Raw genomic sequence first — 72,089 nt, forward strand, 5'->3', positions numbered from 1 at the left:
ATCAAAACAAACTTTCTTCTACTGATTCAATTATAAACTCTAAGATCAACTCTGAGCATTTACGTTAAATCGACTATCATCATAGTCAGTTTCATCATCACCATCATCATATGCATGAATATGGTGGGATACAAAAAGGCAACACACATCATTTGACTTAACCACTTCACTTAAAAAATTATTATCGCATATTGAACCTTTTGCTGAAGAAATAATAATATTAGCGTAACTAATTTAAAAGATAACAATTCAATCGGTATTTAAATTAGCGAGCGCAATGTTATTGAGTTTGCTCACAAGTAATAAAAAATAGTTGCTTATCAAAAACTAATAAAAAACTAGTGAAGAGCACATATACGGATAGTTTTTTTTTTTACACAACTAAACTATAATGATATGTAACTAACTTCACACGTTTAGTAAATAAAAAATTATAGATAGATATTTAAATGTAGTGAAGCATAAACTAATAAATTTCACCTACTTACACAAATTTATTTGTCACTTTATTTTTATCTTCTTCTTTCCATCATCGCCTTTCTATCATTTAAAGTTATCCTTTATATATATATTTATTATTGAAATTTATAAATACTTTATACCAGTAAATTTATATTTAAGGTATTAAATACGGAAAGAAACTCAATTTAATTCGTCGAAAAACTCGAGTTTTTAACTCGACTTTTCTGGTTCAACGATTTCAAAATGAGTATACATGCAATTTTTATTTTAATTAGCGCTGAATTCAACGGCAAGTCAACGTCCCTTTGTGCTTTCTCCAAAACAGCTGTGAAGGAACTTGACTTAAAACTTAAAACGGCCTTTGAACAGCCAACTCTATAAAAAACCATGGGAAACTCAATGAAAAAAAAAATAAAAAAAAAAAACAGCATACTTTACATGACGAACTTAAAATTTTCAGACCCTCTCTCATGTAGAGAGGCTACAACGAACAATATAATGTTTCATTATGTTTCAAAAGAGTCACGCAAGTTTTGGAATGCATGCATTACTATATTTTGAAACTGTACGCTTAGTGAATCTTACGATACCTAGAAGTATTTCAAGAAATTGAAATAGATATTCTGAGCATATCAATCACGTACGAACCTCAACAGGCTTTCAATTAATTCTTATACACAAATGTGTGAGATTTTATCTTTTGTATCTACGAATGCAGAATAAAAAAGTAAACTGGGGGATTTCATTTCAGTCAAAATACAATTCAATTCGAAGGACATGATGCATAATCATCATTGCAAGACATATAATTAAATAATCAATGTTACCTGGTGCTGCAATACTTGAATTATATCAACATTATTACCAGTCTCGGAAACGAACTTTCTTTTTATGCTTTTTTGCTGGTTTCGTAGCTCTGCTAGCAGGCAGCAAACTCTTCGACGCACCTCTTTCTCCATCATCATTTGAATGGAGAAATGATCGATTATATTTAAGATCAGAGTTGAGCTTCATACCTCGATCATTCTCGGAATATATAGAATAAACCTTGGGGTTTATTGTGAAGCATTGCTCATCATTGTCATCTGTATCATGAGAGAACGAAGTGGCTCCCGCCCCTTGTTCTGGGGACAATAATCTCATTTCTAGGTCGTCAAAACGGCACCCGCTCTTCTTCTTACGACTGAAGACCTCCCCCAAGAAATGGCTCCGTGACACTCCCCTCTCCTCCCCCATCATCAATATGGCCGTTGTGGGGCAGCAGTCGCACTGAGGAGATGTTGTTGTCCAATAAGTCGGACTGCGGACTGAGCTTCACCACCACCAATCCGGGCTGCGGACTGAACGTGTTCTGCGCCGCACTCGCCCGTGTCTCTTCCGTGCCGATCAACTGCGCACACAAAATACAAGGCACTTTATTGTAGGCTTTGATGATGTAACGGCAGACTGCGGTAAAATATTACGTTCTTCATTTCAAGGTTCGATTATGTGACGGCAAAATATTGTGCACTCTATTTCAGACTTGCACGTTGAAACTATATTATAAAATATTATCTTTTAGGGTTATTATTTGCACTTAATTATTGAGTTACTGGTGATAAATTCAAACATTGATAACTGAGCGCAATATATAACAAGTCATGAAGTAAAAATATATCCGTTATTCCTGACAAACAATTATCGACTCTTGTCCTTAATTAGCGACTGAAAATTTCATACTGGTTAATTCAAATCTGGAAATTCAAGAGAGCTCAATATTTCAAAGATTCCAGTAAATCTTTGAAAGATGAAAAGATGAAAAACTAAAACTAAAGTTCCTCGAAACGGGATCAGAAAATTAGAATTAAAATTACCCGATATAAAAATAAAACTCACGTAACTCGATTTGATAAAAGGAGTCGGAAAATTAATGCTGGAGTTACTCGATTTGACAAAAAAGAGTCGGAAAATTAAAACTAAATTAAGTCGATTTGATAAAAAGGAGTCGGAAATTAAAACTATATACGGGATCGAATAAAATAATAAACTGACGACTTTCTCGTAGTAGGAGTCTACGACGACGATGCAGTAGAGCGTTACGAAGCAGACAACGTAGGAGGAGATGTCTGCTGCGCCGCTGTAAACTCCGTCCAGCAGACCTACGACCAGAGCGAGGATGTTGTAGCCAACCGTGTAGAAGAACCAGATCGATAACAACTGCGACACGCCCTGCATCGAATAAGATAACGACGGAATTTTAGATAAAGGGCTTACGAACCAGGTTAGATAGCAACTATGACACGCCCTGCATAATATAAGATAGCAATATAATTTTAGATAAAGGGATTAGGAACCAGAATAGATAACAACTGCGATACGCCATGCATCGAATAAGATAACAATATAATTTTATATAAAGGGCTTAGGAACCAGGTTAGATAACAACTGCGATACGCCCTGTATCGAATAAGATAACGATGGAATTTTAGAAAAAGGGCTTAAGAACCGAAATAGATAACAACTATGACACGCCCTGCATCGAGAAAGATAAAAATGTAATTGTAGCCAAGTGGCTTGAGAAGGAAATGGATTACAACTGCGACAATCCCCCCAGCCTTCTAAAGATTATTCGAGAAGCAAAATAACTTTTTTTTCAATTGGTGCTTGAATGGACTACTAATGACAATATACGCCACATTTCTAGATTCATTTGAGCCAGAATACTGTACCTTCTGTTCCGAATAATTTCTGCGACATATTTATAATCTTCTCCCCGTATAAATTTGTACTAGAATTATCGTCTGTATTAGCATAATTATATTTGTAAAATTATTTTCATGAATTACCATCTCTCAGGATTTATTTATACCTCGGGGAAATATTATTAAGATAAGATATATTGTGAACATAACATATTGTTAACATAGCATAATGTTAACATAGCATATTGTGAACATAACATATTGTTAATATAACATATTGTTAACATAACACATTGTTAACATAACATATTTTTAAAACAGATATTGCTAACATAACATATTGTCAACATAACACATTGTGATCATAGCATATTTTTAAAACAGATATTGCTAACATAACATATTGTCAACATAACACATTGTGATCATAGCATATTGTCAACATAACACATTGTGATCATAGCATATTGTCAACATAACACATTGTGATCATAGCATATTGTCAACATAACACATTGTGATCATAGCATATTGTCAACATAACTGTGATCATAGCATATTGTCAACATAACGCATTGTGGTCATAGCATATTGTCAACATAACATATTGTACAACATAGTATATTGTTAAGATAATTTATAAGCAATTTTTCACCTTGCGCACGCCAATCATGAGGATGCCGCCCACGATGCCGTACAGGAAGGAGGCCACCACCATGCAGCACAGCATTGACGGCACTGACACACACAACCATTTATTATTATCATTAATATAATTATTATTGTTGTATTTCTAGTTTATTTATATTATATAATATTTCCGCCTGGGGGTATAATAATTTCCTTTCTGGAAACGAGCGGTTGGCAGTTTTTAAAGTTGATTGCAATTGTTAAGTAGCCGCCCACATTGTTTCCTATAATTTGAATGTAGAATTCGCAATGAATACTTATGAATACCAAATTCTTTAACGTCGTTTAAAAAGATAAAATTCAAGTGCACTCTTCAAATGCTTCTGATTCCTCTCTTTTGAATAGTTATCGAAATTATGATCAAATTTTTTAAGGATTAAGTTATTCCAAAATAACCAGTTCATAAATTTATTTTGAGGTTTTTAAAATTAAAAATATTCAGCCCTCTGCGTCAATTCGCTGAAATAACTCTATATGGTGATGGGTAAATATATACTGGTATTACAACATTTAAATTTGAAATTTCTAAGTGAAATAAGTACAAGCAATGGGTATAGTTAATACAGATTGAAATGAAAAATAGGATTAAAATTACGATAAGATGAAGTAATATATCTGCATCCAATATACATATAAAGTATATTATATATAATATATACGCATATAAAGGTGATTAATGAGTCAAAACCCACCTGGTGCAACGCATTTAGTCCCGCCAACCACAGTGAGGTTCGAGAAAGGTTTCAACGTCGCGTTAATGGAATCCAAATCCACTTCCTCGTGTCCAACATCCTTGATGTGTGACCTGTGGTGTGACTTGTTCGATACGATCAGGTGGACGAACCCAAAGGGACATATTTTCGATGAAAATGAATACGAAGCTCCGTCTGCGAGATCAGTTTCATTTTCAGCCGAGAAGATGGTATCGTTGGGGAAGGCTGAAGACTCATCGTCTCCACCTCCTCCCGTAGTGTAGGAGTTGGAGTTGTAAGCGAGGTAGAGGATCAGCGAGAATATCGTGGTCTGGCAAACGCTAACGGCCTGGAAGAATTACCCAAACATTCATGTGTTAATGACATTAATGGAGTTTATTATGAATTATTTTATTATTTGAATCAGCTATGAATGCAGAGCATTTACATTTTCTATGATACAAATGATATGGAAAATCACTGGCAGTGAATCCTCGTCCGAGTCATATGAATCATTGCAGTGGATAAGTCTACGGTAAATCAAGCGAACATTTAAGTTACTCCTGAAACAAAGTACTGCACAAAATCTACGGCATATTGTCGGCACAAAATTTATTATTAATTTTTCCGTTCACATATTAGGGCCCAAAAACCTATAGATATGAGACTGTATGAGATGATGAGAAGATTATAAGTAGTATATACAAATGAAAACAAGCAGCAGTGGTGTTATGAACTGGCACTTCGAAAAAGTGCTGACTGCTCGAACATTGCGTAAACACTTTATATTGAACATTATACACTGGACAAAATTATTTGAACTAACCTTGGAAAAACGATTAAGAGATTTTCACAAAAACGTGCGAAGAATCATACTGAGCTAACACTGATGAACGCGGTCAAAATATGTTTCCATTAGAAAAATAGCATCATATAAGTTGAGACCCGTTAAAAATAAATCTCAAGTACATGCTTAAAAATAGTATTAGCCAATTTGATTTTTAATTCGAATTTATTTGTTTCAGTTCAGCACGAAATAAACATATAAGGCCCGCGTAAAATTTCAACATTTTCCCTTTAGAAAAATTTTCCATTTCACTTACGATGGTGACGAACGCTGATATGATGCAGCCATTATAAAGGCTGATGCAGAGGCAACACTTCGAGACTTCACACATTTTTAATTATTTGTACACATGCAATACCATGTAAATTCGCTTACACCAGCGATGCTCTGCAACCTTTTCTACACTTGTAATACCACGTAAACTTTTCTACACTTGTAATGTCATGTAAATTTTTCTACACTTGCAATGCCATGTAAACTTTATTACACATCATGTGATAAAATTTTCATGTAAATTAATGTAAATTTGTTCACATTTGCAATATCATGTTAACTTTTACACCTGCAATATTTTGTACAATTTTAACACTTGAAATATCATGCAAACTATAATGACATGGAATAACGCTGTGCTCTCGATGCTCAATCTCGACGTATAAAACACAAGGTTGAGTGATTATTCAGGTATATCATATTTGAATGCATAAACAAATATGCTTTCAAGTCACTTCAGAACTGAAAAATGAAAAGTATTATTATTTATTTATTTAATAAGTTTACCGACATTAGTAAAACATATATATATCGATTTATTTGCCTAATAACTATTGTTATATCAATAGAGTGAAGCGTATTTTATTATATCGTTTAAAACTTCCTTGCTGTTATTTGATTGTCAAATGCAGGGAAATATTTGTTACTAGGAATGATTTAGAATTTAATATTCCCGAGAAGGTTTTCGAATGACAGAAAAATCTTAACTTAACGTGTTAATACATTTAAACTGATAAATATTGACACTCAATAACTCGCAGAGATAAAGCTGAGTTTAGTCAAGTGTTGTGGTAAGTTATAAATATGTAATCAGCCTATACAGATATAATTACTAGGAAGTTTACGAGGATTAAACCCAATATTATTAGATGAATTTGCCAGTTTAAAGCACGAAACCCATTTAGTCGTATCTCCTACCACTGGCAAGTTTACCGAAAAACGAAACCCATTATCAGTCATATTTGCCAGCAAATCTGGCAAAATAATTACCCTATTGATTCAAACGTAAGTACAAATTCATCTTAAAATTGTTTAAACCCTTCAACAATTATTATCGATTCTAATTACAAATTTTATAACAGCTGGACCGAGACGCAGTAGAACTGCAGCATCTGGGAGGAGGCTGCAGTACCTACTTGACACTTCATTCATCTCACACGCCCCTAAATCGAAAATTAAATTTATAACTAACATCACCATGAAGGAACATTTCGAGGTATTTTACCTACACTAAACTGTATAGATTTTTAAAAGAATGCACCATACAACTTTTAATACATTCAAACGAAGTGAAAATTTTCGACGCTGCATTCCTCAAGAGAAGAGACTACCACTTCCTGCCAACGCTCGAACGGCACTGATCCTGGAAAATGCCAAAACTCTTGCATTTGTTCCCATTGCCCTAATACCCATTGTTCCCATTCATCACAAAAATTACGAAAATTATCAAGATTTTAACATTTTCTAAGCACCTAGTAACTTTACTGAATTAAAAATTTATAAAATGTATTTGAAATTGAGTTTCGTTTCACTTCATTTCGAGGTTTCTTGAAACAATCTAGTCGATTCCAGACGTATGGGCACCACTCAAAAATCTACGCATACAATGAATAAGCTTTATAATCTATAATAATATATAATGGTTGTGTGTTTAGTTGTCTAGCCTTATTCTGAAGCGTTGTACGAAGAGTTGAATAAATTGGGAGAAGATGAACAGTGGCCCCCATTTTTTTTTTTACAAACAATCTCCGACTTTGATCTCCATGACAAGATCATTTTTCGGCCTAATTTATTCGTGTATTGAACGCTTTCAATTTGGCTATTTTTGCTTGATTTGGAAATCTTAACATTGAAAAAACTTAACTCATTGAGTATTTTCCGGGTAGTACAAAGATGGCAAAGGTACGCTCATATACGTATGCGAAGTAAGGTGTAGAGAGCAACAGAGCCTTAACAGCGCGTAACAGAGTGTAGGCCTTATAAAATTTTTAAATTAACTCCAAAGATTCTTTTATTTAAGATTTTTTGCAGTCGTTTTAATCCGCAAGCAATTTCCTAACTAGTTGTTGAATATTATTTTAGAATCTACCCACTTGGAGACTACGCCTCACAAATCTTCAACATTGTGCTAATAGGCAATGGTGCACACGTTATTTACCATGAATTGCTGGGACTTATATAATTACTTTTAGTAGCATAAAATTAAGCAATTAGGATGAAGTTAAAACATTCATTAAGATAGATCACTTATAGTGTAGGATATTGAATAAACTAAAGTAGAGGTCAAAGAAAATTCGGCCTCTGACTTTAACTGATTTCTCAGCACTTTGCTAGAATTGAGTGTTTGAATACAAGAGCTACAATGAATAGAATTACAATTTTGTTCAAGGACATAAATTCGTGTTGTGATTGTTTCTTCTTATATATAACATCTGTTGAATTCACACAAACGATGATAAGGCCATTACATTTGTGACGTAAGAACGTTCCTAAGTTCAGTTACGGGAGCTGTCAATTTGACTGCTCAATTAATTAACGAAATCAATACGAGATTCGTTTTCTGTGGCCCGGAATAAGAAAAGAAAATGTATTTACGGAGGGATACTAGTGTGCGGTATTTTTGTTTTGTCACTCTGACAGTCTGACTACTCGATTTTTCATGCATGTATAATTTTTGTTAATGCTTATTACTTTTAAAAATAATTAAATTCGCTCACATTTTTGGCGAGGAACTAGTAAATAAAAATGCATGATATAACCAATATATAATAGACAAGAAAAGAGATAAAATAAGAGAGAGCCTCGAAAGAGTCAACGAATGTCTCGGTGGGTGAAAGATTGATTATCAATTCATTAATTAGCCCACACATTACAAAATAGCTCAGAAGGAGATAAAAAAGTGATGAATTAGACCCACGCAACCCTGACTTTATTTGAAAAAAGAATAGAAATCAAAAACAATTTCTGGAATTTAAATTTTTTATTTTAGAGTCTGAAAGAAGTAAAATGGAATGCAGTACGCTATTATCATTCGCAAAATTTACCTTTAAATGATGTAATTAAATTGAAACGGCACTCCTTGCGATTAAGCACTAATACTTAATTAGTTTTTGATCCTTAAATGTATCTATACTAAGTATCAGGAAAACATCAATCATAATTAAACATTCATTGCTGTGATGACTTGGAAACGAATTTTGCGCTCGGGAAACTATAGGAAGCAGTTTTGTAATGAATTTATTTATAAATTAAGCCCGAAAATAATACCAAAAAGTCAATAAGATAACTAAGACCCTTCACCTTTCAGTATCGAAATAATATACCTCATCAATATTTCATTCCATGTCGGCACTACTATTAAATGTTGCTTTTACAACATTTTTATTGTAATATAAATATTAATTCATCTTCAACCCGTGATTAATCTAAACCAGAAGTTCAAAAGCAAAGAAAACTCCACAGCATATCTCTATTGAAAACGTTTTGGAGTCCCTGGCTCCATCGTCAGTTTTGATGAATCTAAAACACAAATAAAATCAGAAGTTAATAAAGTTTGGATTAATGAGAAAAAAATCAGAAATTAAAAACCTAAATTTACAGGCAAAAGGCAGAGTAATAAAGTAAATACCTATCTATCTATTCACAATTTCAAAGGGATAAGAACTAAAGGTTGCATTTAAACTAGGCCTCTTTTTAAAAATATTCAAGGATTCCAAAATACGCAGATCGGATGCAACAGAAGTAGAAGCTAAAACCTTCAAGTCAGTGTCGGACCGGACCATAAAACGTTGCACTGTTCGGCGTGAGTGCGCACAGCCAAATGAGGAGAGCGCGATAGTAACTGCCCAGGGGCCGTATTATCAAAACTTCGTAAGTACGCAAAATCGACTCACGAGTGGCGTAAGTGCTGACTTGATGACGTAACTCTAGAGGTGGTATTATCATTACGTTATAACTCTCATCATTCATTCCTTCTAGTCGGTACTTTATATCTCTGCCAACAATAATTTTTAGCTCCGTACACAGATTTCTTCTTAAACTCACGCTGTTTATTAAAAAGAGTTCACAACTATTTTAGAACGGCTTTTTCTGAGCCAACAAGGAACAATACCGACAAACAGCATTCGACAGTCGATACCATCGAAGGCATCGATTCCTGCCATCGAAGTTCACAGAATGTAAACAAATCCAAAGCCTCTGATTGGTCAGTTGGCCAGATGGTTCTGATAGTAGGCTTTTAGCTAAGTCTTACGTACGAATGTTTTGATAATGCCAAAATTAGGGTGTACTTACGTAACACGTAACTTTTTTGTCGGAAGTACAAAAAGTTACAAAGTTTTGATAATACGGCCCCAGTCCTATAACTCCTCCATCTATGCTCAGCGGCCCCAGAGTAAAGATTGCGTGACGTCATTCCAACGTTCGCAGATGCACATCGTGCACAACTAAATTAATAAACTAGGGACGATCGCATATGAGAAGGGAAGATATCTTTGTACCTAAAAGTGAACCTATTTTGAAAATATTCACAAGTAAAATACGAAGATTAATGTTCGGAAAGTATTTCATGAAAAAATATTTTGATTCTCTTGACATAACTTCGGACGCATAGCCGAAGTACGGAAGAGAACAGTAAATAACGTTTCTGTTATCACGCTCTGGCACGACTTCACTGTATCACTTAGACCTGAATTTCTTCATTTGGGTAACCACCAAGGCAGATGAAAATCGATAAACGATAAGATATTGCGCAAAAATTCAAATTCAGAATGCATAGCATAGAAAGTCGAACAAATACGGAAGCCTAGGTGTAATAGTGTTTGAAGCCCGTTAAAATTGAATCGAAAAGAACAAAACCTAAAAAACCTCCTGGGCCCATACTTTTAAAAAAAGTTAAGATATCGTAAGTTCATCAGCCAATCATTGACGGTCTTTCAGGCAAAATCCACCAATCATAGACAAGAAAATATAGAGCGTAAAAACTTACGTTCACTTAGCGAGTTTTGAAAGTATGGCCCGGTGCTCAGGCCAGTGAAAGTTTATTTTCGGAAAACAGATGTTTGAAAACGGCCATCAGATTTAGTAATATTGCCATCGAGAAAGGACAAACTATTGTTTGATTCAAGTTCCATGGGAAATTGAATAGAATTATGTTGCAAGTTAAGGTAATCTGAGAAAAGTTTAACATGAGAGGGATGCTTGATAATAAGAAAGGTGTCATCGACGTGTCTGTTGTGAATATTGGCTTAAAGTCTGGAGAACAATTGGCCAGCCATGAAACATCGTGAAAACACATAAAAATATTCGCAAAGGTTGGACCCATGCCCAAACCGTCAATTTGTCTGCAAAACTTCACCAGCATATATGAAAATCGAGTTTAAAACCGATAATTTTAGGAGAGATTTACAAAAACTGTACCAAACCAATAACAATGTTATGAATATATTTAAACAGAGAATTGAGACAGATTTCAATTGTTTCACAAAGAGGTATATTAGTTTATGAGTAAACAAATTTTTCAAGTCACAAGAGGCCATAGTTTAGCCCTGAACGTCGGTAAAATCCTTCAAGCGGACAACAAACATATGAGAATTGTCTACTGTATACTGGTTAGTGATAAGACAGTTCAAGACTGGAACTAAAAACTTAGCCAGTTCAAAACTAGGAGTATTATATGCGGCAAAAATTGGTCGAAATTGAAACTTTGAATCAAAATCAGACTTATGAATTGAGGCAATCCATATAAAATCACAGTGAACCAGAAGCGTAAAGTTTAGAGTAAGTTTCAGATGAGAGTGTAGACGAATCCCTGAGTTTTCGCAGAAAGCTATTGATTTTGTCCTCGATTTTCAATGTAGTTTTAGAGATTGGATAAGAAATTTCGACAAATTCAGAAGGATCGGTGATGAGTGCAGTAAGGCTACTTTTACATATATCGACTACGATCAACCAGTACAACACCCGTGCCTACGTCGATTAAACATTTCTTTTTTCAAGCATCCCTCTCATGTTAAACTTTTCTTCGATTTCCTAAAATTGTAACATAAATCGATTATATATGTCATGAAATTTGAATCAAACAATAGTTTGTCCTTTCTCGACGGCAATATTACTAAATTTAATAGCCGTTTTCAAACATCTGTTTTCCGAAAATCAACTTTCACCGGCCTAAGCACCAGGTTTTTTAACTTTTCTTCTTTTCGATTCAAGTTAAACGAGGTTTAAACACTATTTCACCTCGGCTTTCGTATTTGCTCGACTTTCCATGCCATCCATTCTGAATTTGAATTTATCCGCTGTATCTTCTCGCTTAATGGATTTCCTTCTGGCTTGGTGTTTACCCAAATTAAGAAATTCATGTCTAAGCGATACAGTGAAGTTATTCCAGAGCCTGATAATAGAAACGGGAGCACAGCCATGGGTAACAAAATTGACTCGTAAACAGGCCCTGGGCCAAACGCCAACCTTCAGCATGCAATATCTACACACAGCCTCAGATCAATGAGCTGTGTGTAAGTGACTCATATCACCACATCAACTTTAAAAAACACAGCCACTGTTTCACAGCGCCGGAGCACAACTGGCCGGAGCGCAACAGGCCCTACCTACAACGTCTTACGTTAGGTTAGGTTAGGTTAGGAGTAGGGCCGGGGTAAGGCGCTGTATGTAGGGCCTGCTGCGCTCCGGCCAGTTGTGCTACGGCGCTGTGAAACAGTGCCTGTGACTGAACGGCGCTGTTGTGGTGGGCGCTCTGTGTCGAAAGCCGTGAAGATGCCCGGCTGCGTCACGCTCGGGAAGGTATAAGAATCGCACTGTGGACTTGGGCTATGCTGACATCTAGCTATCCACCCATTGAAACGTTATTTACTGTGTTCTTCCATACTTTGGCCATGCGTCCGAAGCTGTGTCGAGAGAATCAAAAGATTTGTTCATGAAATACTTTCCGAACATTAGTCTTAATATTTTACTGGTGAATATTTTCAAAATAGGTTTTTGTTTTTTTTAGGTACAAAGATATCTCCCTTCTCACATGCGATCGTCTCTAGTTTATAAATTAAGTTGGGCACAATGTGCATCTGCGTACGTTGGAATGACGTCACGCAATCTTTTAGTGACGTAGTGGCTAGGGCTACTGAGCATAGAGGGAGGAGTTATATGATTCATCAATCTAAATTCTAAGCCATCTTAAGCGCATCCAATATCCCCTTTTAAGAAGAGTGACGTAAAGCTAAAGGTTTGATTTTGTATTAAATATCAAACGAAGATTTAATCCTGCTAAACATTTAGACAAACTCGACACACGTAGCGTCTAGCGAAATATGCAGCTGAATATGTAAACACTGAGCACTGTTTATCGCGTAGGAGAAAATTCTAATGGACGTATATCAATGTACGCTGCAAGGCATAGCACGTACGTTCTTAACTCCGTCACTGACGATTTTTTGTGATAAACCCACCAATTATAGACGAAAAATACCGACTGCGATTTTTAACCTTCTACTCTGTTTTTATAAATTGTATGCTTTATGCCAGGGTATATTCATACATGTGTCAATATATGTATAAATATATTTTTTAGTTGTAAATTGATAAGCTCTACATTGGCGAAGCTTTTCTTAGAACCATCGAGGTAACCACTTTTTTCGATACAAAAATCGGGCGCTACGTGTACTTGGACCGCTACGCTACGTGTACTTGGTAGTTAGACCTCTTTTACGAGTTTTGATGGTACGACTGCGAGCGAAAATCACCTTCAGTTGTACTGATCTTGTGATCTGAAATGGCCTACTCATGACGAATCCCGATGATCAGTGGCCAAAATATAGGCTCAAGTTCCAGCAATGTTCCAGCCGAGACTACTCCTCTAGTCTCAGTCTGCCTGAGTGATGTCATGTGTTCCAGCAATGTTCCAGCCGAGACTACTCCCCTAGTCTATGCATTCGGCCCGCCACCAAAACTCACTCTGCATGATCTGCATGTGTCAGTCAGGACTCCAGGGCAGTCGCCAGTCAGTTGCCTGGTGGCGTTGGTCAAGTGAGGTTGTGCCGCTTTGATCTGATAGTACAGCTCAAGGTGAACCTGGTTCGCTCTGAATTACTTTCGCTGAGGCAGGAATCTAACTAGCCCTACAATGCACATAAGAGATTCTGGCAAGCTCGAAGCACATCTTTTTTATCGTTGATTTGAAAATATGGTATAAATTGAAAGCTTGTCATTAAAATTTTAACCGTTGTAAACATTTTGTGGGTTCACTTCTATGCAATTCTAACCGTCGGTACTTGACTCTTAACTCATGTACTTATTATTATTATTGTAAAACAAAGAGGCACATTAATTTATTCAATAATATTATGGATTTGATTTTTTTTTAATCTTCCAAAAATGTATATTTTCCTCATGATTAAAAAGAGTAACGCTACTGGTGATATCATTCAATATGCAATTATTGAATGAGTAAACGTACCTGGGTAACGAAAAGTATATTTAAACGANCATCAAGACCACGTCTACATCAAGACCACGTCTACATCAAGACCATGTGAATGCCTGAAAGAGTAACGAACTCGAGTAGCAGTGAAATTCTAGAAGTGCAGTCGCCGGTATGCCAGAATACCTCTGGGAGTGTCACCCAGAATATTTAAACTATTATGAATACCGCAGTTCCTACTCGTCTAAAAAGTCAGTATGAAATGTAAGCCTACTATGAGAACACGGCTGAGGGGTGAAGCTTTACCCTAGGGTTAAGTGAAGCTACGCCTATAAGTGCTTGCATGTTTGAAGAAAACCTACCCTTCTCCAGAAATTTTGTATTTTTTCAGTGCCGCTCGTAAGTTTTCTAAGCAAGACACGCACGACCTTCAAAGGAATAATGTTTGTGTTCGAGACTAGGCTGGTAAAACAGTCGGACCTTCAGCGCTATAAGGTAACGTGCCATCTTCTGGCGCCAGTTAAAAAAAATACATCAAACGTAATGTAATCATGGCGTCTTGGCAGGCGCTTGAATATATGTTAAGCGGTCTCTTGGCAGCCATGCCCGTGATAGTTGCACCTTCGCTTGATAAAAGTATCAGTGGCAATTGTACGACATCTTGGTAATACGAAATACGAAATTTTGGTAATACGAAATTTTGGCCAACGTACCAATGACAATTGTGCGACATCTTGACATCTGCAACAGCGGCAACTGTACATCTTGACAGTGGCAACAATGGCAGCTGTAAGACAACTTGGCCCACGGACCAGCGGCAACTGTACATCTTGACAGTGGCAACAGTGGCAATTGTACGACATTTTGGCCGACGCAGCAGCGGCAATTGTACCCTGACTGCCGGCTCGGCTGGACATAAACGGCGCGCGTGAAGGAATCTCTTGAATTTCTTGACTCCAGAACCCCTTTCCTTGTATGGGGTGGGGGGGTGGGGTAAGAAAAAGCGGGCGTGACGTGGCCCATGGAGTGAGGGTGTGAAGGGGGTTAATGGGTGAGGCTCCCACTGTAAGCTATGCAGTATGCATGCATGTCATTATTCATTATTGACGGGCGCTGGGGGCGTTGCTCACAGCGGGGGCCCCACAAGGTTATGTTGGGGAACGGGTGATGGGGGAGGGAAGAGGTTGGCTGAAGAAAGATTGAGACGGTATTGGATATTTCAGAATGGGCTTTTTATGTATGCTTTTTGTAATTTTATTTTTTACAGTAGAGAGGGGGAAGAATGTTCAAACGAAGTAAATTTGTATCAACTGGCATTGGAGAAATAAGAGAAAAAATATAACTCAGTATTCACTGCAGTGAGTGACAGAGAGCGCATTTTCTCGTTGAGGAAAACGTGAAGTCACGGACGGACAGACGGACGGATGGACAGACGGACGGGCGGACGGACGGACGGTCAGACGGATGGACGGACGGACATGGCGAGCACAATGGTGCATTTTTTCCATAAATGAGAAAATGCGTTAAAAAAAAGGAACACAGAGTCACAAAAAGTCCATATGTGCTGCTAATTATCGCGGTACTATCATTATCGTTACTATATTATTATCGCCACATTATCATTGTCGATATTTTATACTTATTTTCACGTTATCATTATCGTCAAACTCATCATAATTGTGATGATCAAGGAGTGTTATTTCCCCAATCAAACAACAAAAGAAATATATAAGACTTACATGACGTTCAACGTTGCCTGCACAATGTCCTGTACTAATAGAAATCATGTCGCTTGAAATGCTCTAATATGCCTACTTTTCTTCCAGATTTAAATCCTTATATTTATTTATATCCTTATTTTGTCCAGCGATCTAGAGGGACAAAACAAAGAGCCTTTTTTTATAGCCGACTAATAAATCATTTGCTATTAAAATTTATTAAATACACGATGGTAATTTAAAATAAATTAAAATATACGGTGCATTTACATATATTTACATATACGGTGCTATTTTGCTAGATATTAGCAAATATACGGTGCTATATTGCTGTGAACTATCAAATGTACAGTGCTTTTCTGTTATAAATTAGTAGAAATACGGTGTTATTTTAATATAAATTACTGAAAATACGCTGCTGTTCTGTTATCAATTTGTAGAAATACTGTGTTATTTTAATGTAAATTACCGAAAATACATTACAGTTCTGCTACAAATTAGTAGAAATACGGTGTTATTTTATATTAATTACCAAGAATACGTTGCAGTTCGGTTCTAAATTATCGAAAATACGGCGCATTAGAGCGCTGAGTGTTTCTCTGACGTCAGCGTCGCAGTGTCAGCGTCAACATGTCAGCTCTACGTCCCTGACACTGAAGATGATGTCAGCATCTCTCAGCGTCAGCGTGCTGCTGCTGCTGTCAGCATTGCGTGCTGACGCTGGATGTGGCAATAGTGAGTGACGTCTTGGGTGATATTATTAATTAATGTCAACGGTTAAGGAACGTATGAAGATAAAGATAAGATAGGGATCAAGGGTAAAGATAGGGATCAGGGTGAAGATAGGAATCTTGGTAAAGATAGTGATTCGGGTGTAAAGATAGTGATTCGGGTGTAAAGATAGGGATCAGGGTAAAGATAGTGATTCGGGTTTAAAGATAGGGATCAGGGTAAAGATTAGTATCAAGGTAACGATAGGGATTAAGGGTAAAGATAGGAGCCTGGAGTAAAGATAGGGATCTGGAGTAGAGATAGGATAGAAAAGAAACGGGGAACGGATGGAGGATAAGTAGGAAAAGTGAAGATAGGGAGGCCTGAAATTTCATTTTGAATTTTTTTCTGACACCTCCACACCTGCCAGCAGGTTATGCTGCAGGTCACTTCAGTACAGGTCCCAGCCGCGCCTCTTAATTTATTGCACAAACTCAACATTCAACGCAGCCACGCCTCTTAATTTATTGCACAAACTCAACATTCACGAAGAATTTAAATGAGTTTGCAATTTCATGACACATTTTAAACGCGCATTATAATATATAAAACTTTTTCCTGGACACAAAGTCTTGGACATTATAGTTCTATGATTTTTCATATAGATATGATTGTTTTGTAATTGTCGATGTTGAAAGGATCAATATAATTATAAATATACACTGCTGTGGCGGGAAGAAACTAATTCACAATTCAGCAATGAATTATCACGAGGAGATAAAATAAATAGACATTTTGTAAGTGGACATAGGCATACAGATAAAATAAATAGACATTTTGACATAAAAAGACATTTAGACATAAAATAGACATTTTGTAAGTGGACATAGGCATACAGATATCAGTCATTCCTATGCCTATGATCGTTCATAGGACGAGAAATTCTATAGACATACGCAAACATAGAATGTTCAGTACTGAAGAAGAAAGTATATTGAGCTTGTCTTAACCACAACTTTTCCCCAGCACCAAACATCCAGACACCTTAGGTATTTACCATATATTATATATTGTGGAACTATATATTATAAAATATTTAATAATATACGTATCATGTCATATATAACCATATACTCAACAAAATATATCCATATACACAATCACATATTACACCTTATATATGACTATCTAATCTACCAAATATAACCCTATTTTATGCCATTTGTAACCATATATCATACCATATACAGCCATAAAGTAAAAAACAACATCTAAGAACATCAACATAACAATGCAAGCCTCAACATGCAGCGTCGCAGCGCATGCGCACGGCGCCTAAAAAAAACAAAGGACACGCGCGGCCCCTCGGGGGAGGAGGAGGGGGCGATAAGCGGCCCCTCCCCCCTCTCTTTCCCATCGCCCCCCCCTCTCTCCCATCAACCATTCACATGCACGAAAATCTTTACTTGAAGTTGAATTTCATCTCATGAATGTAGCCGTCGACTCATACCTTACCGTGGGAGGAAAATTATAGGCGATTTATGTGCGGCCAGTGGAATGTTTGGACTCGCTTACGACATCCTTTATCAATGATATACAAACATGAGGATTAAAACTGCGCTAGATTTGCATAATACTTTAAAATATGCATCACATTATCTTCAGCCGTAAAATCAGTTGGTCATCTCATTCAGTATAAAAATATTTTTTAAATTCCTGGGCACAGTGGTTTCTTATTTTCTGAAGTTATATCTCTAGAAGTGAAGGTAAATCTTCTTGCGGGAGTTTTTATCTCACTTTCTCCCTCGCAAAACAATTCTATATGCTTGAATTGTCCCACAAGTGGGAGTTTCCCCACGTAGTTGCGTCTACGTGGGATTTTGTAGGCGCCCAAATGGGATCACTTTCACAGCTCGGGCACCGCCCCCCGGTTTGGGGAGTGGGGAGTGGGCCATCGGTCAAAACATTCAACTAATAATTTAAGAGCAAATAATAAATTCGACTATATCTTATTCACCATCGGTAGACATTTTGAGGCCAGATTTCCAGAGCAAAAATAATTAAAAAAAATTACTTACCTCAAAATACTTAAAATCAAACGACAGATTTTCTCGGCATTTTGTTAGCAATGATATACTTGTCTAATTTTTCGATATTATTTCAGTTCGACCTTTTAATCGACGTTTTCCTTCTTATTTTCGAATAAGACTTAACTCCGCAACATTATCTAATATCTTAGGCAACTATCAACTCACAATGCAGATTAGTTTGATCAACTTTGTTTGCGGACAGTGCAAAAAAGTGCAAAAAATCAGAACAATTCCACGAGTGTTTTTATTATTATTCTTCACAAGTTTTACCTATAATAATTAAAAATATTTCTGACTAGGAACTCACTAAAAATCAGTGTCATTCAATGCCAACACACACTCTCTTAACACGACTGATCACATAATATTTCGGTGAACGCTCGTACGGTATTAACACGTTACTTGCCACCTCTACTGTCACTTGCTACCTCTACTGTCACTTGCTACCTCTACTGTCACTTGCTACCTCTACTGTCACTTGCTACCTCTACCTCTACTGTCACTTGCTCCCTCTACTGTCACTTGCTACCTCTACTGTCACTTGCTCCCTCTACTGTCACTTGCTACCTCTACTGTCACTTGCTACCTCTACTGTCACTTGCTACCTCTACAGTACGTGAAATTAGGTACAGCTTCCTGTACAGAACTTATAAGTAGGAAAGAGTGTAGGTACTATTTATACAGTACATAAACTAGTCTTTGCCTCATCCTTGGCCGCCTAAAACACGGACAAGTCTGGAACGCGGAATTGATATTGGACAATTCAAGGCTCCTAAGTGCTGGCCTAAGCGCCATAAAAAACGTTCAATATTTCAAACAATTGCTTCTAGTCCTGAGCTCACGTACAACACTCGGTGATCATTCGTTAATGATATTACTTCGTTGCAATGTCATTACATCAGCTTATGATACTTCATTGTAAAATCATTACATCAGTTGATCATTCCATCAGCTTACAATACTTCATTGTAATGTCATTACATCAGCTGCCCTCTACCATTCGACAGTTGAAAGTATTCGTTTAAATTCTAACATTTAAATGTCAAAATTCACGTATGTATAGCTACTTAAGTACGAACAAGAATAATTGAAGAGCTCAGTATTACTAAGTAAACTCAGGTAGAGATAACATAAATGTCGTCTGCATAAGTTAGATAAACGAATGCACCTTCCTCACCGAGCGGGGATTAGGCGATGCCTCGAATTCTTATCCAACAGGTACAAAATATTGCCCAACTCTAGTCCCTAGCTCTCTTCCCCACCGCACATCCCACTCTCTTCCCCCAACTCTCTTCCCCACCACACATCCCACTCTATTCCCTAGCTCGCTTCCCCACCGCACTTCCCACTCTCTTCCCCAACTCTCTTCCCTACCACACATCCCACTCTATTCCCTAGCTCGCTTCCCCACCGCACTTCCCACTCTCTTCCCCAACTCTCTTCCCCACCGCACATCCCACTCTCTTCCCCAACTCTCTTCCCCACCGCACATCCCACTCTCTTCCCCAACTCTCTTCCCCACCGCACAGCCCACTCTTTTCCGCCAACCCTCTTCCCCACCGCACATCCCACTCTCTTTCCTAGCTCTCTTCCCCACCACACATCCCACTCTATTCCCTAGCTCTCTTCCCCACCACGCATCCCACTCTATTCCCTAGCTCTCTTCCCCACCACACATCCCACTCTATTCCCTAGCTCTCTTCCCCACCACGCATCCCACTCTATTCCCTAGCTCTCTTCCCCACCACACATCCCACTCTATTCCCTAGCTCTCTTCCCCACCACGCATCCCACTCTATTCCCTAGCTCTCTCCCCCNGTACTGCGTGGGGTACTGCGTGGGGTACTGCGTGGGGTACTGCGTGGGGTACTGCGTGTAGTACTGCGTGTAGTACTGCGTGTAGTACTGCGGCAACAGAGCTGTTTAGCGGCGGTGAGAGCAGGAGTAACATTTAGCAAAGTTTAGTCGGTCACTGTAGCTGTTGTTGTTGTTTTTGCTGTTGTCATTCCTTCTCCTGATAAGGATGTGGTTTTGTTGTTGCTGTTGTTACAGTTGATGTTGTTGCTACTGCTGCAATTGTTGCTAATTTTGTTGCAATTGTTGCTGCCGTTGTTGCAGTTGTTGCTGCTGTTGTTGCAATTGTTGCTGCTGTTGTTGCTATTGATATTGCTGTGGTTAATGCAATTGTTGCTGCGGTTTTTACAGTTGATGCTGCTGTTGTTGCTGTTGTTGCAGTTGATGTTGCTGCTGTTGCATTTGATGTTGTTGCTGCTACCATTCTACCGCATCAAGACCAGGAATTAAGCCGTAACATTCATTACATATTTCCAACAAATCCGGAAGTTATTCGGTTTATTCAATATAATCTGATTGAGTTTATAATGTATCAAATGATATAAGGTTGATACAGCAATATTGTATCCAACCTCCTGACTTACTTGAGAAAAACATATCATCAACAATGGTGTAAAAATGAACATCAATAACGTGTTAAAGAAATAAATAACGTTGTTTGCCACTCCTGGCATCATAATTTCAGTTAACATTATTACATTGTTCATAGACTCAAAAGTTACTAATAACATCGATAGTTCAAGTAAAATTAAACCTAAAAATGCAGATATATTCCCCAGTTGCTAGGGGATTATCTGGAGCTGCAAGTGTGGTGTGATCGCTGCTAGCTTTTTTGATGCAAAAACCGAACGCACTTTCGACGCGCCGGAGGGACACGAAAGCAATGCTATTGCTACCTAAATTCTAAATCAATTTTTTACTGAATTGAGTTGGAATTCAAGCGATTTCAACAGCCATGATATCCCTACTTGCATTGCTACGTTGCTACAGAACTTAAACTTCTCCACCGATTGCACTACGACTGCATAGTTTTCCACACTAAGTTTTTTACCTCATCCGCTTCTCCTACTGCCAATCTTCCCTTCCCCTTTCTCCCTCTCCTTTCTCACTCCCCTTTCCTCCATCTCCCTTTCACACCCCTTACTCCCTCCCTCCCTCTCCGTCTTGTACACACAGACTCCAGAAACTCCAGAAATAAAAAAAGGAAACTGCGTCTGAAGTGAAAGTGGTCCGCTGCCTGCATGGGAAATGCTCAAAAAATGGCATCTTCGTGTATATGGCGGCACGTGTCCCACTCGTGGCTATAATGGGCCCCAAATGCCCCATACGTGACGTGGATATTATGGGCCCCTCGTGTCCCACTCGTGGATATAATGGGCCCCAAATACCCCCATACGTGTCGTGGATATTATGGGCCCCGCGTGTCCCACTCGTGGATATAATGGGCCCCGCGTGTCCCATTTGCGGAAATTATGGGCCACGCGTATTCCACGCATCACAGGAATGTACAAACTTTATAGATGCATCAGTTGCATCGGCTGCACCTGATGCAGTATTTCATCAGCTGTAGTGCAGCCATCAGCTGAACATGAGGTGCCGCACAGGAGGCATTTTTTGCCCTCGTTAATTGAGAGCAAGAGGGGAAAAACGCAGAGATATGCAGGGGCGGTCGCAGCTGTTGATTGCAGCTGTTGATTGCAGCTGTTGGTTGCAGCTGTTGGTTGCAGCTGTTGATTGCAGCTGTTGATTGCANTATTTATTCATCGCAGTTAAGCTAGAAATAATATAATATTAATCCTATACTGAATTTGATATATTAATTGCCAAGATGTGCTAGAAATACGTTTATTAATTAAATTTAAATGATTTCATTAATTTATTCAGGCGAATTAAATGAATCAATCAGGATGTTGATTAAATATTTGCTTGTTGAGTTATTGTCTGAATTATTCCTTATTAAATTTATGTTAGAATTATCGTTTGTAAAGTTATAGTTTTAATTATCGTTGGTCAAGTTGATGCTTGACTTATTTTTCTTGAACTCCAATTTTTAACAATCATTCATCAAGTTATTCTTAGATAAATTAATCTTTTTCATGTCATCGTTTTAATTAATGCTTGTGAAGCTCAATTTCAATTAATCAATTTAATCAAATTAACTAAATGAATCAATATATTAAACTAAATTCAATTGAATTAATCAATTTAATCAGATTAAATAAATGAATCATTAGATTAAACTAAATTGAATTAAATTAATCAATTTAATGAGATTAAATAAATGAGTCAATATATTAAATATTACAGAGGTGTTCCAAGACCACCTATGCTACTTCTCTCTGAACGGCGACTCCGGGGTCATTGAGTCCCCCTCGTACCCCGCCCCCTACGCCGTGTCCCGCGACTGCTGCTACGATATACGCNTTTTTAACTGCATTTTTACTGTGCAGTGGAAGCACTGGACGTGGGGCTGGTCGCCCCCGGTGGAGGCTGTGCCACAGACTTCCTCAGCCTGCCGTCCTGCGCGCCGGAAACTGGGACAAGAATCTGCGGTAACAACACAGGACAAGTTTGTGAGTTGACATGTTCATTAATATATGTTGATAAATTAGGCTATGAATAAATAAATCTATTATGTCATTCTATGTTGATGAATATGCATGCTTACGGAAACAATTGAAAATGCAACAAATTAACTTAATTATTTTCTGGTTCAAATTTTTGAGTCCCGAAAAGTTTAAGTTTTAATTTTGTTACTTGAAGTTCAATTAAAAAGAATATTGAACATTATGCGAAACCTACAATACGTTTCGATAAATTGATTATGAGTGGAAGAATTAAACTGACAGTGTCGGCTGAATTTTTATGAGAGTTTTGTTTACGAATTAAACTTTGCATTTAATTAGATTTTCGAATAAATTTATTTTGCTCTTCATTAGAAAGTGCATGAAGTAAATTTTTAATATTTTATATAATTCACTCGTCTGTGGACACCTAGAAATAAAATGCGTGTAGCCTCTCGTCGAAACGCTCACAATTTTTTCTAGTTTTATTTTATTTGATAGTTAAGTTTGTTATCATTTGTTATTATTTGCAGGATTCTCACATGGACTTTTTCTTCATTTCTAAAAGAATTTATTTTAATTTTCAGACGAGTATCTTTACCAACCAAATGCACAGAGCATTAGGTTCTTGTTCCACACAGACGACATACGAGCGGGCCACACAGGCTTCCGTATTAGGTGTGTATATGGCAGAGAAACATCGGCACACAAATGTTGAATTTGTTTTAAACATAATGTTTGGTTTTTTTAATTGGAGGGAAATAATTATTAAGAGAAATTATTAAACGAAAATAAAAATACAATGCCAGAAAATAATGTCAATGATAATATACATATATAAACTAAAACATCAGAACACATTTGGTAAAACATTATATTATTGTGCCCAAACATACTGTACAGTGTACAACATCCATGTATTATTTGTATAGTTAGGCAGGAGTAGTTCTTTAACGCAGATATCTTATTAACAAATTTATTATTGGTATTTTTAATATGAGAGAATATCAATAAGAAACATATTGATAAGAATCACTACCTGGTCTTCAACAAAACCTTCATTAAACATGTATGTAATCACAATTATTTGTGTTTAATATTATTTTTTAATATAAAGTCACGATAATCCATGCTATTGAATATAATGCGAAAATAAATAGTTCTAATAATCCAAGTTATATTACACAATATGATTATAATAATAATGTATACTTACATTACACCTTGTAGTAATAAATAATATTATAAAATAAACTTGCAATAATCCGCATTATACCACATAATAATTATATAATATACTTACAATATATCCGTGCCTATAGGTACACACAGCTGCGCTCGTGTCCGGGTCCCTACCAGACCCAGAGTCCCCCAATCTCCCCCATCCCAGGGACGGGCCGGTCCCCATGCTACACCCGTATTAATGACCTCTCTGGGTCCATCAATACCCCATACTTCCCCAAGTTCTACCCCAACAACCTGGACTGCGTCTACGAGTTTGTCAGGTTCACAAAGTGTCTTCAATTCTTTCCTATATTGTCCTATATATATTTTCCTTTATTCCTATAGCAATATATTCTGGGAGAAAATGCAAACGATTATTAATATCATTCACATGATTAACAGTCATAATGATTACTTGAAACATTACATGCTAAATCTCATCGAAGTTCATTCTAAAGTTTATAGGTCAGAGACTCAGAGTGTAGCTTTGTCTAACCAAAGTTAAATATAAAGTTTAATTGTCAAATTACTACTTCAAAAATTAGCGGCAAAACTTTATCAAACTAGAAGATAAAATTTATTGCAGGGCAGGGTTGCCCAGTGGTTACAGTTCAGAGTACCAATATTGGCGCAGAGAGTTGCGGGTTCGATCCCAGCTCTGTGCGCCAGTTTCTGGTCAGAATCGGCAAGGAGGCCGGGCGGTTAAGCACAGCAGAATTGTAGCAGTGAGTTGCGAGTTCGAGACCGCAAAATAATGTGAATGTTCAGCGACGTTAAGAATCGGCGACAGTCCTACGGCCTAATAAACGCTGAAACCGCTATTATTATTATTTATTATTATATTAATTTCAATGCTCCTGCGCAGAGCGAGTCCTGCGTTCTGCGGCCTGCGCATGCAGCGCGTTCAGTTCGAGCTCTCGCCGCCCCTGCAGACAGTCTTCGGTGGAGCCTGCACAGACTTCCTGCACCTGCCATCCTGCGGATTCCTGTGCGGCGATATCGACTTTGCCTGTGAGATCCACAGCACGATCCTTCATGATATATAAATCGTAGTGTTATGCAAACATGTGTTTGATTGCAGGATGTACAAGACATGCTAATATTTACCGACACTGTTGGAAATAACGGTGGAAATATGGTCAAACTGGCGTTTTGATTGCCGGCCGTAACGTGAAATTCGAAATTCATTTGTTAACGTACATAAAAACGGTTACGTTGTTTTATTTTACTAGATGGTCGGCCACTAAAACGCCGGTCATACTGTTTTCCAGCGTTTTCTCGCCGTTTTTTTCGAAATTTGCAATTTCAAATTCGGAAACTTAAGAACGATCTGAAAAGCCTGGGCAAATTCTTACAATATTATATGATTAGGCCTTGTACGTTGGTACCCACGACCACATGCAGTGGTGCACCGCATTTAAAAACCGTATTAAATTATTTTTATTTTTTTATTAAATTATTTAAATTTGTTAAATTTGATTAAATTTAAACTTATGAAACTCATTTGATACAAGATAAATGTAGGCAAAATTTACGATCTGATTTGGAAGACATGTACATCACAGTCAACGGCCTCGCAGATGCATCGCATTACAACAATCCTTCTCGTGACTCCTGATGGACAGTTGCGTATCCTAAATACTCACTAGACCACACATAGGACGCACAGCAAATTTTGACATATACTCAATAGATAATATATTGAAGGATGCCTCTTAAGGATTCTCGTTTTCACAAGTTTATTTCCCTCAGGGATTGTTGAATTTCAACCTGGAGCGACCAGCCTCAAGTTTCATTTCCACTCCGACGAAGAAGCGAGATTCAACGGCTTCAGGATTACCTTCGAGCAAGTCACGCAGTGCTGATACTGTTAATTACCTTCGAGCAAGTCACGCAGTGCTGATACTGTTAATTACCTTACTTGTAAATCAGACGAATGGCTGTCTCAGAAACAGTAATAGTATTGAACTAGTATGACTTGAATGAATGAGCGGCATCTCTGAGTTATTCACTATTAAATAAATGTATGCGCTAGTGACAATGTTTTGTAGCATAAAGAATAACTATGTTGATTTAGTAACATCATTGTAGTTTTGTAGTGTGAAGTCGTACATCCGAACCTAAAAGACACATCGCGTGGCTGCGAGAGCCGCCCAATAAGCAAGGTCATTTTACGCTAATGAGATTCACATCAAATAACGATAACTTATCAATAAATTCTTAAATTACACTGATATTAAGGCAGTGGATGCCATCAAGATAATGTGCATATCTCAGTTAAGAAAGACTTAATACTCACAGTTTTAAGTAAACATTAAAACAAAGATATTCAGCTTTCAAGTTTTCAAGTGCGTTAAGAAGGCTGGACTAAAGGTAATTGTAATCAATTACGAAGTTGATGTTAGGCTTCGCTTTTTTTCAAGTAAACCTTTACCTACATTGTATTTTGCTCAAAATCATTAGTAATCTTTGACTTATCTTAAATTGAATGAGTGTTTAAGTTGAGAAAAATGGAATGTCTTGAAACGCTTATGAAGGAAATAAAACGTTAATAAATATTATCGTCGAAACTCGTGAAACGAAATCGTGCCAAACTAAAGATAAAAATTTATCTAAACTGTAGATTTAAGTTTAGATAAATGAAAAAATCTCAGAAATCACGCACGTGATTTCTGGGTGTATTGCTTTTTTTTAATATTTCAAATATATGTAAAGTAAGCAATTGTAGAACGTCAGTTACAGCTTACGGCGTACACGGAGCTCAAGATAATGGACAAATCAGAAAAATGGATGGATCAAATTGTTCAAATCGTGACACAATTTAGCCCCGTAGCACTGATACGCCCCATCGCCGTGCCATACTGGGCCAGAATGCCCAACACATGGGCAACACGTGCATCGCCTTACGGACAAAGGCCCACTCATTTGTATGAGTATCACACGAAGTAACGTCGATGTCGTCGACAAATACGTCGTGATCTAATAATGTCTAATAATAATGTGATAACAGGGGTTATCAAACTGGGGTAAATTACCTTAGAAGTAATGTTCGAATTTCCCAGAGGGTAATGGAGGGTCGACATCGAAATTCAACACTGGTAACATTTGTGAAAAGGCAACATTCATATTGTGCTGTTGCAAATAGGGTAAGAAGAAGAAAATTTTTTGAAATCAGTGCCTTAACTAATGTAGTTAAAGTACTTATTTAAAACATTCTTTCATGCCGGTCAGTGGCGATGCAACTGCCGGGAAGTGACGTCATTCCATGTAATGTTATTCATAATAAAGTAGCAGCGCTATTTCATAATTTTTATTCTCTACCTACTTCGATATTAAAGAAGTGCGACACACAAATGAATGATCATAAACAGGGGGTCCTGATTCCAGATCTATGAATGATCCAAAATAATGGAATGTTTCTGAATAAATGAATTAGCCTGAATTTGTGAATGGTCCTAAATTAGGAATCGTCAATAAAAGAATTATCTTAATATAAAGGAGGTCCTGAAATTGGAATGATGCTAGATTTATAAATGATCCTAAATAAGGGGAATGTATCTGAATAAAAGAATTGGCCTAAATTTGTGAATGGTTCTGAAGGGAATCATCCTCAATAAGAGAATGATCATAAATAATTAAGATAATCATCTAGAATAAGAGATGAAGATGAAAAGTCAATACTGAAACGGAGCGACAACTTAATATTGTTTGCTTTTCTTTAGGAAATTTATTGCAAAATTTCTGCTTCTGTAATTGTTTGAACGCCAAAATCTTCTGAACGCTATAAAAAAATCGGTTGCTAAATAAATAAATTATCTTCAATTAAAATTATTTATAATCGATTTAATGCTTAAACGGCCCGTCATAGATACAAGGAATCGCTGTGGGAACGGAAGTTTTAATACAAATTTAAAAATGTAATTTCTTCATCATGATTTGTAAGCCTAGAAATATCAACTCAATCCGAACAGCGTTTACTTCCTGCTTGTATTTCCGAGTCTAAATTTAAGCTAATTCTACCAATTCTTCCCTTGAATAAAAAAGTTTTGAATAAATATGAACTTTGAATAAAAGTAAACACTTATAATTTTATTTCTTCTAAAAGCTGAGCTTTTATGCGATATTCTCATGTACCCTGACTGCCTTCAATTAAGTACAATGTACTATTTATAAAGACGTTATTTTTTTGAAAAAAAGTGCCCGGAAAGTTCCCAATTTTATAGGGTCAGCAGATTTAATTTAAAATATGCATTAATTATGGGTTAATTTGAAATATTATGGCACGATATTCGAAAATCGTTATTTTTCTTACGCAAAAAATGTCAAGAAAATTCACCAGTTTACAAAGGAGAAATTTTTTATTTAAAATGTTGTTTATTCATTGCGAATTTGTTTTCTTTTTAAGGTAATTTAAATGTGAAATTAAATTCATTTTTTAAATAATTGTGATCGGTTCTTTTTCTTTAGGCCAATCACAAGCTCTCATACTCGGCTCTCTTACAATTATAATTAATAATTATTTTAAATATACCTAATATTTTCTCGATTATAACAGATATTTCGATACCATATTAGAGTGATTATTATTCACGAATTATTACAGAGAACTTAAATGTAGAATAATGCTGATTGAAAAAAAATTTCAAAACGAACTCGTTTTCAGCGCAAGCCGGTTACAAAGATCTTTTTCACCAAAATCGAATACATGAATTTCGCTTAAAGTTTCTTGACGTTGTCTTCTCAGGAGGAAAATACGCAAATTTGTTTGTATTTCTGGCGGAAATGAAAAGAAGGTAATTTTTGGTTGGCATGAGCGGCTACGTCACCTGCAGTCTTGTCCGCTGATATTCAGTTTCCGGCGATGCTTAGGAGGCGGAAATTGGGCTCGGTATGGTGGCCAGAGGTTGCCAGATGGGCTGAAATGGCCTACAGTCCGCGAACGAAAAAGGCCAAAAAAGGCCCACCGTACAATATTTACCAGTACATTTTTAGGCTGCGGTGCAAAAAATCTATTTTGGTTGTAATATATAAAATACAATTAGGACAGAAGGACGTTGATAGAATTTAAGTACGAATAACTTTGGCAACAGTTCACTCATCTGTTGATATGTAATTAATTCATAATTATCGCTCAAATTTGTAAAAACTTTTGCCCAAGCCAATATTGGCCATGATGGGAGAACATATTTTTTAGTTTTCTTGGAAGAAACACAATATTGAAGTATGTACAGAGTATTAAACCGAAATTTTGCTGATAAATGAGCACACCGGTCTCCCGTTTATTCTACCATATATTTTTTCATTTATCAAATCTTCATTTACCAATTATTTATAATTAGTCCACTTTCCTGCTTTCCGCGCACTCACAAATTCGATAATTCAACAGTGCCTTATTAAACATCTGACTCATTTTCAAGTGTATGTACACACATGTTTAGTCATTCATTTCTGTTTGTACTCACATATTCATTCATTTACCAGCGCATGTACTCACATATTCATTCATTTACCAGCGCATGTACTCACATATTCATTCATTTACCAGCGCATGTACTCACATATTCATTCATTGCTGCGTAAAAAACCTACAATTTAGTAAAGTTGCTGCCTTGCGCGAAACTTCACTCCGGATGTTTCGGTCGCGCCGGTACAGCGCCCGCGGTACAGAACCAGATAAGAAAACGAAACGTTGGTAATTAGTGGTAATAACTCCTGCCTTTCTTTGTCAACACCTCAACCACTACTCAGACACCTCGTCTATTTGTTTATGTTGACGTGCATGGTGGTGGTGCAAGGTGGTGGTGCATGGTGGTGGTGCATGGTGGTGATGGGTTGTGACGTCACAATTGGGTCTTTCCCGTCACTTTCACAGCGAGACGAGACGTTTCCCTGCCATTTTTTTGAGTCCCGCTTCCTGTTTTTGCTGAAGATATTCGAATATATTAGGAGGACCTGCAGCGCCCTGTTGCCAGACTCGCTCGAGAAACTTTACGAGGAAGACTTCGTCTTTGTAAGCTCCTCGAGAACATTTGTTTTATATTATTTATTGTGAATCTTCGTTACCGTTACAAGTAATCTGCGTTACCGTTACAAGTAATCTGCGTTACCGTTACAAGTAATCTGCGTTACCGTTACAAGTAATCTGAGTTACACTTACGAGAACAAATCAAAGTCGTCACCGGAGCTGTTGAAGCAACTTCGCGATTCACTCTTCATCCAGTCTTCAAGTATTCAAAATATATTCCTGCTCCTAGAAAATCTTGGTGGATATTCATAAATTTTCGAGTAATTCTAGTATTCAAGTGATTCTTGAGGAATGGTACTAGGAGGAACAGTCGGACCCATGCGTCACACGGACGTTGCACGCGATGTAAGTTCTGTCTCTTATACACATCTAGATGTGTATANTACGTGAACTTATGCCGCTACGTGTACTTAGACCGCTACGTGAACTCATGCCGCTACGTGTACTTAGACCGCTGCGTGAACTTATGCCGCTACGTGTACTTAGACCGCTACGTGAACTCATGCCGCTACGTGTACTTAGACTGCTGCGTGAACTTATGCCGCTACGTGTACTTAGACCGCTATGTGAACTTATGCCGCTACGTGTACTTAGACCGCTACGTGAACTTATGCAACTACATGTACTCAAAAGCGAGTTCTGAAAGCCAGGCAGAGAAGCATGACACCAGATACATGAAACAAGAGAGAAATAAAAATTCTTACACTAATGCATGCAAATCTTAATGAAATTTCAGTTTGTAATGAAATGATGCTTACGGCCACTCAGTCCGGCAGCTCTTTCATCATTTTGTGAAACTTTAGAGTAAATTAAAGCTAGTATATAGCACCTATAGCATGAACCAATTGAAGCTAGTATAGTACCTATGGCATCTACCAATTGAAGCTAAAATATTACCTATAGCATTTACCAATTAAAGCTAGAATAGTACTATAGCATCTACTAACTAACGCCGGAATAGTACCTATCACATCATCCGCTTAACTATTTTTGAGAATACGGCCGCTGATTCATAACTAAATGCTTTCAAAATGAACTCGCGTGCCGGAAATGTTCAAAAGTATGAAGCTAGGACAGTGCAAAGCTAGGGCATACAGACGGCATGTGCGTGCACCGACCATTAGCTTGCATTGTGTAGGGGAGATGTGCGAAGAGTACATGTGAACTGCATTTACAGTACAAATATATACACCGCAACTATCGCTTAACCATATTCTGCATGGTAGCTGGCGTTATTATATAACTGCGTACTCCTCATACACTAAAAATATTCTCGTTATATTCTTGCATGCTTCTATAGCCAATGGATCATAAGTTTAACCGTCCGCTGATGTTAAAAAGTGCGTTGAGCGAACACTGAAAAAAATCGACGGGCAAAAAGGTTAGTGTTAGGCACAAACTTATTCACAGTACAGCACAATCTGGCCTAACAAACGTCCAGTGAATGAACACAAGTTCTACGAATTCACCCTCAGTGACCCTTTGAGAAAAAAATTTCAAGCAATATTACTTCCTTCATGAAGTCGCAGAGGTTGTAAACGACCATTATACTCGTATATAAGCCACTATTTTGTTTAATAAAGATACACTTTAAAATTCTTAGAATGGATAGGCGGAAATACTCTGTAAAGTTATTGTTCGATGTGTTAAAATTTAAAAATGATAAATAAAGTTTTTGTAAGATATTTATGTCCCATTGCTCACGATTAAAGACAGATTGCGTCGCAGTGCAGAGATAGCAACAGTGTGGGCAACAGGCGCGCTTACTGTTATTCCTGTTACTGCAGTTGTTTGTTATTCTGGGAACTGAAACTAGGGCTTATGATTCTTAGAAGCTAATCATGAACTACGCTGACCTTTTATTAAGAGCACGCATGTTTTTTTGAGGCACTGCAGCATAATTCGATGTAACAGGAGTGTAATTCAACTTTATTCATTGAATAGTGAAAAAAAATTCGAGTCGCAAGAAAAATATCAGAGTACTCAGAATAATCTTAGAATCGTGAGAATACAATAAGAGAAACTACCATAAAAGTTTTACAATACTTGAACCTTGCTACTTATAAGTTACAGTAATAAGAATAATATACATTAATAACGCGTTCAATCATCGCACATTAATTGTCATGTAGCAGTACTGTCTTGATAACAATGACTTCTTTACACTGTAAGATGAGTAACCGTGAGGTTGACGTACTATCTTCACTACCGCGACTCAATAATATTATTACAATTTAACTAAAAAGTTAGTTTTATTTTCGCAGTTGGCCTTCAGAGGCCGAGGGTGCAAGGGCATTTCGTGCTGCTACTGGCCGGCGAGTCCAACCAGGTACTGAAGCTGGTGCAGCGTGCTGCTGGTGCTGCTGGTGCTGCTGGTGCTGCTGGTGCTGCTGGTGATGCTGCATACATCATCCAGAAAGGCTATCGATCCGCGGACAACAACAATGATGGTGAATAAACGAGTTTTATTAGATGAGTCAATTGCTTTCTCTTTGCTTTGTATTATGAGTAAATTTGAGCCTTTGTACCGTCCGTGCAATTCAGACAAATGAGCGAGACTTTTTCGAAATATCGATGTCATTTTTGCTTTTGCTTGGGTCATCTAGAACTAGTTTTGCGTGCAAAATTACGTGTTTTTTTGCAATGCTGTGGGTAAGAGAGCGCGTCACTATTAGGACAATATGAGCCATTCATTTCTCTGATTATGAAAATTCGTTTACTGTTTCTTCTGAACGTGATAGAAACATTCAGAGATAGCGCACGTTCACAAACTTAATAGCACGATTTTAACACTAGGTAAATTATTATTATTTATTTTACAACATTATTTTGATAATCGGCGAGTTCATTTTTCTTCGTGTGCCTACCGGGTTTTGTTTCTATTAAACTTGAGTAATTTTCTAATTAATTTTTCCAAACTACTAAAATTTTGATTTAAAATTATAGCTTGAAAATTTGGAAATTGTAAAATTTACATTTTCGACTCCGTGTATTGACATCAAGTTATCAATATTAGTTGTGATGATAGTTTATTAACCATTTCTTAAATTTAAAATTTCGACTCCGTACATAAACATCAAGTTATCAATATTAGTTGAAGTGATGATCGGTATTAACCATTTCTTAAATTTAAATTTTCGACTCTGTGTATAAACATCAAGTTATCAATATTAGTTGTGATGATAGTTTATTAACCATTTCTGAACTTAGAATGCATGGTCGTGACGAGTTACATCACGTCCCCTCGCCTCCCCTCATCCCCCGTCCTCGTTACCGTCGAGAGCCTCCACCACAGAGGAGCCTTCGTCACCTCCCCCACCAGGGGGCAGCTTGCGGTCCAGGTAACCAAATTAAATTATGGTCTTGATTACGCCACTTAATAATAATAAACGATGGGGAGCATTAAATACTATTATTTATCTCTATTAGTACTATAAAATTTTATATGTACAATATATTAATTAACAATATGTTACACGATTTACATATTAATAATAAACGATGGTAGCGTAAAATATTATTATTTATCTATATTAATACAAAAATAAATTATATATAATATATTATTTAAAAATATTTTACGCGACTTAATATTAATAAACAATGGGTAGCATTGAATATTATTATTTATCTATATTAACACTATAATATATTATACATAATATATGAATTAATAATATTTTACGCGACTTAATAATAATAAACGATGGGTAGCGTTAAATATTATTATTTATTTATATTAATACAAAATATTTTACGCGACTTAATAATAATAAACGATGGGTAGCGTTGAATATTATTATTTATCTATATTAATACAAAAATAAATTATATATAATATATTATTAATACTTTATGCGACTTAATAATAATAAGCGATGGGTAGCGTTATATATTATTATTTATCTATAATAATACAATAATATGTTATATATTCAATATATTACCTACTAATAATAAACGACCTACTAATAATAAACGAAGGGTTGCGTTAAATATTAAATAAATATATATATACGATGTCGATACGATATACGATGTATATATATACGAGGTATATATTTACGATGTAAATATATATACGATGTCTTTGAATACGATGAATAAAATTAATAATTAATGAAAAAAGAATAATAATGATTTAAAAAAGTGTTGAATGGTTAGATCCCACCTGAAGATAAATAACGTCGAAATGACGTTGAAATAACGTTCAATCGAGGTAATGTCAACATTACAACGTTAATTCAATGCCAGATGCTTAATTGAATGTTACTCGCGAATATCTCAATGTTATGAAAAAATATACGCAAAAATAATTCATATAAGAGTGAAAATAAAATGTTCGTAAAATTGTAGCCGAGTTAGGAAAAGTACACATTTTTCGAACGAATCTAAGGCAAACAAGTACTTTCTATAATTACAATAGTACCGTATTATTTATACGGTACCATATATCTTTCTTCCTCTAATTATTGCATTATAAAACATGGGTAAAGAATTCTTATTATTATTAGATTTATTCCAATATTATGTTCCTCGATTGAGCGGGCAATCATTAATCTTCACTGCTAACGTGTTACGTTTGCTTAAACGTTAGAGAGTTTAAACGTTATANAAACTTTATAGAGTTAAACACTATATATTTTATACATTACATCGTTTAAGTGCTATGTTGTTTAAATTCTACATAGTTTAAACGTTATATATTATAAACTATATATGGTTTAAACGTTATACATTTTAAATGAAAAGTTTAAACATTATATAGTTTAAACTATATATAGCTTAAACATTATATATTTTGAACGATATATAGTTTAAACGAAATATATTTTAAACTATATGTAGTTTAAACATTATATAGTTTAAACGATATACTGTATAGCTTAGACATTATATATTTTGGATGATACATAGTTTAAACGATATATATTTTAAATGCTATATAGATTAAGCTATATATTTACACGATATATAGTTTAACCGTCATTCTCGTCCGCGTTTCCCCTCAGACGAGCGGCACGCCCCCCTCGCTGGCAGACGACCCTCGAATGTTCCAGATGGTGCAGGGCGAGGGCGGCGGCATGCAGCTCGTTCATCATGGCTCAGGTCAGTTATATGTCGAAATTTTTTTAAAATATTGTTACTAAATTATTAAGTTCCTTATTTTAGGAATAGATTTCTTCTAAATTTTATTTGGCAATGCACGCAATGAAAATAGTGATACAAAAGTAAAAAAATTTTGTGCGTTGAAATTCAACATTGTTTTACGGATTCTCTATTGCCAATGCACGCAATAACAGGCGTATTTATTAATAAAGTAAAGAAATTCATAATTTTTTTGCTAATGCACGGAATAAAAGGGTGTTACTAATGTAAATAAATAAAGTTGAAAATGAATATTTTCTTGTAGATTCTATATTGTTGATGGACGCATTTTAAACATTATTGATTTTGTTATTGGTTGTCCAGGACTGGCGGTGAGCCACGCCGGCGCGTCGCTTACCCTCGTCACCCTCACGTCGCGACCCTCACTGGAGCTTGAATTTAACCTTCTGCCCTGTGGGTCGTAGCGCTGGGTTGTGACTTGCAATCTCGTTTTAATTAACGTGGAAAAAATCTATGTCTTGAGTTAATTGTAGAATTTTCTGTGAAAATGGGCGTGTGATTGTTAAATGTCATGAATTTTGCAATTCTTTCTATGAAATTTTTAGTGAAACGTCGTGGTGTCTTTAGCACAAAAACTAGATTTTTCTGGCCATTTAAATTAATTTAATGTTAATATTTATAGAATGTATACATTTCTTAAAATTCTCCTTCAAAGAATGTGTTTTAAATTATAATTTTCCGTTTAAATAAAAATTTTGAGAAATGAAATTAATAACACAAGAGCGATGCGAGGAATGAAAGTGTTGTGCAAAATAAATACGTTATGAAAAATAAACATCTTGTGAAAGATAATAAACATATTGTGGAAAATAAACGTTTTGTAAGAAAAAAAAACGTGTTGTAAACGTTAGGTTAGGGAAAAAACAAACACCACGTGTCGTAGGAATATATATACTTGGTAATGACAGTACATGTTATTGATTTATAAAAAAGTTTTCTGTACATCACTTCGTATGACCTTTGTTGCGGTAAATTTCAGCGCAACTAAATCCTTCGTACACCAAAAATAAAGTGTTCTGCTTACATCCATCAATAAGATATCTAGCTTATCTCCAACAGCAAAATATCCAGCTTAGCCCCAAAATTACGATGTCCAGCTTATAAATAACCAGACATAAACAGGTTAAAATTCTGCCGCTTCATTTTTACCAGGTTTTCCATAGACAAAATGTTAGAAAGGTTCATTTCTGCTGATGAGCAATATTCTTCGGCCGCATTGTGTTCAAGGGACATTGCATTGATTCTAACTTATGTACAAATCCTCATTTAAATATATTTTATTATCATTCCTATTTCGTCTATATTATTCCAAAATTATACCAACTAAGCTATGTACACAAAAGCTTTGAGGGAAAACTGCATAAATGACATGGCGCGAGTAAAGCATTAAGATAAATGTGATCGATTAAGATGAATGGGAGCATTAGAATTAATGTGATGCATTAAAATAAGTGTGAAGCATTGAAATAAATGTTAAGATAAATATGATGGATTATGACCAATGTGATGCATTAAGATGAATGTGATGGAATCAAACGAAAGTGATGTACTAAGATGATTAAGATGATTGAGGATATGAGTGATGCAGTAGAAGGAAGATGGTGTAAAGTGAAGCAGAAGATGGCGGAAACTGAAGCAGAGAAGAGACGTGAATTGTCGCGAATGCATTAATAGCGCACAAGTGTGTCAGTAATAGCGCACAAGTGGGTCAGTAATATCGCACAAGTGTGTCAGTAATATCGCACAAGTGTGTCAGTAATATTGCACAAGTGTGTCAGTAATATTGCACAAGTGTGTCAGTAATATCGCACAAGTGTGTCAGTAATAGCGCACAAGTGTGTCAGTAATATCGCACAAGTGTGTCAGTAATATCGCACAAGTGTGTCAGTAATATTGCACAAGTGTGTCAGTAATATTGCACAAGTGTGTCAGTAATATCGCACAAGTGTGTCAGTAATAGCGCACAAGTGTGTCAGTAATATCGCAGGTTTGTGTATGACACTGCGATGTTACACCCAAAAAAATTAGTGTTACTTAGTACGAATAGCGATCAAATACAAATAGTGTTACTTAGTACAAATTTTGCGTATGTGTGGGTAAATTTTTACCCAGTTTGTCCCTGCCAACGGGCATAAAAGTGCTACTTCAAGAAATTGGGCCACTATTTAGACAATGTGACCCATTTATTTTTCTACGATATTGAAGGTTATTTAGAGCGACCCGAAGAACTAATCCCGTGTAGCTATCCGAAGTGTCAGAAGCAATAAGAATAACAACAACAACACAGCAACACACAGAGGAGTCTTTCATAAGCGAGCCTCTAGTACAGCACTCGTATGGCCATGTGAACATCACACAGATGTGTTCTTGTATATCGTGCGCCCAATGTTCCTACGGCCGCCTTGTTTGTTTGTGTTCTGTAAGCCAACTACGGGTTTGTTTTGTATTTTCCATTGTTCCGACTACAAAACTTGTATTCCACACAGGCACTTGTATACTTGTATATTTTGCATCTAATATTGGTTATATATAATTGTTTTGTGTTCTGTATGTTCATTTTCCTAGTATACGAATATTAAGCGTTTCAAGTTGAAGCAAGATGATCCAGTATAGATCTCAAGTTCCATATATTTCTTTCATTGTATGTGTATCTGTGTATTCTGATATGACCTTGCACCACAAACGAGTATGTGTACTTGTATATTCTGAGTATTGAGTTCGGGGAGGCTGCGCTTAGGCCTCTTTTGAGTGCATGAAATAGGCGTTGTGTAGAGTGTGCATACGTCAGCCTTGTGTGGAGTGTGTGTTTGTATTAGTGCATTCTGATTACAGGCCTTTACACTGCGCTGGTGTCTTTGTATATAGCGTTATGTGAGAGTGTGACTTGATAATGGTTCGTTGTTCGGGTAAGTTTGAAGATTTCCATTGAAATTTGACGTTGGGTTTTGTTAATTAATGAGAGAGGTAATTAATGAGAGAGGTAATTAATGAGAGAGGTAATTAATGAGAGAGGTAATTAATGAGAGAGGTAATTATGAGAGAGGTATTGAATGGAGATGAGTTAAGTAATAGAGGTGCAATGTTTATTCTGGGGCATTTTGTTGCAACACAGGGAACAGTTACAGAATGTGTAGAAGAAACATTTGAGAAAAATTTTCAATAATGTGATACTATACATTTGAGATAAAGTCATAGCCTATTAAAAGATTAAGTACAGGGCCTTAGTAATTAAGTGTAGTATAGGGGCAGGTATGATGCGACCAAATCACGCTTCCGAAATGAACTATTCAAATTTAACGATTTGTTACGCCATAAAAATATACACTATAGCCGCGCACCACCCACACGATCACAGCGGACCACATTTAAATTAAAACCTACTTAAAGCGCTAATAAATTGCTCATTAAATATGATTAAATGCAATTAACACTTCATAATAGCGGCTAATTTGGTATTAGTTGATGTTACGCACTCGGTACCTAATGGTACATGAAATCTACAAATGGTACTCGATCACATAATGGTTGGGATCCATTGCCCTACAATAATGTAAGCGAAGGTATTCACCTACTTCATGAATGTACAACACTAACTTTAAGTACAATAAATGCCCAGCAAGTGGATAAGTGAAGTAACTCTTCCTGAAAATTTGCCTGCTTATTACTTGTATTTGTGTAAGATATATTAGCACACAACCCAAATAAGGACGAGAAAAACCAACACAAACTTGTCGGTTTGAACGTGGAACGAAAAATTGTCCAAGTCCGAAAATTTCAAATGTACAAATAAATTGAAGTTTGAAAGTTAGTAGAAGTTTAAAATCTACCTTACAAAATTAACGATATTTATACCAAATTTTGGGTCCAAGCACTCATTCATCACAAGGGTAAATGTCGAATTCGATGGTAGGATTGTACCGTCCTGGGTGGTCGACGAGTGAGAGGCTCCCCCCGCTGTGACACACGTATTTCCCTGAGTGTAAGAGGGCATCATAAGAATGAAGATAATTTTACTGGTAAATCACTTATGACAAATTCAAGCAATAAATTTTAATGAGACTTTTTTGCAATGTTTTTAAAACACAGCAGGATTTACTGACAAAAAACTTTCAATAACAAAAGCTTGCAAGCTGCCGAGTCCAGTTGACTTACCTAATATAATCGGAGTGTTGATGTAACCACATTAAACGCAATATATAAAAATTAATCGATCTAATGATGAAAATGCATTAAGTCGCTCATCAGCCGCAGAGATACCTCATCGAGGTGAACACGAGAGAGGCAAGTCAAACGACGTGTTTTTAAGTTTTACCGGTTGCCAACACCGGTAATTACAGACATGCAGCCTTAATTAAGTTGTCATGGTGAAGAAGGTGGTGGCCAAGAGGCTGGTGAACTATACATAAAAGAGGCTGATTAGACTACATGGTTTCCGTCAAGGCCGCTGAGACATACTTTTCACAAGTAAATATAATAAAATGGTTGTTTGGTTATTATTCTGTGGTTGTTAACCTCCGAATACGGACGGACTTTCCCGAAGTAGGCTGGCGTTGACGAGGTGAATTTTGACAAAGCATTGAAAAAAAATACAATTGATTACCTCCCAATGAATTTGAGTGATTAAGGGTGCTGGTGAGCTTTTTAATGCGATCCTCGACTCCTTGACTTACATAGAATAAGCTGTTGTTGATGACACGTGAGGGACTGAGCCATGCTTATGCATCGTCATTTACGAAAGAGATCCATTAAGTATGGTTGATGATTACGGCCGAGCCTGACCGCGAAATATATCAGAGAGATTTGGCCACTGCATGCAACTGAGTGACTAAAATGGCATTGAACGGTCGAAAGTTTGAATTATCGGGAGACACAGGTAGTGAGGGCCTGGATATGAAGGAATAAATAGACAGAAGTGGCGGGCGATATAGAATTTTCAGCCTAAAAAATTCACATGTCGTTAAAGAAAAGAGAGAGGACTTATTAAGAGAGAGACCTTATTACAGAGAAACCTTATTACAGAGAGACCATGCATAAAGAGAAAGACCTTATTACAGAAATTGTGAAAACCAGACATTCCTCGAACTCTTAAAAGAAAAGGAAAATTTCCCCATCAGACCCATATCCCCGTCGGCTGAGTATCCTCATCAAACAACAGAGATGCAGTCTAAGTTCAACCAATGCGAGAATGATCACTTTCTGCCAGATAGGTGAGTTTGTTCAATAACTTGATCTGGCAAGAAGGAACATAGACGAGGGAGACCTTTGTGGGACGACCGTGTTGTCCGATACCTCATTGCTGCCTCACTATTTTCAGCAACATGAACAAAACAACAGCATCCTTCATCTATTCCAACAACTGATGGCTGATGCGCTTTTGTTACGTTCAACTGCCTCCACGACTTCAAAATCCGGACAGATCTGCCTGCGGGCGGCAGAAGGACGGTGGAAGAAGAATGCAGACCACCAGAACGGCCGAAGCCGTTCAAAACTTTTGTCGAGGTTCTATAAGGCAGCTGCGCTCGTACGAGAACTCACCCATTTGCTGGTAAACGATGCTGCAGGGCTTACCCCAAAACTCACCCGTCTGCAGATGGACGATGTAGCTGCGCTCACCCCCAAAACTCACCCGTCTGCAGATGGACGATGTAGCTGCGCTCACCCCCAAAACTCACCCGTCTGCAGATGGACGATGTAGCTGCGCTCACTGTCGCTCGGGATGAAGGAGAAGAAGCGTGCGTCGATGTTGCTCACAGCCTGCACGCTCACGGTGCTCACGGTCACACCTAGGAGGGAGCGCCCATGTGCTCCTGAGAGGGCGCTCACGAAGTGACCCCCGCGGGGGGATTCCAGCATCACGGACTGACCTCCCCCACCACCCATCGTTGGGGGAACTCGGAATGTGTGCACACGCACGCAACCTGCGAGGAATTAACGTGTAAGTGGATCAACGATCGCAGAATTTGGTACTTTAAGAAAACTTTAAGTCGTTTAAGGTTATCCAATGTGTTTATTTTCAATCGAAAGAATTGGTTGTTCTATTTATTTAAAATTAAATTACAATTAATAACTGGCAAATTCCTCTTAAATAAACCAAAAACAGATTGAAAACTATGATAGGTTGTCACTTGTAGCAGGAATCATCATCAGACAACGCAGCTCTGGACAAATGACAGCCACCCCACAAACGCCTCAACACTATCGTCAAGACAATTAACACATTACTTCACTATCAACACGACAAACATCCGTTCACTACTTTCACTACCAACACCCATCACCAGCAACAACATATCGCCATATCAATCCCCGCCAGTTATCGGTGCCTCCATTTCATCCACCGTCTTCACTGTTAGTGCTCTCCTCTCACCACCAGTGCCACCTTCCCCTCCTCCTCTCACCATCGTTGCTACCACACCAGACACAGCTTTTCACCATCTGTGCTCCACCTCACCATCACTCCCCTTCTCATCTCAATCAATGCCACCACTCCTCCCCTTCCTCACCGTCAGAGTCAGCACTAGGGTACCCCAGCGCGAGGGTGTCGGTACCACCAGCTCCCCCACCACCTGGTCGCAGCAGAAGGGCGTGGTTCGACTCCCCGGCCACGATTATCCTGTAGAGGGCGCTGCTCGTGTGACGAATTCGCGCCTCCTGCGTCTGCACCCCCTCCAACCGCACGCCTGCGCAAGCCAAGGATGAAGTTAGGTGTATGGGGGTAGTAAAAGTTTTTGTTATAAGTTATTAGTTTGACGTTAGGTGTGATTGATGGTGGTGTGGTGTGATGGAGGTAGTTTCGTAGGTAGGGTGGCATAGTTTAGGTTTATAGGATAAGTTCCCTAAGTGGTTGTGTAATGTGATGGAGTTAGTTTGATGTCATATGTGCATGAGTGCATCTGCACCACATCAACCAAACACCTAGGCAAGACAGGAACAAGTTATGTGTAGGAGTAGTTAAGGTGACTGGGTTTAGTGTTGTGATGGGGGACGGTGTGAATATATGGCGGTAATCATAAGTTAAATTTGATTAGGTGGTGGATACTAAGGATTGAGTGCATGGTAATATGATGTGATGGGGTTAGTTTGAAGTTGGGAGGTGTGGTAGTGCGATAGACTACATATAGACGTCTAAAGACGGAACTATTTCGTAGAGCCTATGAATCTAGTGCTTAGTCATTTTATCCGTTCTCATCATTTCTTGTGTCTATGTATTTTATTACCACGTTTATCTTAGTTTCGCTTCGTGTCTGTCTGTCATTAAACATTCAAACCTTAATTTAGAGTACTTCTGAAGATCCCAGAAAAATGAAATTTGGCATGCATGCTTATGCTGCCTAACAATTCAAGATTTGATCATCAGAAGTAATAATTTTAAATTTTTTTATTAAAAAATGATTAAAAAATAATAAAAAATCACGGTTGGGAATCGAGTTTTTTTGTCGAACAACCAGACTTGCCAACACTGGAAAATGATTTGAATTGCTAAAATTGCTAAACTAAAATGTAGAAAATATATATAAAAAACATTTTTGAAAACCACGTTTTTCTGGTGGTTACAAAACTAAAAACAATTAAATAAAACAAATAAAAAAAAGCTTTCAAAAACCACGTTTTCTTAACGGACAAAAAATAAAAAACATTAATTCTTACATAACATTCTACATAACTTTAATGTTATGTGAGGAAAAGTTTTTCTTTTTTGTCCGTTAAGAAAACGTGGTTTTTAAAAGCTTTTTTTATTTGTTTTATTTCGCTCGCTATTAATCTTATGTGTGACGTGCCCTTGATGTTTGTTTGATCCAGACGACAAGCTAAATGCTTCGTAGAATAATAATAAATAAATGTAATAACCATTTTTAAAAACCACGTTTTCTTAACGGACAAAAAAGAAAAACATACTCTTACATAACATTACATAACATTTTACATAACTTTAATGTTATGTAAGAGTTAAAGTTTTTTCTTTTTTGTCCGCTAAGAAAACGTGGTTTCTAAACGTTTTTTTTTTATTTGTTTTATTTCATTGTTTTTAGTATTTTAAAGAACAGAAAAACGTGTTTCTTAAAAATTTTTTTATATTTATTAATTTTCTACTTTTTAGTTTGGCAATTTTAGCAATTCAAATCATTTTCCAGGGTTAGCAAGTCTGGATGTTCGACAAAAAAAAACTCGATTCCCAACCGTGAATTTTTATTTCATTTTATTTTTATTTTTTACTTTTTTTATTATTATTACTTCTGATGATCAAATGTTGAATTGTTAGGCAGCATAAGCATGTATGCCAAATTTCAAGTTTCTAGGATCTTCAGAAGTGCTCTAAATTAAGGTTTGAATTTTTGATGACAGACAGACACGAAGCGAAACCAAGAAAAACGTGGTAAAAAAGTGGTAATAATAACAATAATAGGGTAGTTTTATTTGTAGAGGGAGTAAAAGTGACGAGGTGGGGTGATGTTAGATGACGAGGGTAGTTTGATGTTGTGGAGTAGTGGCGTGATGAGTAGTTAAATGTTATATGTGACTGGAGGTGGTGTGGTGTGGTGTGGTAGTAGTTTGAAGTAATGCGATTGGATGGGGTGTGATGCGTGATGTGATGGGATAGTTCGATGTTTTATGTGATTGGTGGTGGTGTGATGTGATGAGGTAATTTAATGTTATATATGGTTGTAGGTGGTGTGGTGTGGTGTGGTGGGGCAATTTAACATGATTTCTGGAGGTGTGGCGTTTTGTGACTCAAATTCTGACGAAGAGAAGTTGTGGCAAGGGCAAAGAAGATCAAGGTAGTAAATTACAATTAAAAATTCAGGTCTCGAACCCGGATCTCAGACTCAGTCTTCGTCAACCTGCATATACCTTGTTTTCTGGGACGTGGTTGATTTACTGATGAACCAAGGGTTGAAGAAGAGTGTGGTGGAGTAACGGGGGAAAATCATACAACTGTGTGGTAGCGGTTAATAAAAATGTAGCAAATAAATAACCCAATTTAAATCGATATAGAATGATATATTGATAGGCCTTTTTTGTTACAAAGTTCCGAAAATGCTTCAAGAGCTGGAGTCCGAAGAAAAAATTAAAGCTTGTCTCCGTTAAAGCAGGTTAACAGACGGGTGCCAATAAGTAGACGGTTGGTAGATTCGCTGACAGACGATCAGACGTTTAGACAGGATGACAGACAACGACAGACAATAAAGAACTCACCGTTCGATTCACACGCCGTCGCCTGTCTTCTGTCTCCGATGACACTCAACAACACGACTGATGGACAGACGGTATTTAGAGGCAGGTGAACTGTCAGAGGGCTACCGTCAATCAGACGATATCTAATCTCTAGTAAACTATTATAGGACTTTCATCTCAAAGATGGTATTGACAGATTGAAAGGCGATTTTCGAAGGAAATGCGATTTTTGAGAGGAGTTTTGTTTGTTCTAGCCTACATTTGCAAGTGGAATGGGTCTCCAACTGATGCAAGATGACACCGGGTGAAGTGTGTTAGGGGAAATGGGTGGTGATTTCCAATGGATTAGATGTAAACATTATTTAAGACAAATTACGTCGAATGATAGATCCTATGAATGATTGAATGGGAATGTCTTTGAACGTATTAGTTGATCATTGATACGAGTGATTTAAGGTAAATGACTTAAATGTATTAGTTAATACGAATGATTCAAGGCAAATAATCTGGAATGCATTAGCTAATGTGAATGATGACGAATGACTTGAAATTCATTTGCTAATATAAATAATTTAAGACAAATTACTTGACATACATTAGTCAATATGAACAATTTGAGGCAAATGTCTTTTAATGCGTTAGTGGTTGGTGGGTTCATGCTTCATACAATGAATGATATACATGGTTCATACAATGATATACAAAAGCCTTATAACTTCTTATAATTTTGTATAGCATCTGTTGGCAACTGCCGACAGACGGTACAAATGATGTAGTCATACCAAACATACATATTATGTCTATGCGTTATAGATATCATGTATTATGGATGTGGGAATTTAAATATCAACGAATAAGTGAGAATGCTTCATGAATTTGTGAGCAAATCCAATTATTAATGGTGAGTAATTTGCCTGTATTTTCTGGATAAGAAAATGTAGGAATGATGTTGTGCGATAGAATGAAACTAAGGTAAAATGTCTTCAGAAGATATCTTCCATAATATTTGCCATAATTTGATGCTATGAATGTAAATATTGATCTCAACGTTATAATAAGTATTTCACTTTATAATATACTCATTTCTGCATCACAAGTGCTGTTATTTCGCTCCGTGGAGAACATACCAGTAAAAACAAGCGTCCCAATTTTCTAGGGCACAGTAGTGATCCTGTCCAACCGACCAAGAGCTTGTTTACTAGGAGATAACACATGATTAACCTAACCGCATGATATGCACAGCAGACCACCGCACGTCAGTCATCTATGAACGCTGAGCGAACACTGACCAACGTCACCAGTCACCACCCGGCACCAGCTGCCAGCTCGCCGCGACTCAAGAAATTCTTGAGATTGCATCGGGAATCTTGATATTTCGGATATTATATCTTGATACCCATACAAAATTATTGTTACCTTGCTTCTATACTGATTTAATAATTTTTTTAGTGATAGCAGTAAACCCTGTCCCAACTTCTAAGTTTGAAGACAACATAACTTATACTTCAAAATGCTGATTGGTAAAGTTACATAAAATGGAATCAAGTTTCTGTATTATTCTGTAAACTTTAAGAAATTTCGTGCGTGGTGGCAACGCTGCCTGACAGAATAGGCCATCATTTGGCACCCGCGTCACGCGCTTCGAGTGATGATCAAACCATCGCTGAACCATCATGCGTGGTAATTACCTCCATCACCACCACCGCCTCACCTGCCTCCTCCATCACCACAACCGCCTCACCTGCCTCCTTCACCACCACCACCGCCTCACCTGCCTCCTCCATCACCACCACCGCCTCACCTGCCTCCTCCATCACCACCACCGCCTCACCTGCCTCCTTCACCACCACCACCGCCTCACCTGCCTCCTTCACCACCACCACCGCCTCACCTGCCTCCTTCACCACCACCACCGCCTCACCTGCCTCCTTCACCACCACCACCGCCTCACCTGCCTCCTTCACCACCACCACCGCCTCACCTGCCTCCTTCACCACCACCACCGCCTCACCTGCCTCCTTCACCACCACCACCGCCTCACCTGCCTCCTTCACCACCACCACCGCCTCACCTGCCTCCTTCACCACCACCACCGCCTCACCTGCCTCCTTCACCACCACCACCGCCTCACCTGCCTCCTTCACCACCACCACCGCCTCACCTGCCTCCTTCACCACCACCACCGCCTCACCTGCCTCCTTCACCACCACCACCGCCTCACCTGCCTCCTTCACCACCACCACCGCCTCACCTGCCTCCTTCACCACCACCACCGCCTCACCTGCCTCCTTCACCACCACCACCGCCTCACCTGCCTCCTTCACCACCACCACCGCCTCACCTGCCTCCTTCACCACCACCACCGCCTCACCTGCCTCCTTCACCACCACCACCGCCTCACCTGCCTCCTTCACCACCACCACCGCCTCACCTGCCTCCTTCACCACCACCACCGCCTCACCTGCCTCCTTCACCACCACCACCGCCTCACCTGCCTCCTTCACCACCACCACCGCCTCACCTGCCTCCTTCACCACCACCACCGCCTCACCTGCNAGACAGACATAATATTACCGTCTGTTGAGGGACATAATGTTACCGTCTGTTGAGGGACATAATATTACCGTCTGTTGAGGGACATAATTAACCGTCTGTTGAGGGACATAATATTACCGTCTGTTGACATAATATTATCGTCCAAATAAATATTCAAATCACACACATCCCCCGGACTAATATTCCAGCAGAGGACAGGCTGCCCTCACCTCGCCAGCACCGCGCCCACGCGACTGGCTCCCCTCGGGGCGAGGTGTCCTCATTTCCCCTCGTGGCAGCGAGGGTATCTACCTATCTTGAATTATCTTAACATATCTTAACCTATCTTAGCATATCTTAACCTATCTTAACATATCCAAACATATCGTAACATATCATAACATATCTTAATTTATCTTAACACATCTTAACATATCTTAGCTTATTTTAATATATCTTAACATTTCTTAACATATGTTAACCTAATCTTGCATATCCTAGCATATCTTAACATATCTAACCTATCTTAACATATCCAAACATATCTTAACATATCTTAACCTATCTTAACCTATCTTAACCTATCTTAACCTATCGTAACATATCCAAACATATCTTAACATATCTTAACATATCTTAACCTATCTTAACCTATCTTAACCTATCTTAACATATCCAAACATATCTTAACATATCTTAACTTATCTTAACCTATCTTAACATTTCTTAGCATATCTTAACCTACCCTAGAATATCCTAACATATCTTAACCTATCTTAACTTGTATTAACTTCTGTTTACTTGTATTTACTTTTATACTTAATAAACAGTATATTTAACTAATATTTGAGTAGGACTTCGCTATATATAGGGATATATATAATTGACTATTAACGCGATTATCGCTTTTGTTGCATGATTTCTTAAAGCATTAAGAGTTAATGAAAACGACATGATTGATAATAATTTTTTAACTTATCATGAAGCTGGTTTTCTAAACGCTCCCAAACGCGACACGATGAATTCATACACTTTTCTTCCCCTGTGCATTCATTTTTAAGGATATTCCAGAGAAGGGAAATATAATTGTACCGTTTGCAGGCAGATGTGAGTAAAACATAATCTAAGTGAGACATAAGCAAAAAATTCCGCAAAAAGAAGATTATATTTTTTAAATAAATTGCTAATTTATCTTATAACAAATAAAACTGGGGGTGTCGGGGAGGGCTTAGCGCCATGTCATGCAGCTGATAGCAGGGCAAGGCACACGGTTCAGGCTAGTTCATTGTTGCATGACACGCACGATTTAGAACAATTGTTGCATGTTACGCACAGCTCAGACTGATTGTGGCGTAATGCGTACGCTCAGAACGATCATACACGACACTGGCATGAACGTGTGCAGTTGTTTCAGCAAGACTAGGGATTTGAATCTTAGGGTTTTTCAATTCGAAATAACTCTTTCTATATAATCGAGCTCATTTATCATCATCACACTCGCATATAATCGCCCGCACCTAAATCGCACTCGAAAATCATCACCCTCACATCCAATCACTCTATTCAATCGTTAACATATTGCATATTCACATATACACAAAATATATATTCCAATTCAATACTGTGTCACAGTTCGCTTATAATCAACTGCACACTTAAAACAACCGTCTTACATATTACCTCCTCAAATAATCATCATCAAAAATAAAAAATAAACTGCTAATCATGAGGACACTTTTAATCTGCAATGCCACTCACGAGTGCCAGTGCCACTCCGGCACTCCTGCCGTGTTCGGTATGGGTGCCATCAGGCTGAGTATCACCCACGTTGAGTGGCAGGCTGCGGATGAACTCTAGCAGGGTGACGTGTGACCAGCAGTCAACACTCATGTCATTCACGTGGGTGATGCGGTCACCCACCCTGGGTAATACTTTATTTATATACACAGCATTTACGTTCATTATTTATATCAAGTTTACGCAGTAAAATGACATTCCCAAAATTAGATTAAAAGATAACTGAATTATGAAGCGCCACCTTGGTAATACCGACAACATCTNACTCACTGCAGTGAGTGACAGAGAGCGTATTTTCTCGTCGACGAAAACTTGAGGTCACGGACGGACAGACGGACGGACATGACGAGCAAAATAGTGCATTTTTTCCCTAAATGAGAAAATGCGCTAAAAATATAACTCAGTACTCACTGCAGTGACAGAGAGCGCATTTTCTCGTCCGTCCGTCCGTGAAGTGACGGACGGACGGACATGATAAGCACAAAGCGCCTTTTTAGCGCATTTTCCCATTTATGGAAAAAATGCACTATTGTGCTCGCCATGTCCGTCTGTCTTTCTGTCTGTCTGTCCGTCCGTCCGTCCGTGACCTCAAGTTTTCGTCGGAGAGAAAATGCGTTCTCTGTCACTCACTGCAGTGAGTACTGAGTTATATTTTTTCCATAATTGAGATAATGCGCTAAAAACAAAAAAAAAAATCACGAAACGAGATGAGAAAACATGGGAGAGCACACAGCAAGGTTAGACTAAACCAATTTTCTATCAATAGTGTGTGAGACTACAATAAAGTATACTTAAACATAGATACAACTGTTATTGAGCACACCTAGCAGCATCAGAGGTAATGAAATATTAAAGCCACTAATTATAAAAATTCTATAGAAATACTCAGACATCAAAAAATCTGTGTTCTAGTTCCGAAGTTCCTATTGCAGCAAACTTTCATATGATTTAATAAACAAACTAAAACTGAATTAAAAACCTAATGATCTAATAAAAAACTTTCAACAGTTGCATGTGTTCAACTATATAACTAAAACTAAAACAAAACTAAAACTGAACTAAAAACCTAATGATCTAATGAAAAAAACTTTCAACAGTTGCATGTGTTTAACTAAATAACTAAAACTAAACTAAAACTAAACTAAAACTGAACTAAAAACCTAATGATCTAATAAAAAAACTTTCAACAGTTGCAGAAAGCTCACCGATGTCCCTTCAAAGACTTGAGGTTCTGCTTGGCCGCGTCGCTCACAAACTTCTCCTCGAGTTCCTTGTTGCGCGACTCCCCGGAGCTGATGGTGAACACTATGTTCATACGCGACCTGGACGTAAAAGTCAGGATTTAATATGTGTTGGTGATTAAATTTTATAGTTAAAACACGGATTAAATGCGGAGCTGAAGTTTAGTTAGTGGTGTATGGATAAAAAAGATTCAGAAAATAATATAAAATTAATAACACGTTTTGTCTACGGCGCTGCAGTGCAGGGAGAGCAGACAAGCGTTTCGTTTAGACCTCGCACAGCGTTGCAGTAGAAGCTTCTACCGCCGTCAATAAGGTTATATGTTTGCGTGATTAGACCCACCTATACTTGGGGTCTACAGCGTTGCAGTAGAAGCCCCCGCTGCCGTCTATCAGACCCACCTATACTTGGGGTCTACAGCGTTGCAGTAGAAGCCCCCGCTGCCGTCTATCAGACCCACCTATACTTGGGGTCTACAGCGTTGCAGTAGAAGCCCCCACTGCCGTCTATCAGACCGTATATTTGCGAGCTTTTGACGTCACTTCGCTTGGTGAGCTCCTGGAGGCCGCCCTGCCCCAGCGCCCACGCCAGCACCTCCGCGGCCACGTGAACGCTGCAACCAATATTAATAATATTAATTAATTTTGGTGTTATTTATAACTAATAAAATATTGACGGATGCTACAACCAATATTAATAATATTAATATTTTTTGATATCATTTATAACTAATAAAATATTGACGGATGCTACAACCAATATTAATAATATTGATATTTTTTGATATTATTTATAACTAATAAAATATTGACGGACGGTACAGCCAATATTAATTATATTAATACATTTTGATATTATTAATAGGTAAGTAATAAAATATTGGCGGACGCTGCAACCGTCAATTAAAGATACCGTTAATAATGATACTAACCGGTAATGAAAGTGATACATTTTAACATGATTTATAACTTTTGTAATGTAGCAGGCTCTGAAAAATAGCGAAATTTTAATACGATATAAACTTTTAAAACGTTTCTTGCTCTGGTAAAAAAGTAATGAAATGCTAATACAATGCGGAATTTTAACATAATCAATGGCTAATAAAATGTTGCACTTTCGGAAAATTAGATGAAAATACAAATTTAAATTTTCTGTGGAAAATTGAATACAACAAAATCAATGTTGTGGTGTTAAAAAATTTCGACTTCTCGAAGAAATATGGACGTGCTAATTTCTGAAATTTTTTTTAGAAACCTACTCGAAGATATACAATTTAAATTTTTCTATACAAATTGTAGCTCTTTTATAAGTGCAAATTAATACTTATTGAAATGGTGAAAAGATGCAAATTAATGCTTGAATAATGTTGAAAAATAAATTAATAAATTAATTAAATGCAAATTGAGATACTTAATACCTGGAAATCCACGCAACCATAACGAGTATAGTGAGAAAAAATATGAAAATTGACAGCAAACGAAAATACGCAACCCAGGTTGAAGAATTTTTTTTTTTGTGATGAGCAACAAGTAAAGAGTTCTTGAGTGGACAAAACTGGTCATATTTAGAGAGATCGCGGGAAATCTCTTGTAGCTTGAAAAATTTATACAAAACACACATGCATAGACGGGCTGTGGGTGTACGTACGCATAGACAGGCTACGGGTGTACGTACGCATAGACGGGCTGTGGGTGTACGTACGCATAGACGGGCTGCGGGTGTACGTACGCATAGACGGGCTGCGGGTGTACGTACGCATATATCTTAACATTTCTTAGCATATCTTAACCTACCCTAGAATATCCTAACATATCTTAACCTATCTTAACTTGTATTAACTTCTGTTTACTTGTATTTACTTTTATACTTAATAAACAGTATATTTAACTAATATTTGAGTAGGACTTCGCTATATATAGGGATATATATAATTGACTATTAACGCGATTATCGCTTTTGTTGCATGATTTCTTAAAGCATTAAGAGTTAATGAAAACGACGTGATTTATAATAATTTTTTAACTTATGATGAAGCTGGTTTTCTAAACGCTCCCAAACGCGACACGATGAATTCATACACTTTTCTTCCCCTGTGCATTCATTTTTAAGGATATTCCAGAGAAGGGAAATATAATTGTACCGTTTGCAGGCAGATGTGAGTAAAACATAATCTAAGTGAGACATAAGCAAAAAAATCCTCAAAAAGAAGATTATATTTTTTAAATAAATTGCTAATTTATCTTATAACAAATAAAACTGGGGGTGTCGGGGAGGGCTTAGCGCCATGTCATGCAGCTGATAGCAGGGCAAGGCACACGGTTCAGGCTAGTTAATTGTCAAGTGACACGCACGATTTAGAATAATTGTTGTGGACACGCGCTATTTCGAATAATTGTTGCGTGACACAAACGATTTAGAATAATTGTTGCATGTTACGCACAGCTCAGACTGATTGTGGCGTAATGCGTACGCTCAGAACGATCATATACGACACTGGCATGAACGTGTGCAGTTGTTTCAGCAAGACTAGGGATTTGAATCTTAGGGTTTTTCAATTCGAAATAACTCTTTCTATATAATCGAGCTCATTTATCATCATCACACTCGCATATAATCGTCCGCACCTAAATCGCACTCGAAAATCATCACCCTCACATCCAATCACTCTATTCAATCGTTAACATATTGCATATTTACATATACACAAAATATATATTCCAATTCAATACTGTGTCACAGTTTGCTTATAATCAACTGCCCACTTAAAACAACCGTCTTACATATAAACTTCTCAAATAATCACCATCAAGAATAAATAATAAACTGCTAATCATGAGGACACTTTTAATCTGCAATGCCACTCACGAGTGCCAGTGCCACTCCGGCACTCCTGCCGTGTTCGGTATGGGTGCCATCAGGCTGAGTATCACCCACGTTGAGTGGCAGGCTGCGTATGAACTCTAGCAGGGTGACGTGTGACCAGCAGTCAACACTCATGTCATTCACGTGGGTGATGCGGTCACCCACCCTGGGTAATACTTTATTTATATACACAGCATTTACGTTCATTATTTATATCAAGTTTACGCAGTAAAATGACATTCCTAAAATTTGATTTAAAGATAACTGAATAGCTGAATTATGAAGCGTCACCTTGGTAATACCGACAACATCTCATTTGTTGATGATATAAAATTCACGAAATAAAATTAAATCAAACAATAGCTCACAGGGTAATTGAAATAATTAATTAAGAATTGTATATTGAAGACTGCGTTTTAAAATCAATGTCTATCAACCCCAAATAATGAGTCAAACAAAATCGAAAAAACAGTTACTGAGAAAGACGAACTGAATTGTAATTCAGCATATATGCGCGAAGAAATTATGTCATTAAATAATATTTGTAATATTTAGAAATAAATTTGGCGATAATATTTCCAGGTAAAACCTTAAATGTTATTATTCTTGTATATGTAACTCATACTATAAACCAAGGAGGCTGTCAACAATGGACAATCAATCCTAATTATAATATTTTCAGTGTGGTCAATATTTTCTTTTTATGCGTTTCTGAAATTTTCTAATTAATGAAATAACGATCCTTAATTAGATAATGGGTGCGTTAATTGCTTTTATAACTGACCTGAGCTTGAAAGGAGAGAGGACGGACATCGGGGAAACTTTGTACACGAAGTGACATCCTGTCGTGCGCTCCGTGGAGAGGTATAACCCCAGGGGGATTTGTGCCCACTCGTTTATTATAGTGGGGATTGTGGTGCTATTCCTCCTGTTCTCATCAGGGATACGTCGTGAGGGGGAGCTCGGTGGGGAAGAAACAAGTTCAGCCTCAGACTCGAGGATGGTTGAGGGGTCGGGATCAGAAGTTGAGGAACTATTTATATTTTCGGGGAAATTTGAGGAAGAATCTTCAGGTACAACAGCTGGGGCTGAGGTTGTGGTGGGGTCTGGGTTAGCCCCACGGGGAGGGATGCTGTAGGGGTCGTACAGCGTCAACTCCGTCACGAATTTCTCCTTAAATTGCAGCTGTAACGAAAAAAATGTGCGTGTCATAGAACAATAAAGTTCTTTAAAAGATGATAAATTTTAAATATTTTTAGAGATCAATAAAACAAATCAAATAAAAATTTATATGCACATTCTGTTTCAAACTAACAAGTAATTCGTGTAATTATAAAAGGTATTTCTTAAAAAAACTTACTGTTTTTGATCGGACTTTTCCCATTCGTCTCCCAGCAGCCGCCCCAACGGTTGGGAACACGAAAGCATCAGTGGGGAGAGCGTGAGGACTTTGCTGGAGAGTGGGGACGGGAATGCGAGATGGGGAGCTTGGGGAAATCCTTTTGTCTGAGATGAAAGTGGAAGGTGTAGAAAAGGAATGCCGGTATGTAAGCCTTCCAAGACTTGGGGAGTTTGGGGAAGAAGGGGAAGATCCTGAAGAATTGCTGTAAGTTCTCAACAGGGGGAGTTTTGTAGGACGCCGGGCCTTCCCAGGCCCACTGCCGTTTGGTGTCATCCCCAAAGTTGGGGAAGAGAATAGCGACGCTGGTCTGCTCCCTACAGGCTTTACGATTTTAGCGCGGGGAACTGTTGAGGATTTCGGAACAATTTCTCGGTTGTGACGAAGTCGAGTTTCTGGGGAATGTTTCGCTGGGGATTGACGTTGGGGAATGGCTGAGATTGATGCCAGCAGCAGGGGATCAAGAGCTGGGGAAGGAGCGTCATGCTCCACGATGCTGCTGGGGCGTGAAGGCTCGGGGCAGCTTGGGGAAGAACTGCCGCTCCTGCAATGCGAACAAACCCGTAATTTATTCCCCCTTATCCCCGTATTAGGGGATTAGACAGCTAAATGATTTTTTAAGTTATTCGTTTTATATTTGTCTTTACTTTAAATGGTAATTCTAAATTGTAACAAGTCTTGTCTTAAACATTAATCGTGATTTATTGATAAGAATTATAATTTTCTTAGATTATACATGACGTTATTTTTGTTCACCCATTTAGCATTGTTTGTTTCTCTACTGGGTTTTATACTCGTCCATTTCATCGTTGGGCTTCAATCACTCATGGTTTACTCACAGATTAGATGAGTATTTATCCATCAATGTTGTTTTACTGGACAATCTTATTACTTATTGTAAATACTTCAACTTAACTCACCCATTATTGTGAGCAGGTTTCTCCCGCCAAGTAACTTCATCGCAAAGGTCCTAGGGAAAATAATAAATTATTAAATAATAAAATATATTCTCTTTTTTTCGTCATTCGAGAAATTATTCAGTCGCTTACTATCAAATTAAACACTATAGAATACGAATTATATTGTTGGCGTTCCGCGACAAACCTTGAACATTATTCTAGGTTTAACAGAAAAGTTTACCAATGCAGCAGATCGTCCTTCGTCACCAATTGTTATTTAATCCCATATGGGATTGCGCATGATGCGACATCTACCTACATAATCCACGCAGGATTACAATATCTCCTTCAATAAAAATCTACTTTTATACATCTATTAAGTAGAGTCCGATGCTTACACAATTCCAACCTATAGCTGTTGCTGTTCAATTTTGTGCTTCATATAGCCACCGTACTTAAATTATTTGAATAATCGCTCAGAGAAATAGCCTTTAATTTTACGAATAGAATTACGCTCATACACCAAGGATGACTGTAGATGTGTCGTGTTGACACATCTAAAAAAAATTCGGCTCCTTTTGACACATCCAAACAGGATGATCTCGTCTTGACACATCCGTACAGAATTATCTCGATTTTACACATCCAAACAGAATGATTTTGTGTCAACACATGACTTATTCTTCTTTATTCACACAGGAGCACACAAAAATACATACCAAGACTAACCTTCAGCTGCTCAGAAGCCTCTGCGTCAGGAGACTCTGAGATGGTGGCAACTCGGAGCAACTGAGGACTGCTAGATGACATCTTCGATGGCAACGAGACGAACTGCAGCACAATAATATCCTTAACTGTAACACGAAAATATTCCTAACTGCAGCACCAAAATGTTCGTAACTGCAGTACCAAAATATTCCTAACTGCAGCACCAAAATATCCTTCACTGCTGATCCGAAATATCAAAAATTAGAGCGTTAAGCAGCCTGGAAACGCACTTGTCTTGCAATCAAACGGCATGGCTATATTTTATAATTTTGTTTAACAACTTAAAGCATTCGTTTACATTGAAACTATAGCCACAGCTCAACATATCATTTCTAGAACGCAAGGAAGAAAGTTTAACCACTACTATAGATCAAGGAATCCGAACTAGATCGTATTCATACAAACAAAGATCGTTCATACAAACAAGAGATCACCAACATATATGCGTATAAAACTCGCCAGGTTCACTATAGTAGTATAGTGCTATAGTCACCGTGTTTGCGGGAGCGAACCCAGGGTTTAGGTGTAGAACTGTAGAGGACGCCTGGAGACAGAAGAGCTACAGCAGACGACGGAGCCTGCGCCCGGAGGCGGTTATCTGCTACCACATCCTCTGATTGCTGCGATGCCAGCGGCCACAACGAACGATGTTGCCGCTGAAACTCCTACCTTTACTAGTGTTTCAATCAAACTTTGAAAAGCTCATCGGGCTTGGAAAATGCAGAGAAACAATAGTTAATCCTTGCAAGTCTAATTTAAACCCGGAAAATTTTGTCTTTTTTGCGCATTTTCTCATTTATGGAAAAAATGCACTATTGTGCTCGCCATGTCCGTCTGTCTGTCCGTGACCTCAAGTTTTCGTCGACGAGAAAATGCGCTCTCTCACTCACTGCAGTGGGTACTGAGTTATATTTTTTAAACTTCAAGGCTTGGATGCTACGGAATAAATCGTACCTATACACACGAAAAATATACAGGGGACCGAGATTTTGAAAATCAAAACATTTTCTATTCGTATGAGTGGTTGTTGGAAAGTCCAGAGCCACGTCTAGAAAGAACTTTTCTGATAGAGTGCACTGAAACTGAAGATGAATAACATCGATTGACTAAAATTCAATGGAGTTTGTACAGATAAAATGAAATCATTGAAAAGGCCAACAAAAATACTTTTACTGCTGGGTTATGCAAAGTGATAAAAAATCTACATACGCTGGCAAAAATCAATATCATCCATACGGTCAAATGTAAACGCAACTTCTAAGCGACGGTTCATAACAGTCAAGTTATACTTGACTCGGAACCGGTAATGAACCAAAAGATCGTGAAAGAGGTGACCGATGTAGAAAGTAGCTGACGTCTTCATTTAGAACCGAATAGTAGTCCGCAAAGGTTAATAAGTCAATGCTCCAGAAGATACAAAATTTAATAAAAACTAGTAACGTGGGTAGAAACTTGCACCTGCTAGTTCTGCAACACCTAAATAGCAGCTAATAAAAATTCAACGATATACTCGTGACGAACACTTGTTCCTTTGTAACATAAAAACCATAGACATTCAATGATGGAGGTCTATAGATGGATGAGGTTTTATAAAGAAGGTATTAAATAAAAGTATTGAATAAGGGGAATAGTATGTGGATCACCCTGCATTCGACGGGCATGAATGTATTCAAAACATTGCAGTATTGTAGACAATTGTAAATAATCACGATTTCTTCATTTCAGTTGTGACTCTTATCTCCCAAAAAAAATCTGATTACAAATTTTAAAAGTTGATGCGATCGCAGCGAGCTTCTTGACACAGAACAACACAAGTTTCCCTGGAGTACGGTGATGGTGATATCAATTTTACGAAGTGAGTCAACTTTCAAAATGAGCATTGCATTGCGTTTGCGCTGAACATTGCCTGAGGATTTTCAATTAACAAGGTAAGGGTAAAAGATGCGTAGTGATCGAAAACGATCAGATTTTCATTACTTTCCGAATGTTTTTTTTTTTTATCGCAGAGAATACATTAATTTAACAAATAAGAATTGGATATCGATAACTGTAATATCATGTATCACGATTACAAACATTATGGTTTAACATTGAAGCATTTAGAATCTTAATTTGAAGTGAAGGTGATAATTTTACCGTCTAACTTTTGAGCGGAGGAGCAGAAGATAATTTATTTGAAGTAAAGAAGAAAATTTCATGGCGTGCTGCAGGAGTTTGCTTTCTGGAAATCCTTCATAAATTTCAGGAGCTTTGCGACGTCGTTTAGAGTGATGGCGTTGAACACTGACGCACGCATGCCTCCTACGTCCCTGAGACGCAACATGAACAACATCAGAACATGAATAAAAAATATAACTCAGTACTCACTGCAGTGAGTGACAGAGAGCGCATTTTCTCGTCGACGAAAACTTGAGGTCACAGACGGACAGACGGACGGACATGACGAGCACAATAGTGCATTTTTTCCATAAATGAGAAAATGCGCTAAAAATATAACTCAGTACTCACTGCAGTGAGTGACAGAGAGCGCATTTACTCGCCCGTCCGTCCGTGAAGTGACGGACGGACGGACATGATAAGCACAAAGCGCCTTTTAAGCGCATTTTCCCATTTATGGAAAAAATGAACTATTGTGCTCGCCATGTCCGTCTGTCTTTCTGTCTGTCTGTCCGTCCGTCCATCTGTCCGTCCGTTCGTCTGTCCGTCCGTCCGTCCGTGACCTCAAGTTTTCGTCGGCGAGAAAATGTGCTCTCTGTCACTCACTGCAGTGTGTACTGAGTTATATTTTTTCCATAATTGAGATAATGCGCTAAAAACACAAAAAATCATGAAACGAGATGAGAAAACATGGGAGAGCACACAGCAAGGTTAGACTAAACCAATTTTCTATCAATAGTGTGTGAGACTACAAAAAAGTATACTTAAACATAGATACAACTGTTATTGAGCACACCTAGCAACATCAAAGGTAATGAAATATTAAAGCCACTAATTATAAAAATTCTATAGAAATACTCAGACATCCAAAAATCTGTGTTCTAGTTCCGAAGTACCTATTGCAACAAACGCATATAAGAACTAATAAACCAAACTAAAACTAAACTAAAAATCTAATGATCTAATAAAAAACTACCAACAGTTGCATGTGTTTAACTAAATAACTAAAACTAAACTAAAACTAAACTAAAAACCTAATGATCTAATAAAAAAAACTAAAAAAAGGGCAGGGTGGCCCAGTGGTTACAGTTCAGAGTNTGGGGTCTACAGCGTTGCAGTAGAAGCCCCCACTGCCGTCTATCAGACCCACCTATACTTGGGGTCTACAGCGTTGCAGTAGAAGCCCCCACTGCCGTCTATCAGACCGTATATTTGCGAGCTTTTGACGTCACTTCGCTTGGTGAGCTCCTGGAGGCCGCCCTGCCCCAGCGCCCACGCCAGCACCTCCGCGGCCACGTGAACGCTGCAACCAATATTAATAATATTAATTAATTTTGGTGTTATTTATAACTAATAAAATATTGACGGACGCTGCAACCAGCCATTAATTTTATTAGTAGGTACATTTTGATATTATTTATTAGTTATTACTAATAAAATATTGACGGATGCTACAACCAATATTAATAATATTAATATTTTTTGATATCATTTATAACTAATAAAATATTGACGGATGCTACAACCAATATTAATAATATTGATATTTTTTGATATTATTTATAACTAATAAAATATTGACGGACGGTACAGCCAATATTAATTATATTGATATTTTTTGATATTATTTATAACTAATAAAATATTGACGGACGGTACAGCCAATATTAATTATATTAATACATTTTGATATTATTAATAGGTAAGTAATAAAATATTGGCGGACGCTGCAACCGTCAATTAAAGATACCGTTAATAATGATACTAACCGGTAATGAAAGTGATACATTTTAACATGATTTATAACTTTTGTAATGTAGCAGGCTCTGAAAAATAGCGAAATTTTAATACGATATAAACTTTTAAAACGTTTCTTGCTCTGGTAAAAAAGTAATGAAATGCTAATACAATGCGGAATTTTAACATAATCAATGGCTAATAAAATGTTGTTGCATTTTCGGAAAATTAGATGAAAATAAAATGTACATTTTCTTTGGAGNGAAGACATTACCTTAGAAACATCGAAGGACCGGGAGCAGATGTTGGACGACATGTCGCACACGAGAGGGACTCCCGCGGGGGGTGTGGGGATGTACGGGAATTCGACCCCTGAAAACAATAATTGTACATTCATAATTTTAAACATTATTGCTTAAAACAACATTATTGTTGTTTTAAACATGATAATTCAAGTATTTCTTATATAATTTTAATACATCAACACAATTAGCCTTAACGAAAAAAAAAAAACGTTGCGACGCATGACAAGTCGGAAGGGCACATCCAGACTCGATGGTAACACTCGTATAAATTCGTCACACTCTGTCTAAATATCGTTGCTTTTTATGAGCTTATATGTAGGTCAGCACGATCCAGTTTAGCTCGATAGAAGGGAGCTTCTGTGCTGAGCGTGGGTTTCATAGACTTGATGGTTGGGGTAAAAGGGGTAACTGCTCCCATCAGAAGCACAAGATTTCATTAACTAGCTCAGAATTAAAAAAAAATTCTTTTCACAAACCTTTGAAATGCGAGCCGATTTTGGTGTTTAAATTTGGAAGTGTTTAAATTGCACAACCACAAAAAGTTATGAAATTTCACTGCGAAAACAGACTCTGTTTGGTCTATCAAGTAACATCAAAATCAACTCTAGGTCTATTAAGTCATTTCAGAAAACAGACCATGAATGGTCTATCAAGTCGCATTACAAAAACAGACCCCTGGATGATGTCATAAGTCGCATTACTAATAGAGACTCTGGATGGTCTCGTAAGTCGCATTACGAATACAGACCCTGAATGGTCTCGTAAGTCGCATTACGAATACAGACCCTGGATGGTCTCGTTGTCGCAGTAGTAGAGGTAGGATGCGTTGGGGTCTAGGTCCCACGTTGAGAGGTCTGGGACTGTCCCAGGAAGTGTAGTTTCAGGAAGCACTTTACGAACCTTGCCGTACTTCGCTGCTTCCTCGGCTGCGGTTTTGGACCAAGTGCCTGCCGAAGTTGAGGCTTTGAATACTGGCTCTTCGCCTAAAGAAATACATAAATAATATTGCTGGACTGCATAATGCGTATATTTATAAATATTATATTAAGTTGCCGACATGCAGCGCTGTAGCTAAGCGTTATTCAAATGAACAGGAATGACACAAATTGACGGTGACGCAGTAGACAAAAGAGACGGATTCCAATTGACGGTAATCCGATTACCGTCAGATTACCGTCAGAGTGTCAAATTAACGTCAGCGCGTCAGGTTATTGTGAAAAAATAAAAATACAAATTGAACAATCGTTCCTACAATTCACAGACGCATCATTATCATAACTCGTACAATACTCACCATTCATCAGAGGTCTATGCAAATTCGTTCGTTTTGTATACTTAGGTCATGTAGGACACTTTGATTAGATGCTTTGATTGGAATTGTTCAATGATGCTTACGCACTTTCTTCGTCAGTGGGGCGTAGTTAATTAGAAAGATCGATACGCGAGAGGGATGATGGGAGGAGATATTGGCGGGAGTGGATGACAGCGTGAGGTGAATGATGGCATGAGGTGAATGATAGCATGAGGTGAATGATAGCATGAGGTGAATGATGGCAAGGGTTGATGATAGCATGAGGTGGATGATAGCATGAGGTGGATGATAGCATGAGGTGGATGATAGCATGAGGTGAATGATGGCAAGGGTTGATGATAGCATGAGGTGGATGATTGAGAGAGAGGTCGATGCGTGAGAGGTATGATGGAAGCAGATGACGGTGAGAGTGGATGATAGCACGAAGTTGGTAGTAGGATTATGGTAGAGTTCTCAAGGAAGAGGCAGATAAGGTCTCCCAAGAGTCCTAAAGTTAGGCTTACAATCGTAGCTGAAACTTGGGCCTATGCCAGGGAATTTTTAGACGGGCCTATATATACACAACTCTCCGTCCCAATCGGAGGTCTTATAATCAATAACTATTATGACATCGTGGATCATTGATCATCTACATGACGGTCTTTTTTGTCTATCAATAATATAACTTTATTGGGATTAACATCTTACAATTTAGATAGAATAATGTAATTCAATTCATAAACGCTGCGATCTAAAATTGAGGTTCACAAAAATGTTATTTAATATATAAATATGATGCGTTTCATGTTATTTATTCGGAAAAAAATGTAAAATTCTAGAATTTCGAGAAAATTGGTTGGTAAGCAAACAAAAAAATTAATTTTTTTCTCCTAAAATGGTTATTGGTTAATAACGGTTTTTGCTTAATAACGGTTACGTATAGGTTAATAATGGTTATTTGTTAAAGACGGTTGTAGTTTAATAACAGGTATATGTTAATAACAGTTATTTATTAATAACGGTTACTCGTTAATAACGGTTATTTGTAAATAACGGTTATTGGACTATGACTGCCTATATTGGTCCAATTGGTTCACATACTCAGCCGTGCCTGTCTTTGCTATAGGAATAATTTGAGAAGCTATGGAATTAATCTAGTTGTATTAATAGAATTAATATCGATGGATTTAGTATTAATTTTAATTATGTATACAAGTTATTAAATGCTTAAAATGATACCTGTGACGACGTAGTCAGCCGACCCTGTCTTTGCTATTGGATTAATTTATAGACTAATATTACTAATTACCAGAATTTATGATTATTTATAACTTAAGGATAAATTCAAGCTATATCTACATGCGCAGAACAATACCTGTGACGACGTAGTCAGCGGACCCTGTCTTGCCCAGGAGGTTGAGAGGCACGGCAGCGAACTGGCCGTTGCCGCCGCCCTGCATGAACAGGATCCGGTAATTGTCGGGAATATTCCTGCACAAGAATCGGGAATTAGAACAATAATAATAATGACAATTAAAGTGATAATTCGATAATTATTAACATAAAATTTTTAGTAAATATAATATCAACCATACCAAAAAAATAAATTAATATTATTAACCGATAATTAATAATAATAAATACCGGTTATTTATTAGAGACAAACTATTATTTAAAATTCAAGAACATTGTGAATTTTTTCGTAAAGGAAGAAATGGATCAATAAAACTTCATTTGACGACGAAACAATGCTCCAGTATTAAAAGCGCGTGGCAAAAGAAATAAGTGTACAAAAATTTGAATGTAATCCGGTACTTCAGAGATGATACCTTACCGCGATTTGTCAAAAATGAATATTATTATGACTGAAAACTTAAAAAAAACTGGTAGGAATGTAAATAGAATACAAGCTCAATGAAGTCTACCTACAATGAAGTCCACCATCACAAAATCGGAAGAACATTTGAAGGTGAAATGGAAACATTCCAAGATGTGGAGGGACAACGTTATATGTATGTTTACTACGTGAGTATGTCTTGTAACATAAACTGTGCCGCAACTCATGCTGGAGAATCAGCACTAAATTGTAGGAGAATTTTGATCAAATTTAATGATTAAAAACTCGCCGTTCTTTTACTGAAGTCTTCATTCTAATCAAAATATGTTAAATTTTCTCGATATCTTCATTCCTTCTAAATTCTTACTTATTTTCGATTCAAAGAATCATATTATATCAAGTCTTCGATGGAATATAAACACAGAAGATTTTCTGGAACTGACAGCAAAGCCCTGGCGTTGTTCTTGGCCTTCTCGAGTATGTCCTTGAAGGCGGGCGACCTGTGGCTGATCTCCAGCACACCCACCCCTGTCGTGCCGTAGCTCATCACATCCTCTGACACTTTCTTCAGTACCTGCAACACAACAACACAAATTCTCTTCAGCACCTGCAACACAACAACACAAATTCTCTTCAGCACCTGCAACACAACAACACAAATTCTCTTCAGCACCTGTAACACCACAACACAAATTCTCTTCAGCACCTGCAACACCACAACACAAATTCTCTTCAGTACATGCAACACCACACAATAAATTCTCTTCAACACCTGCAACGCCACAACACAAATTCTCTTCAGCACCTGCAACGCCACAACACAAATTCTCATCAGCACCTACAACACACGTCACCACAAACTCTCACTCAACCCGTCTTTGAATTCCAAGATTTCCTCTATTGTAAATGTTCTATCGTGTGATAAATACGTTATTCGTAGATTAAAACCCGCAGTGCGAGAGCAAAATACAACCTGTAATGTTGATTTTAAGTAACAAGCAATATTCTTACTAAACACTGACTTTATAAAGGCGAATTCAATATTTATTTAATTTTGGAAGGTTGCCGCTTAGCGTCAAATCAATCTATCTAATCTAAACAAAATCAATATATTGGGTAATCATTTCAGCCGCTTCAAAAATACACTATCCGAAATAGTTTTTAATGCTTATTTAAATTTCTACAGGGGTTGAAACCCTCTCAAGTAGCAACTTGGATGCACTTGCCATGCACGGGTTGAGGTTGAGCCTGTTTACTTAGTCAGACGTGACCATCGTGCAACATGACCTTGAATGCTAGTTGCCGCAGCGATGCAGCAGCCGCAGCTATCCAATGCGGCGGCTGCATGGATCTCGCTTCATAGCGAGGCAAGTTGGCTATTGGTTATAACCGTTATATGGTTCAAACCTTACCATGCATCACACGTTGATAGACTGAGGTAAGAGATTGAACTGCGGTTACTAAAGTGATTTTATTCTCCTCGTTGATGACCTATAATGAAATGGTTCAAATGTTACAACAAAGTTATTGACGAATGACGAATAGTACTTCATTCGATCAATTCTATCATTTCTATGAACAAGTTGTGTATCGAGATAGCAAGTAAACGTATTAGTAACAGTTATACTGGAAGCACCGCACAACTTTAATATACCGTAACGCATTAAATTTAATATCACCACGAATACGAAAATTTATTGCTGAAATGTGATATTATTTGCATTACAGCTTACATGCCATGACAGCGTGCGCCGTGCGGTATGAATTTAGGGAAGGCTGCTCAGCCCATGAGAGCGGTGAGTGGCGTGTGACAAGTCTTGTTGCTTGTTAATCTTTACTGCATCGTGAAACAGTTCTTGCGTAAACTTTAGATCTCGTACATAATAACTAACAACTGTGCAGCACATAGCCATAAGGCGTACCGCAGTTAAGAAACACGGCGACGGCTGATGTCAACGAGGAAGGCCCGATACCGGTACTTCTAATACAGCTAAAGTTATTAACACGTCACAGATTAACTATCATTACATGAATTAGGAGACCAAAGGTGCAATTAACTCGCGTTTAATGCATAAAAATCTACAAAAATGAACGATTATATTAGTTTAAAAAACCTTTCACAACCACATGCATAATTAAGTGGATTAACAAAGTTTCAAGTTTCTGATCTACGAAAAAGTTTTTTTACATGAAAACAAGAGCAAAATGAGCGAATCAAAGAGTTCTAATTTCCTACAAACAAACTCTTAGCGGATAATAGCTTTTGAATACAGTGTTCCGAAATCCGACATAATGGCGAAAAAATATGAATTACGTTTAGTAAAATTTCGATTTCTAACAAACATATAAATTCACGTTTAATCGTTTAAATACTACCTTCATATGACCTAAGTTGTCATAGAAACAATTGCAAATCTTTTTTCAATTAACTGGGTCATCATTATCACTCGACACGGAATAAACCCACCCTAAACCTAAAGGAAAACGTAATTTACTGTAGTAGCTATCGTGACATTTTTTATCACTATTTGGTCATATATAAAGTAACTACGTGGCCCCGGCCGTACAGTAAACGTGCGTTTCAACTTTCAACAAACTTAGGTTTTTGTCTGGAATAAGCCGGCTTACCTCGTCGGGTATTTTTGATGGTCCACCAGCGAAGTAGCTTACAGGCATAGCTGTGTGATAAAATTTAACACCACAAACAAATAGGGAACATACACGTGATCAGAAACACAGAGCTCTGGGCGGCACAACCACTCTCCTCGGCGTTCCGTTTCGTATGCCAGTCGCGGCCTGGCCGCAGGCATCGGGCTACAGAATGCAGACTTACGAAACGAGCCAGAAAGTAGAGAATGTTTTCCCAATTTGCCTATCACTATTCAACAACAGAACAATAAATTTCATTTTTACTGATAAAAATTCTTCGATCTTTCGATGAAATATTATTTGCCAATCAATAAATAAATTAAGCAAAAACCAAATTTCCACCAAATGGATGTCTGGAACTACAAGAAATTTCTCGTTAGAAGGCAACACTGCTCCAATGTTTCAGAGCCACAAGACGTCGGTACGCTGCCAGAGAATGAGGTGAAAAAGGTGGCTCAACCGGTTCTGCTACTGCATTTCCCGTTGACCGAGAAGCACTCGCGAACATCGAAAAGTTTAATCGGAGATTAATGTGTTGATAAACTATTGAGTGTAGCTACCTGAGGTCGTTTGTACGCAACAGATAACATTTTAAAGTTGTCGTACGTGGCGGCAACTATCAGTGCAACTCATTTTGCACTCGCTAGAACGGAATTCAACGGTACTTTTTTGGAAGTAGGCGTGTGACAATATTGCTCCGGTTACTCATGTCAGGAGTGCCGATTACTAGTAAATCTGGCTAGTGACGGTCGCTTGGTGACTATCCGGCAAGTAACCCTGTACACACGAGGAGAGTAGAAGGTGTCGCTATCTTCTCGTTCGCGCCCGCCAGTGCGTCGTTAGAAGCCGTCGAGTGAGGTCTGTGAAGATGGATAGTGTGATCACTTTCAACAACTCGAGTCTGTACTGCTTTTTTTATACTCTATATTCTAGCCCTTAAAAATACAGCGCCGGGAACAACTAAACCCTAACTAATAAGGTCTTCTTTCCATTTCAGAATACTCGTTTCTCTCTTCATTTTGTTGGAGTAATCATCATGGCAAACATTATACTTTATTTCATATTTTTGGAATATTTCAAAGAATAATTGAATATCGTCTGGAATCCACTTTGTTTGATTCCTCTTAGAAACATTGTCGTTCAAACAAGCCATGATTCACTTGAGCCAAAATACTTCACAGGAGCGGCACAGAACCTCTCACCATGGCTGCATCAGCGCTACTAGCCACTTCTCCAAGACTCCAGCCAAGATCAATACATCGTTGTCCTTCTCGGCCGCGTCTCGGGCACTTGCCGGCGCATGCCTCTGAAGCGGCTGAACCCCTATACATGAGGCTAGTAGCGTGGACAGTTCAAGCGGCGGATGAACTAGCGGCTAGTACTATCCCTGTGTACAGGCACCTTATACTATTTTAGAAAAAAAACGCACTATTGTGCTCGCCATGTCCGTCCGTCCGTGACTTCACGTTTCCGACGACGAGAAAATGCGCTCTCTGTCACTCACTGCAGTGAGTACTGAGTTATATTTTTTTGTAAAATTTGTGTACTTGACTGGCGTTACAAATATATAAGGGTTGTTAGGGTGCGTATCCAGGATACTTATAATAATAATAATAATAGCGGTTTCAGCGTTTAGTAGGCCGTAGGCCTGTCGCCGATTCTGAAACGTCGCAGAATATTCACAGCATTTTGAGGTCTCGAACTCTCAACTCACTGCTACAATTCTGCTGGGCTTGACCACCCGGCCTCCTTGCCGATTCTGACCAGAAACTGGCGCACAGAGCTTGGATCGAACCCGCGCCTCTCTGCGCCGGGACGCCTGTCGGAGACTTCCACTGCCGTGCTTCGAATGGACTATCATGATCCCTTCCCTGAAAAACGTAGCCTACAACACATCTCGACTGTAACGTTATCAGCCGCATGCCACCAGACAGATCACATCCATTGAATTAGATCAATCAGCCCACAGGAAAATAAGCCTGGCGTCGTATGGCCCAGCGTCGTCTGCCAACACGCGAAAAATTTTTACACCACCCGGACGGAGCGCGCCGGAGTTGTCCGTATATGCTTGCAAAATTTGCTCCTTTAAGCAGGTTTCATTGAAGACCAGAGAATTCGATTTATTGACAATTTTCTTATTAGTTTTTTCAATAGATCGAACAATATTTTTATTTTGCACGGGTAAATCGAAAATCAGATTACCGAAGGTCATTTTTATTTCTTTAACGGCGTTTCGAATGTTTCTATCATTCATTATCAAGTTAAAAGGGGCATTGAGTGATGGAATTTGGCTCGACATAAGTACAAAATCAAGTAAATAGGATACTACTCAAAAATCAAAAATGTCAGGAATAATTACAAAATCACAAAAATAATTAAAATTAAAAATGAGAGCACCGAAAATCACTCCGAAAACTGTCTCAATGTTCTGACAAATCCAGTAGTTTGAAGGTTGATGGCTGGGGTCCTTTCTTTCTATGTTTTTCTATAAATGAGAAAATGCGCTAAAAAATTATTAGATAATTGGGCGGTACTAAGTAACCCAGGAATTAAATTAGAATAAAACGCGGAAAAATTAAAAATACTTTATTGCAGCAGATGCAGTCATGGTAAATATCTAACACCTAATCTAAAAAAATCTACTTCATCACAGTCTCGCAGAATGAATTGAATAGCCAAGATGGAATCATGTTTAACCGAATGTAAATTAAACTGACTTCAACTAAAAAAAGGTAAGAAAATAGAAGTTAATGCTTGAAAAATACTATAAAATTGGAAATAATTCCAAGGAGAACATAAATAAAATACAAGGAATTATCTGGAATGACCTTCTTTCTGCGTTTTTCAAGCCACAAACGACATGTAAATTGCGAGTTTGCCTGATAACCATAATGAAAAAGACTTATTATTTCTCGACACAGAGCTTCTTCAAGTAACTAACTTCAAGCTTCTTCAAGTAACTTGACCAGCGGCAAGTGATAAGGACAGACAAGTACATAAACAAGAAGAATGCTCTTCACTTTCAACAAAGAAAATCCAACTGCTCCCCTGAAGGTACGTCTTTTCTGTTTTTCCTTAGTGAAAGATTTTTGTTCATCTGGAATATGCCTCTTCCCCCGAAGGTGCATCTTTCGTGTTTTTACTTGATGAAAGATTTTTGTGCATCTGGAATATGTTCTTTCATTCAGGATCTGAAAGATTCTCCATCTCTTGACAGAGCCACGGCAGGAATGACACCACAGCGTCGTCGTCTTGAGCATCACACAGGCTTTGCACCAACGAAGACAGCTCCTGCAGCACCACCTATGGAGATCCCACTCGGGTGAACAGACATTAACAATAACCTGTTGTGGACTACCTTGATGTTACCGCTATTTTTATAGTCAGTTATTGTTATTTGAAGCGAATGTTATAGTCATTCGTATACAGGCGTATTGTTACTGATAATCGTTGTTATTGTAATCTTATTTGGTTCTGTACACTGACCGGTAACCAGGAATGCTGCAGCAGGGCTACAGCTTTATCGTGCAGCATTTCACGCTGCAGCAAACTGGCATCAACGCAAGCATGCAGCAGCTGCTGTAGACCTTTACTGCTGCACACCTCACCACTTCTGGACCGCAACTCTGCATATAAAAAAGCAAGTTAATGCACTCAACACATGAACAATAGTTCCAAGTCTAAAGAATATTAAACGAAAATTTTATTTAAATGTAGACAATAGTTTTAAAGCTCGTACAGACGTTCACTTCAGTAGCCTCGTCAGTAGTACGCAGGTCATAGGTTCCGACTGACTTCCCATTTTTGTGAGAAAGTCGGTACTTACATATATAAAATTCAGAAATTCTTCAGCTATGCATACAGCATTTGCCAAAAAACATGGGCGACAGTTATCATGCAATCTCGAAGAAATCTCCAGCTATAAACAAATAAAAAAGGCTAACCTAGCCAGAATTTCAACAAATACCCAAGATGAATTAATTGCTTGGATCATCCGTCCATGATTCGGTCAGATGTACAGAACTCTGATGCCAACTCTTAAGGAGAATTTATGGATCTCACGAGCAAGGTGGCTCCATTAGACACTCAATAATTAGTTGTTATTCAATTAAGGTTTATTATTTAGTTGTCATTTATGACAACTTAAGTTATTTTATTTGTCACTCATTAAATAGTTCACCAATGAGGTGCAGAACTCGTGGGGCCAGGACGGTGGTTGGGAGGGATGGGGGGCTTTCAAGAGGAGCGTCAGGTCCCCACAAGGCGATGTAGTCGTCCAGTACAGAGGGCGTCACGAGATCAGGGTACGCGGCACCTGATGGTAATAGAGAGTTACTTCTTCAGCTCATGAGATAAGAGCGTTCTCAAACAAAGACAGAGATACTACTCTAGTTACTGCCCTAATAGCGCGAGGCGGCTGTACACTGACTAATAGAGTTTCTTGTTCAGTTCATAAGGTAATAGCGTAAGGCAATGGCTAAAAAACTAATTCAGTTACTAGCTGTGCTCATGAGATTATAGTGTAGGCGATTGTTCACAAAGACACAAACTAAACCCATCTGTTGCATCGAAGTTGTAACCTAACACCAGTGTACGGTTACATCTTCAACAAATGTATATAAAAATGTATGGCACGGAGCGTGACCGCTTAAGACAACCCACATGCAGTAGTGATGATGTCCACCGAGAGCGTTTTGAACCCGCGCAGAAGAGGTGAGGTGATGTCTGCTCTTCTCGTCACGCAGTCGCGCAGCGCTACAGCGAGCACCCTCAGTTGCTCGGCGGTCACGGGGAGGGGAGGTGCAACGTTCGAGAGCTCCCTCAACACGCCATTGTGAGTCCTGACTGGGAGATCAACAGCACTCTCCTGGCAGGAGGTGGTCGTAGAATATGGCTGCCGCAGGTAAGATTTGAATTGAGGCAAGCCGGGTATCGTTAACGAATTCAGTAGAGCTTTTGCAAGAGCCTGAAAAAAAAAGAAAGCAAATAAAGGAAAAAACAATACCTTATAGGGAAATAAAATACAACAAAATAAAGTACAAAAAATTAAACATATCAGCAAAAACTGACCTTCATTTCAATCTTGAGAAGAGAAGGAACCGGGGCATCTTTGTCGTGCATTTCTTTCCCACATGAAACATGAGCAAAGGCAGCTTTATCTTCGGCAAAGACGTTAGTTGCCGAAATGTTTGCCAGGTCCAGCGTGTAATCCAAGAGTCCACTAGAGTTAAAATCGACGTCCTTCAAAAATCTATTCTGGCGATTAGAACTCTTTGCGGCGTTTTCTTCATGCGAAATAATGAAATTCGAATTAGATAGCACAGGGCTTTGGCTTTTGTCAGCAACACATTCGTTAGCTGGAGAAAACAGCCCACAACTTGAATTGTCTTTTATTTCTGTAGAATTAAATTTCGTGCGAGCGTTAAATAGGGTACCACAAGAAATGGGTATGCTTGGAGCTAGAGCCGCACCGGTTGATGAGCTTGACTGGTTGGCAGCAACGACAGTAGTACATGACGAAACAGAATTAGAAGAAGATAATGTGGAGACACAATAAGATGAACTAGTACAAGAAGAATAAGCATACGCAATAGCAGGTACAATAGAAGATGAAATCATGAACGAAAAAGAGCCAGAAGTACCCGTGTTAGAAATGGGAGCAGAATGTAAATTACTACAGAGGTCAGTAGGAGACTTCCCGACAAGGACTGAAGAAATTGATGCTGAAATGTTGGCGTCGGTAGACGCGGCTTTTGCAAGAGTGAGATTGTTAGGAAAATCTAGATCAGTAGTAGCTGAGGTGATTATTTTGCGGCAATTCACTGGAGATTGAATTGGCTGACTTCCATCAATAGAGTTGACGTTAGCAGTAATAGTGGCGACAGTCTGAGAGACATCAAACGCAGGGACGGTCACAACACCCATGGCAGGAGAAGCGATCTCGCAAGTTGCGGCCTCTAGAAAACTTGTCAGACTCCAATTCGGCGTCACGTTTAGATCCTGAGAAAA

At 37.9% G+C, this 72,089-nt stretch overlaps 4 protein-coding genes and 1 long non-coding RNA gene across 6 annotated transcripts in view; 2 read left to right on the forward strand and 3 right to left on the reverse strand.

Annotated features, from left to right (window-relative positions):
• Positions 1–890: 890 nt before the first annotated feature.
• Positions 891–5,934, reverse strand: LOC108679819. Its single transcript, XM_018168547.2, has 5 exons — positions 5,629–5,934; positions 4,526–4,874; positions 3,799–3,881; positions 2,494–2,670; positions 891–1,852 (listed from the first exon to the last, which is right to left on the reverse strand). The coding sequence occupies exons 1-5, from the start codon at positions 5,701–5,703 to the stop codon at positions 1,640–1,642; spliced, it is 897 nt and encodes a 298-aa protein (XP_018024036.1). The 5' UTR covers positions 5,704–5,934; the 3' UTR covers positions 891–1,639.
• A 15,818-nt stretch (positions 5,935–21,752) lies between these two features.
• On the forward strand, positions 21,753–27,534 carry LOC108679810 (cubilin). The gene is given in 7 exon segments (XM_047884100.1): positions 21,753–21,810; positions 22,754–22,891; positions 22,894–23,019; positions 23,598–23,688; positions 24,333–24,515; positions 25,100–25,245; positions 25,987–27,534. Coding segments are annotated over 7 exon segments (855 nt in total). The 3' UTR covers positions 26,100–27,534.
• Positions 27,535–32,410: 4,876 nt separating this feature from the next.
• Positions 32,411–36,720, forward strand: LOC108679811. The gene is made up of 5 exons (XM_018168537.2): positions 32,411–32,426; positions 32,524–32,709; positions 33,470–33,600; positions 35,272–35,368; positions 35,732–36,720. The coding sequence occupies exons 1-5, from the start codon at positions 32,411–32,413 to the stop codon at positions 35,830–35,832; spliced, it is 531 nt and encodes a 176-aa protein (XP_018024026.1). The 3' UTR covers positions 35,833–36,720.
• A 4,509-nt stretch (positions 36,721–41,229) lies between these two features.
• On the reverse strand, positions 41,230–45,881 carry LOC108679813. The gene is made up of 4 exons (XR_001931397.2): positions 45,730–45,881; positions 44,624–44,680; positions 41,932–42,108; positions 41,230–41,346 (listed from the first exon to the last, which is right to left on the reverse strand). It is a non-coding gene; the product is annotated as an uncharacterized LOC108679813 (long non-coding RNA).
• A 22,771-nt stretch (positions 45,882–68,652) lies between these two features.
• LOC108679817 overlaps positions 68,653–72,089 on the reverse strand; it is a 19,098-nt gene continuing 15,661 nt past the window's right edge. For both annotated transcript variants that reach the window (XM_018168544.1, XM_018168545.2), the window contains 5 exons: positions 71,151–72,080; positions 70,743–71,046; positions 70,261–70,395; positions 69,567–69,706; positions 68,653–69,383 (listed from right to left, as the gene is read on the reverse strand). In XM_018168544.1, coding sequence (XP_018024033.1) covers positions 69,261–69,383; positions 69,567–69,706; positions 70,261–70,395; positions 70,743–71,046; positions 71,151–72,080 — 1,632 coding nt within the window. In that variant the 3' untranslated portion in view covers positions 68,653–69,260. The remainder of the gene's footprint in view (positions 69,384–69,566; positions 69,707–70,260; positions 70,396–70,742; positions 71,047–71,150; positions 72,081–72,089) is intronic.

This window comes from Hyalella azteca, unplaced genomic scaffold (assembly GCF_000764305.2).
Source record: "Hyalella azteca isolate HAZT.00-mixed unplaced genomic scaffold, Hazt_2.0.2 contig14630, whole genome shotgun sequence".
Classification (NCBI taxonomy): Eukaryota; Metazoa; Arthropoda; class Malacostraca; order Amphipoda; family Hyalellidae; genus Hyalella; species Hyalella azteca.

Bases quoted from the DNA above. Each gene is read 5' to 3' on its own strand.
- LOC108679819 (XM_018168547.2), bottom strand. From the start codon at position 5,703: ATGTGTGAAGTCTCGAAGTGTTGCCTCTGCATCAGCCTTTATAATGGC. The intron at 3,882-4,525 runs GTGGGTTTTGAC...TGTGTGTGTCAG, and splicing joins GACTAAATGCGTTGCACCAG to TGCCGTCAATGCTGTGCTGC. The intron at 1,853-2,493 runs GTCAGTTTATTA...TTGTGTGCGCAG, and splicing joins ACTCCTACTACGAGAAAGTC to TTGATCGGCACGGAAGAGAC.
- LOC108679811 (XM_018168537.2), top strand. The intron at 32,710-33,469 runs GTGAATAAACGA...TTCTGAACTTAG, and splicing joins CGCGGACAACAACAATGATG to AATGCATGGTCGTGACGAGT. The intron at 35,369-35,731 runs GTCAGTTATATG...TTGGTTGTCCAG, and splicing joins GCTCGTTCATCATGGCTCAG to GACTGGCGGTGAGCCACGCC.